This window comes from Muntiacus reevesi, chromosome 2, assembly GCF_963930625.1.
Source record: "Muntiacus reevesi chromosome 2, mMunRee1.1, whole genome shotgun sequence".
In the NCBI taxonomy this organism is placed as follows: Eukaryota; Metazoa; Chordata; class Mammalia; order Artiodactyla; family Cervidae; genus Muntiacus; species Muntiacus reevesi.
In genome coordinates this window covers 42,209,563-42,277,509 of record NC_089250.1, presented here as the reverse complement: position 1 = coordinate 42,277,509, position 67,947 = coordinate 42,209,563, and the positions used below count along the sequence as shown (strand labels likewise).

The window sequence follows — 67,947 nt, the reverse complement described above, 5'->3', positions numbered from 1 at the left end:
TGATGGTGTTAGAAATGAAATCTTTGAGAGGTGATTAGGTAATGATGGTGGAGCCCTCGTGAATGAGATTTAAACAACATCATATTCATATAAGATATTTGGGAGCGCTCTATTGCCCCCTCCACCATGTTAAGATAGAAAAAGAAGCCTGTGACTTGGAGGAGCACCCTCACCTGACCACAGGGGGACCCTGAACTCAGATCTCCAGCTTCAGAACTGTGAGAAACAAATTTAAATTTTTTTCTCAGGCGCTCAATCTGTGGTATTTTGCTAGATTGATTCAAACATTAAAAAAAAAAAAAAAAATAATTGAATTATGTCCATTGAAAACAAGGAAAACAAAATTTCATTTGCATGAAGTGACAGAATACATTGCAAATGTATTGCTCAAACTAAAACCTCCATTATCTGTCCAACTGTGACCCTCTTCAGACGTGATGCCTCTCCTATTGCCACAGCAGGAGGAGAAAACCACCAGAAATACACACAAGGCATTCATGCTCAGGGAAAGAACAGGTAACTCGTCTTGGCCCAAAGACGGTCTGAGAGTCAGACAAAGAATGACCCTTGTGAAGAATACTCCTTAGGAACCCTCTCCCCACAGACTCACTCATCACCTGTACATTCTCTTTGATCCACTTCTTATTGTTACCCTTGGCCAGAACCACAACCCCACGTTGTATCTGGTAGCGAAGGGCAACCAGAGCTGGGGTTTTCTTATGCTTTTGGGCAATGGCAGAGAGAACCGGGTCCTCCAACAGAATGGGGTGGTTCAGATTCACCCTGGAAGGAAATTCAGAAATGCTGAGAAACTGAGACTAGGTACTCAGTTTGTGAGTAGGTTTCCCAAACAGATCAAGAGGCTCACTCTAGATCACTGCTTCTCAAAGTGTGGTCCATGGACCAGCATCATCAGTATCACCTGGGATGTTATTAGAAATATGACCATGCCTGAGTTGAAGACAAACTGAATCAGAACCTCAACTATGTCACTTCCCATTCTGTGTTTACAAAGCTCTACAGATGATTCAGAGGTATTATTGAGTTGAGACCAGGACTGCCAAACTCATAGATTTTCTCCTTAATTTTCAGGGAGTGTTTTTTCTTCTACAATCAAGGGCATGAAAAGAGAAACTGAAGGAAATGACCAAGAGTAGTTTGTAAATTTCACTTTTTTTAAGGTATTGATAAAAATTGAGGGATTTCAAAATAAGAGACATTTATTTCATCATTATTCTACTATGGATGTTTACAAAAATGGCTCAAGTTGAATTTTTTTCTATCATGATAGACCTAGGAGTTATATATTATTATCTCAACTTAAGACATAAGGTAAGTGAGCCTTGGAACACCTATTTTTTAAAATGTGTTCATTAGTTAATAGGTAAATCATGACATAAACTGGTGTCTCTGGTCTCAACTGGGGGATTATATATAGATTTTAATGCAGACATTTTTTATTCATGAGTCAACAAGCTAATACAATCTAGAAAAATTGGCTGGGTGATGGGAAGATGAAAGAGAAGAAACCATTCCATTACTCCTCTCTCTCCCTTCTGCCTATGAGAGTTACCTGAGTATTGTATGATTTAAACTGTCTCATCAAAAATGAATTTTACATAAACTCCCTGTTGCTTTCATTAGAGTTCAATACCATCCTTTTACTCTTTGGGATCCCAGAGCACTATAGGCAACAAGAACAATATCATGTGACTTGCAGAAATCCAACAGTTTCCTCTGATTGAGATAAGGGTGACATTCCACCTGCAAAAAACCAATAGAGAAGAGTGTCAGATATTATGGAAACATAATACTAATATGACAAAGGGAGACAAAAAGTTTTAAAAATGATAAAGGAAAAATGATAACATTAAATGTAAACTGGAAATGTTAACATCAACAGAGAAACAAAGAAAAGTGTGTTTACATTTATACAGTTAATTTATGATGGACATAGATAGGAGAACCAGTCCAAGATTGACTAATCAAAAGATGGACTGTATATTTGAGTAGACATTCATGAGTAAACTATTTCATAGACTGTTAGCATCACCATGAGCCTTTAACTTCACCCTCTAACCTGGATGATTTTCATAATGTCCAGCACAATTTTCTGAACTGTGCTCCCTGCTAAAGACTTGTAAATGCTGTGACACCAAGATTTAGGAATCAGCCATCAGAACCCCACACAAACCCTTAATACCCATTTCAACTGATTTGACTCTATTAATTTACCTCTGATTCCATGTTTTCATGGTTTTCCTTCCTGTAAAAAGCTTGCTCTAGGGCACTTTCAATCTCCAAACTGGTCATGCTATCATCTCAGGGAAATACTTCCTTCCTCTACTTCTGGGTTCTATTCATAATTTACCAGGAAGCCCTCTGCACTTTCTCCATCCAAATTTGTCAGACAGAGATACCATTATGGGTTCTATTCACACCATCCAGACAGGGGTTCTACTCTCTAGAACCTTCTGTCCACAAATGTAGGATGAACAGGAGGGGAGGAAAGATAGACATCAGGCTCCAGTGCAAGAAGGAGGTCCTGAAGAGCAGGAGGGAGAGGAGCCGAGCTGCTCACCTGGTTGCAGACAGGCTTGTACTTGAGCCCTGGTTTATTCAGGATCTTCTCCAGCTGCTTGTGGTTGAAGTTGGACACCCCAATAGACTTGGTCAGTCCTACATCCTTACACTTCTCCAGGGCCTGGGAGGGAAGAGTGGTGAACAGTCATTTAAAATTAGTGATAGATCAAGAATAAATGCTGGAAAAAATCTGTAAAAGTATCATCCATCAGGAATTAACATTGATTATCAAGAATAAAAGAGGGGACGAAGACATTATACAAAAAGAATTATCGTCTCCTCTTTGAACACTGGAGAAGACATATCACATTGAAGGAAAGAGATACCTGTCTGCACTGTCCCATAATCTCCTCCTCCTTTCCTCTCTGGAACATTTCAGCAATGGTTTCCTCCCCACAACCCCAGCATCACAGCTCTTAGACTTTATGAACTGCTGGGTCTGATGATCCACAGCCCATTCTTACAGGTGGAAGAAATGAAAGAGGTTCCCACTCTCCTGGCTCCTCCTCTGGTCTCTCTCCTCCCCATACTCACCTCCCATGTGCGACAGAAATCCACTGAGTCAAATACCAGTTTTCCATTTTCATCTGTTGGCAAAATGTCCTCCCCTGGCTGGAATAGAAGCAGTCATTTTAGAGATGTCACGAAGTAATTTCTCCATATTTAGCCAGGCTCCCAAGCACCAGGAATTAAACCTCCATGAGGTAAGTTTACAACTTTCTGGATACTAATCTTTGCCTAGTGATTTTGTCTATGTAAGCAATATCTTCAGGAGGGAGGTTTACTCTACTCTTTTACACTAAATATGTGTTGTAATAAGTACAATTTTTCTACTTCCTAAAACAGACTTCCAGTGATTCTGTGAATTTTGTCTCTTCTTGTACTTGCCTCTTTAGAAGTGCTTCTGTGAGCTGGGAATGGCACTAAGTTACATGGCTTTATTTCCAGAATAAAAATTGCAATCTTGACCTGGGCTAGATAATCAGACTTCCTTTTATCTCTGAGCATCAGGTGCCCTAGGTAAGGCATATGAGCCAGCAAGGCTCTCCTTAGGTTGATATGGAATGTGGACGATCCAGCCATGCTCTTAAATATTCATGACCATGAGCCTTGAGCTGCCCCATTATTTGCCACTAATGGAAAATGTTCAGTAAAAGTAAAGCAAACCACGAGTAGTGCCCTGATAAGGGATAGAAAAAAGGAGACAACCCTCAATTGCAACCTTCAATTCTGTCTGTGGCTAGAACTTACCATCTACATAGTCTGTGAAGCTATTTTGCGTCAGATGGCTTGAGTTCTGTGACATGAAATCAGTTGTTCTAAGTAAACCTTTCTTAATGGCTAAGTGCAGACTACAAACCTCATCTGAAGACAGGGGAGACTGTAGGCAAGGTCTCCCAAGTCCCTATAAAGGTATGAGGATTAGACCCACACAGAGGGAGCACCACCAAATCTGCTCACCTAGAAAGGGTGAAAGGCAAGATAAACTCATCATGTTCAATGTAAGGCAGTGTCATGCTTACTACAGCTGCACCAAACTCTTGGTTCATGAAATTTCCAGAGAGTTAGGAGTCATAACCAGGACTGGTTGCAGAACTGGCTTATTTCTATTTCTGAAAATTTTCAAGCAGAGACTCTCAGATTATTTAACTCCTTTTTTCTGGGAGGCATATAAGGAATTCAAAGAATCTCAGTAAAAAGCAACCTAGATGCCCATCAGTAGAAGAATGGATAAGGAAGCTGTGGTACATATACACCATGGAATATTACTCAGCCATTAAAAAGAATTCATTTGAATCAGTTCTAATGAGATGGATGAAACTGGAGCCCATTGTACAGAGTGAAGTAAGCCAGAAAGATAAAGACCAATACAGTATACTAACACATATATATGGAATTTAGAAAGATGGTAATGATAATCCTATATGCAAAGCAGAAAAAGAGACACAAATGTACAGAACAGACTTTTGGACTCTGTGGGAGAAGGCTAGGGTGGGATGTTTCGAGAGAACAGCATCGAAACATGTATATTATCTAGGGTGAAACAGATCACCAGCCCAGGTTGGATTCATGAGACAAGTGCTCAGGCCTGGTGCACTGGGAAGACCCAGAGGGATCAGGTAGAGAGGGAGGTGGGAGGGGGGATCGGGATGGGGAATACATGTAAATCCATGGCTGATTCATGTCAATGTATGACAGAAACCACTACAACATTGTAAGGTAATTAACCTCCAACTAATAAAAATAAATGAAAAAAAAAAAGATGATCACAAATGATTACTTGGGGGATTCTACTCTAGTGTAGAACCTACTAAGACAAATCTTACTTCAACCATCCAGGCAAGTTGATGCATTTTAACATTCTACTCTAGAGCAGAACCTACTAAGACAAATCTTACTTCAACCATCCAGGCAAGTTGATGAACATTTTAACATAAGATACAGCATTGATGTGATCACACAAATTTTCAACCTTCAGAGCCAGTGGATAATGCATAATATAGAGATCGACATAGTCCAGTTGAAGACTTTTCAGTGACTTTTCCAAGGCTGATCGGACCAACTCTGGTCGAAAGGATGTGCACCAAAGCTGCAGAGGTTAAGAAATAAAATTTGTGTTAATAAAACTTTAGGTAATTTTTTTGGGGGGCATACCATGTGGCTTGTAGGATATTACTTTCCCGACCAAGGATGGAATCCCAGTTCATTGCAGTAAAGTACCACGTCTTAAGCACTGAACCATCAGAGAACTCTAATACTTTAGGAGTATACCAATAAGCATAGTTCACCAAACAACTCTTCACTGAACAAATGATCCTATTATATAATTTTCACCTGGGCACAATCTCTTGCACACATGTGCATACACACAACACACACAGTACCTTTGAAGTGCAGAATATGTCTTCTCTCTTCACAGTGCCATCTGCAACCTTACTTTGAATGGCCTGGCCTATCTGCTCTTCATTTTGGTACACATGAGCACAGTCAATATGGCGGAACCCAACCTCTATAGCAAATGGTGTGAATTCCAGAGCTTCCTTCTTAGCAACCTACAAAAGCAACAAAGATAGAAACTGAATATCCACATAAGAAATTGCTAGACACAAACTTTCACCTTCCCAACATAAACATTTATTTGTGCCTTTGGTTAGTCCTGTATGTGTGGTGATGAATGCTTGACGACTTCCCTGAACATTCCTGGTCAGTGGTTAAGTAGACACCCAGGAACCCTTCAACCTGAGGCAAGCAGTGGTTGATTGTTGGCATCAGAGGACCTCAAGACCACCTGCAGGTTCATTGATTTGCTGGAAGAACCCAAAGAATTCATCATAAAGTTGTAGTCATGGATATTATTTATACAGTGAGATGTTTGAAGATAAGTCAACAAAGGTGTAAGGTGCCTGGTAAAAGCATCAGGAAACAAAGTAAAAGCTTCTAAGACCTCTGTCTACCAGTAAAACCACAAAGAATACACCACATAAAAACTATGTAATCAAGGCATACAAAGTGATGTTCTCATATAAGTTGTTGTTTCTATTCAGTTGCTCAGTCCTGTTCAACTCTTTCTGACCCCACTCCAGGTTTCCCTGTATTTCATTATCTCCTGCAGTTTGCTCAAACTCATGTCCATGGGGTCAATACTGCCATCCAGCCATCTCATCTTCTGTTGTATCCTTCTCCTCCTGCTCTCAATCTTTCCCAGAATCAGGGTCTTTTCTAATGGGTTGGCTCTTCACATCATGTGACCAAAGTATTGGAGCTTCAACTTCAGCATCAGTCCTTCCAGGGAATACTCAGGTTTGATTTTCTTTAGGATTGACCAGTTTTGTCTGTCTCCTTGCAGTCCAAGGTACTCTCAAGAGTCCTCTCCAACACCACAGTTCAAAAACATCAATTCTTTGCACTCAGACTTCTTTATGGTCCAACTCTCACATCTATTCATAGCTACTGGAAAAGCATAGCTTTTACTATATGGCCCTTTGTCAGCAAAGTAATGTCTCTGCTTTTTAATACACTGTCTTGACTTCTCATAGCTTTCCTTCCAAGGAGCAAGCGTCTTTTAAAATTCCTGGCTATAGTCACCATCCACAATGATTTTGGAGTTCAAGAAAATAAAGTGTGCCACTGTTTCCATTTTTTCCTCATGTATTTGTCATGATGTGATGGGACTGAATGCCATCATTTTAGTATTTTTTTTTCATCTTACTATTTTTAATGCTGAGTTTTAAGCCAGCTTCTTCACTCCCTCTTTTACCTTCATCAAGAGGCCTTCTAGTTCCTCTTCTCTTTCTGCCATTAGGGTGGTGTCATCTCCATTCTTGCCTAGAGAATCCCAAGGAAAGAGGAGCCTGACAGGCTACAGTCCACGGGATCGCAGAAGTCAGGAATGACTGAGCGACTAAACCACCATCACCACAGAGGAATGAGCCAGTGAGCTTCGGTAACATCCTGACCCCTTCATCCCCCTCACCCCACTTTGCTCTACAAAGTATATAAGTCTTGTCTTCTATCTGCAAAATGTCTCTGAATATGTTTTTCCATTTTATGAATTAGAACAGTGAGACTCAAAGTTTAAGGACCAATCCATTGTCACATCTACCCTAAAGACAAGATAGACAGCAAACTTTCTCGCTTCCAGACTAGAGATTTACCAGCCCATCTTAAGTGTGAGCGCTGCAAACTGTACTTTAATAAAAAGACATTGAAAGTGAAAGTGTTAGTCGCTCAGTCGTGTCCGACTCTTTGTGACCCCGTGGACTAGAGCCCATCAGGCTCCTCTGTCCACGGGTTTCTCCAGGCAAGAACACTGGAGTGGGTTGCCATTTCCTTCTCCAGGGGATCTTCCTGACCCAGGGATCGAACCCATATCTCACACATTGCAAGCAGATTCTTTACCATGTGAGCTACCCAGGGAAGCCCAAGAAAATACTACAAAACCTGGCCTGTAAGATAGTAGCTTTTCCCTTCAAATGAGACTATATTTTCCCTAAGAATAAGTTTCCAAGCAGAAACAGAAATATGAGGCAAAACACAGCTGGAGTGTTTCTTCCCTGCCATCTAGCAGGCACCCCACAGTAGAAAAGCAATTCATTCCCATTATTTTTCATTCACCTCATCTATAGGACCTCCCACCTCAAATACTTCTCTGTGTCACGGCTTTTTGGAAGGAGGAAAGAGTTATGCAGTTAATTAAATATACAGATAAACCTCACCGTTGCAATAACCTTCAAAGAAATGCAGTTGACAGTTTTCTTGACAGCCAAATCTCCTCTTCTGCCAAGTTGGGAAAGAGATGGAAACTGGAGGGGAACCCAGAGTAAATCTGCAAGTGAGCACAGCCTCAGACCCTGGTGCAGAATGGAGACTGGATGCTATCTCCCCTTTCACAGGGCATGGTTCTAGCCTGGTTAGTGATCCTCCCAGAGTCACCCAGGAACTCAGTGCTTGACAACCCAAGTCCCTTCCACTCATGTTACATTCACTTACTATTTATATCTCAACCCACAACCAGTACTGTTACCTCTGGAGGTGCATAGGTTCCAAATCCCAGGACAGGAATGAAGTGGCCATCATTAAGCTTCACCTTCTGGTCTTTGGGATCCATTGCCTGTTTCTCCTCTGAGTAAGTAAATTGATGTTTTCTTCTTCCTACACAGGTTATAAATAGCAGGAAGTTCACATCCCAGCTGCACTGTCCAACATTAGCAGATATATTGTAGGAGAAATGTGATTAAACTAGCGTCCATGGAGTAAGAAGAGGCTTAAAGACAGTCAACTTGTTTGACTTTATTTTATCAGCATAACCTCAAGTATTATATACTGATGAATTTGGGTGGGCAATTATGGACCATTAGTTAGACTAGAAACTTCCAAAAACAATCCCTTTTGTTTTCCTATTATGACCATAATGTCAATCAAACATCAATTGAAAAAGCCATCCTACAGTACAAATACACACACATACACAAATCACACAATCTGAAAGTGCTTAATAGCATTTTAAAAAATGTTACCCCTTGTCTCATGCATCCCACCTGGGCTGGTGATCTGTTTCACCCTAGATAATATACATGCTATTCTTTTGAAACATCCCACCCTCACCTTCTCCCACAGAGTTCAAAAGTCTGTTCTGTAAATCTGTGTCTCTTTTTCTGTTTTGCATATAGGGTTATCATTACCATCTTTCTAAATTCCATATATATGTGTTAGTATGCTGTAATGTTCTTTATCTTTCTGGCTTACTTCACTCTGTATAATGGTGCACTGGGAAGACCCAGAGGAATCGGGTGGAGAGGGAGGTGGGAGGGGGGATCGGGATGGGGAATACGTGTAACTCCATGGCTGATTCATGTCAATGTATGACAAAACCCATTGAAATGTTGTGAAGTAATTAGCCTCCAACTAATAAAAAAAATTTTTTTTTAATGTTACCCCTTAATAAAGAATCAAAACTTCAAATGAAAATAAATTTGTTTCTTCGGACCACCAGCCCAGGTGTGATACATGAGTCAAGTGCTCGGGCCTGGTGCACTGGGAGGACCCTGAGGAGTCGGGTGGGGAGGGAGGTGGGAGGGGGGATCAGGATGGGGAATACGTGTAATTATATGGCTGATTCATGTCAATGTATGACAAAACCCACTGAAATGTTGTAAAGTGATTGGCCTCCAACTAATAAAATAATATTAAAAAAAAAAAAAAAAAAGAAAATAAATTTGTTTCTTTATATTTCCCACCAGGAAAATTATTATGCTTTACAGACCTGACTGGTGAAATCCTGAACAGGATACAGGAACCAGACATTTTGGCAAAGTACTTATTGGAGATTAATTATTAATAGCCTTAGGATATCATATGCACTGTGCAAAGAGACTCTGAGTGTTTGTACATTGTACTTAGTTATATAACTTTAAGAGTACTCTCATAGATTAGCACTGAAACATGTATATTACCATGCATGAAACAGATGACCAGTCCAAGTTCAATGTATGAAATGGGACTCTCAAAGCCTCTGGGACAACCCAGAGGGATGGGACGGGGAAGGAGGTGGAACAGCAGTTCAGAACAAGGGGACACGTACAACCATGGCTGATTCATGTCAATGTATGACAAAGGCCACCACAATATTGTAAAGTAATTAACCTCCAATTAAAACAAGTAAATTATTTTTTAAACAGTAGTCTTATAATGTAGCTGATACATATTTTACATAATTTACTAACTGTTCCACACTATTCATAAAAGAAAAAACTATAAACAAATTAAAATAACATAAATTTGGAAAGAAAACAGAAGTTATGATGCACTGATACACGAAAATGTTGTGAAGATAAATAAAATTTAACATGTACAGTGATGTCAGCAAACTGGTGAGGTGGGAGGACTGAAATCTCCCATGGAAAGACAAGAAAAGAAAGAGGAATTCGTTGTAAAACCTTATAGGAGTTCTGGAAAACAGTCAAACAAAGATTGACAACAGCAAAGTGAACAGGCAATTAGGAAAAATCCAGAACAGAGTAGAAGGAAATTTCATCATGTATTACTCACTTGTACCCTCCTCCTGCCTGGAGCAGTGCAGTCTTGATCAGCTCTCAGTTGCCTCCCTCAAACCAGAATGATCAGAGGAAACCTTATGTGGGAGGTTCCAACCAATTTGGGGGCTGCCTGGAGACTGGTGTCTCTTCCACTTAACTCTAAGCTTGAACTGAAGAGCTCCTGGAATGCCTATTGCAGCTGCAGGGGAACTATATATTTATGTCTGTGTGTATGTGTGTATATATACATACATACATACATATGGAGCCAAGGAAAACGAATAAAGGTGGAGACTAGACCATGTATTAAAAGACCAAGAATAGAATGGGGGTGTGGCTTTGGGGGACAAAGTGCATTCAAAAACAGCCATATATTCACCAGAATCAGATAGCCAGTCTTGACCAGGTAAGATGTTGACTCAAAGTGAACTGAGTCATGCTTACTTTCCTATTGGGCTGATCCCAGGACTAAGAGAATGACGAGTTAACTAGTGAAAGTTATGACAAGGAACAATTCTACCAAGAGTGAGCATTTGCCTGTTTCAAGTACCCAACTGAATGCACACACACAGGACCACACACACATCTGGACGGGGCAAGGCAGCCATCAAAGAGGGGCCTGATGAGGAGCAGAGTCTGGGGCTCTGATGGTGTGCCAGGGCTGCACCACATGCACGGCTGCCCACACCAGGGGCTGCTCCAGCACGCCTTCCTTCAGCTCTGCCGCCCTCTGGGGCAAAGGTGCCAGTGCAGAGGATGGGGGTGCACACTTACAAGGAGTGGAACCAGTCTGGACCCAACCCTCAGAGTTCTGCTCCAGCATCTTGGGACTCACCTGGCCCAGTAGGGTGGGGACAGCTGCTGAGCACAGGAGAAGCCTTTGCTCACACTGAGCTCTGGCTCTAGCCTGCCCTTCCCCCTCCCACCAAGGTGACAGTTGCCAGTATGACCTGGGAAGGGGTAACCCTGCCCTCCCTCCTCAGCTCCAGCTCTGCCCCACTCCTCTGGGCACATAGACTGTACAGGCACGGGTCTCCACAAGAACACCCCTACAAACCAGGACGGGTAACTTTTATTACCTAATTTTATAGAGAAGGAGGAAGCTAAGCAAAATGAAAAGAGAGAGGAATTTGTGTCAAATGAAACAATAAGAAAAAAAACTGAAAAGGTCAGATATTGAGACAGAGATTAATAATTTACCAGAATGCAGAATTATAAGAAGAATGCTACAATATCTAGGGAATAGAACATACTAACATTCACAGTGTAGGGGTTCCAGAAGCAGAAGAGATGGGGAAGAGGTCTGAAAACATAGGTGTGATGAAATTATGGCTAAAAATTTCCTTTAACCTGGGACTTTCCTGGTGGTCCAGTGCTGAGGACTCTGTGCTTCCACTGCTGGGGGCGCGATTCTGAACCTGGTGTGGGAACAGTCTTGTAAAGATGATTAAAATCTTGCGATGCAAGATATTCTTGGTTTCCCTGGTAACTCTAATATAATGACAAAGTCCTTAAATGTGTGACCTGGGAGGGTTGTAGTCAAAGAGAAGGTGGGAAGATAGGAGCATTGGATAAAAGATTCTAAGATGCTATAGTCTGTCTCTGAAGATCTTGGTAGAGTCTACAAGATGAAGATGGAATAGTTCTCTTATTGTTCAGTTTCTCAGTATGTCCAACTCTTTGCCACCCCATGGACTGCAACACACCAGGCTTCTCTGTCCTTCACTATCTCCCAGAGTTTGCTCAGACTCATGCCCATTGAGTCGACGATGCCATCCAACCATCTCACCATCTGTCATCCCCTTCTCCTCTTGCCCTCAGCATCAGGGTCTTTTCCAGTGAGTTGGCACTTAGCATCAGGTGGCTAAATATTGAGCTTCAGCTTCAGCATCAGTCCTTCCAATGAATATTCAGGTTGATTTCCTTCAGGATTGACCAGTTTGATCTCCTGGCTGTCCAAGGGACTCTCAAGAGTCTTCTCCAGCACCACAGTTTGAAAGCATCAATCCTTCAGGGCTCAGCCTTCTTTATAGTCCAACTCTCACATTCATACATGCCTACTGGAAATGCCATAGCTTTGACTCTACAGAACTTTGTTGACAAAGTGATGGCTCTGTTCTTAAACAGGTTATCTACATTTGTCATAGTTTTTCTTCCAAGGAGTAATCATTTTAATTTAATGGCTTCAGTCAGCATCTGCAGTGATTTTGGAGGCCAAGAAAATAAACTCTGTCACTGTTTCCAAGTTTTCCCCATCTATTTGCTGTGAAGGGATGGAACCAGATGCCATGATCATAATTTTTCAAATATTGAGATTTAAACCAGTTATTTCCCTCTCCTCTTTTACCTCCATCAAGACTCCTTAGTTCCTCTTTGCTTTCTGCCATTAAGGTGAAGTCATCTGCTTATCTGAAGTTACTGATATTTCTCCCAGTGATCTTCAACCCACCTTGTGATTCATCTAGCCTGACGTTATACATGATGTACTCTGCATATAAATTAAATAAACAGGGTGACAATATATGGCTTTGATGGGCTCCCTTCCCAATTTGGAACCAGTTCATTGTTTCGTGTCCTGTCGCATCCTGTTGCTTCTTGGCCTGCATACAGGTTTCTCAGGAGCCAGGTAATGTGGTCTGGGATTTCCATCTCTTTAAGAATTTTCCACAGTTTGTTGCAATCCACACAGTCAAAATCTTTAGCATAGTCAATGAAACAGAAGTAGATGCTTTTTTACGGAATTCTCTCACTTTTTCTATGATTCAATGGATGTTGGCGATTTGATCTCTGGTTTCTCTGCCTTTTCTAAATCCAGCTTGTACATCTGGAAGTTCTCAGTTCACATACCATTGAAGCCTAGCATCAAGGATTTTTAGCATTGCTACCTTGCTACTCTATGAAATGAGTGAAATTGTGCAGCAGTTTCAACATTCTTTGGCATTGCCCTTCTTTGGGATTGGAATGAAAACTGACCTCTTCCAGTCCTGTGGCCACTGCTGAGTTTTCCAAGTTTGCTGGGTTATTGAGTGCAGCACTTTCACAGCATCATCTTTGATGATTTGGAATAGCTCAGCTGAAATTCCATCACCTCCACTAGTTTTGTTCATGCAAAAACCCTCTTGACTTCACATTCCATGATGTCTGGTTCTATGTGAGTGATCACACCATAATGGTTATCCTGGTCACTAAGGCCTTTTTTTTGTATACTTCTTCTTTGTATTTTTGCCACCTGTTCCTAATCTCTTCTGCTTATCTTACCATTTCTGTCCTTTATTGTCCTCATCTTTGAATGATATATTCCTTTGATATCTCTAATTTTCTTGAAGTGATCTCTAGTGTTTCTCATTATATTGTTTTCCTCTGTTTCTTTGCACTGATCACTAAAGAAGACTTCCTTACCTCTCTTAGCTATTTCTTAGAGCTCTTCATTCAGATAGGTAAATCTTTCACTTTCTCCTTTGCCTTTTGCTTTTCCTCTTTTCTCAGCTACTTGTAAGGTCTCCTCAGACAACCATTTTGTCTTGTTGCGTTTCTTTTCTTGGGATGGTCTTGATTACCACCTCCTATATGATGTTGCAAACTTCCACCCATAGTTCGTCACGCACTCTATCTATCAGATCTAATCCTTTGAATCTTTTTGTCACTTCCACTGTATAATCATAAAGAATTTCATGTAGGTCATACCATAATGGCCTAGTGGTTTTCCCTTCTACTGGAGGGAGCACAGTCCCATTTCTACCAAAAAGGTGTTTGTGGGGACAGCTGCTCTTCATGTCAAAGCCAGTAATCAGGCCAGGTTGGTGGAAAGGAAAGTTTGTTTGATTTCAGATTCTAGCAACTGGGCTGTTGGGGTGACACACATCGATCCAAAGACCAACCCCCCTCCACTTCAACCAGTGGGGCAAGAACCCTTATAGACAGAAGTGACAGGGGTGCTATATGCAGGAACAGCACAGTCAGTTCTGACGGTCATCATCAAATTGGTCATCAGTGGTCTGATGTCCAGTGGTCAAATTGGTCATCCGTGTCATCTTGATTGCTTTATGCATATTAGTCTTCAGTTCCAGGACCCATTTGTTTGCATTTCTTCAGGCCAATACTCAGAATTGTGGCAGTTTATGTCATGGATATATTCTGGCCATCATGTGGTTAACTTCTCCACCCGGTGTTGTAGTATCTATAAGGCAGCTCACAGGATATAGTTCAGAATATTTTCTATAGCCCTTGAGAAAGATCTGAAGGTCCTTGATTATGCTTAATGACCACATGGTTATTATTTAGTCTCCTTTGACCCTTTTCCTTTGTATCTACATTTCTCAATTCTCTGATTAAACTTATTCTTTGAAGTTTTCCACAAAGAGCAGGGAAAGGACATGGTACAGGGGCAAGGAACAAAGGACTCTGCTTCATTTCACCACCCATCAGCAGAAAAGTGGATTAAAGATTTACTGAGCATTGCCCTGCCCACCAGAGAAATACTTTCCCCACAGTCAGTCCCTCCCATCAGGAAACTTGCACAAGTCTCTTATCCTCATCCATCAGAGGGCAACAAAGCAGAAGCAAGAATTTCAATTCTATGGCCTCCAGAATGAAAACTGCAATCACAGAAAACTAAACAATATGATCACATGGATCACAACTTTGTGTAACTCATGAAACTATCAGTCATGCCATGCAGGGCCACCCAAGATGGACAACTCATGATGGAGAGATCTAATGATGGAGACGGAATGGTGAGCCACTTCAACATTCCTGCCTTGAGAACCCCGTGAACAGTACGAAAAGGCAAAAGTATATCACACTGAAGGATGAGACCCCGGGGTTGGTAGGCATCCAATGTGCTACTAGAAAAGAGTGGAGAAATAGCTCTAAAAGGAAAGAAGAGGCAGAGCCAAAGCAGAAACAACACCCAATTGTGGATGTGTCTAGTGGTGGAAGTAAAATCTGATGCTGTAAAGAATAAACTTGCATAGGAACCTGGAATGTTAGGTCTCTGAAACCAGGTAAATTTAAAGTAGTCAAACAGGAGATGGCAAGAGTAACATGGATATTTTGGAAATCAGTGAACTAAAATGGACAGGAATGGCTGAAATTAATTCAGATGGCCATTATATCTCTTACTGTGGACAAGAATCCCTTAGAAGAAAGGGAGTAGCCCTCATAGTCAATAAGAGTCCAAAATGCAGTATGCTTGGGTGCAATTTCAAAGATGACAGAATGATCTCAGTTCACTTCCATGGCAAACCATTCACCATCACTATATTTCAAGTCCATGTCCCAAGCACAAAGGCCAGAGAAGCTGAAGTTGACTGGTTCTCTGAAGACTTAAGAGACCTTCAAAACCTACCACCAGATAAAAGATGTCCTTTACATGAGGGGACTGGAATACAAAAGTAGAAAGTCAAGAGATACCTGGACTAACAGACAAGTTTGACCTTGGAGTACAAATGAAGCAGGGCAAAAGCTAACAGAACACTGTCAAGGGAATGCTCTGCTTTTAGCAAACACCCTCTTCCAACACAAGACCTGTTCTCTAGGAGTGGAAAAGACAACAAAATGGATTTCCCCCTACAGCCTCCAGAAAAGAATGCAGGCCTGCTGGCACTTTATTTAGCCCATTGAACCGGATTTTGAATTCCTGACCACGGGATATGTAAACTAATACATTTGTGTTGCTTCAAGGCACAAAGTGCTTGGTCATTTGGTGTAACAGCAGCAGTACCTAATACGGACATGGTTCAAATCAGCCCATCTCCATCTGTGGCATCATAGGTCTTCCTCTCTCTGCTGGACTGTTCCTCTGGCCTCAGAGACTGGCGGTCCTCTGCAGGGTACCCAAGCAGTGTACTTGTCTCTTAATTCCACTTCTTCAGCAACTGCCCAATTCTATGGTCCTCATTACAGCAAAGTCTTTGAAAAGCTGTGTCTACACTGTTTCTCACTGATCTCTTAACACCACTTCTTGAACCCACTCTACTCAGGTTTTGCTTTTACCACTCTTATCAAAGTTGCACTTGACCTTGCCAAGGTTAACTGCCCAATCCAATGGTCAGGTTCAGTCTTCTCTTACTTGTCCCCTTGCAAGAATTGGATTCTTTTCTCCTCCAATCATTTACTTCACGTACTTTCTGAGAACAGTCCCTCCTACCTCACTAGCTTCTTCTCTGTCTCTTCTGCTGGTTCCTCTACATTTTTTTTTTTAAGAAAAAACTAACTTCTCAATGCTGGGTTCTCATGAAGCTTGATGTCCCTGTCTACACTCACTCAATGTATACCATATTACCTCAGATTTTCTAGTTTCATGGCTTTAAGTGCCAACTAAATGTGAGAAACCACAAATAAAAATATTTTACCTAACCCTTTTCTCTAATAGACTTCTATGTCCAACTATATGCATGCATCTACACTTGGGTACCTAAAGCCATCTCAAAGATACATGTCTATAATTGGACTCCTAATCTTTCAACTGAGCGACTGAACTGAAACTGAACTGAATCTTCCCACAAAAATGTGCTCCCCCACATTGTCTTCATCTGAGAAAATGGCATCTCCTTCTCCTATGCCTTAAGCACAAGCATTGCGAGTCGGCTTTGATTCCCCTTTTCCTTTCACTTTACGTCCAATATGTTAGACAATCTACTTGATGAAGCCCTTAAAATGTATCCCTCTATTAACAACTTTGACCACACTTACTGTTACTTCTGTGGTCCAAGCCAACATCATCTCTCACCTAGATTGTTGTAGAGTCCTAAAAGAGGGCTCTTTTTACTCTTATTCTTCTCAAAATAGCTACAAGGGCAATTTTTTTTTAAGCATATCTATTTATGTAACTACCCTGCTCAGAACCCAAAATACCGTTCTCCATTTCCCTCAGAGTAAAGTCTTCAAAACCCCTTGTGACACAAATCCCATGGCGCCACTATCTCTCTGGCTTATCGTCAGCTTCTGTCTCTGCACCTCACTAAGCTTCACCCACATCAGCCAACTTCAGTTCAGTTCAGTCACTCAGTCATCTCCGATTCTTTGCAGCCCCATGGACTGCAGCATGCCAGGCTTCCCTGTCCAACACCAACTCCTGGAGTTTACTCAAACTCATATCCAACGAGTTGGTGATTCCATCCAACCATCTCACCCTCTCTCATCCCCCTCTCCTCTCACCTTCAATCTTTCCCAGCATCAGGGCCTTTTCAAATGAGTCAGTTCTTCACATCAGGTGGCCAAAGTATTGGAGTTTCAGTCTCACAATCAGTCCTTCCAATGAATATTCTGGACTGATTTCCTTTAGGATTGACTGATTGGATTTCCTTGCAGTCCAAGGAACTCTCAAGAGTCTTCTCCAACACCACAGTTCAAAAGCATCCATTCTTCAGTGCTCAGCTTTCTTTATAGTCCAACTCTCACATCCATATATGACTACTGGAAAAAACATAGCTTTGACTAGATGGACCTTTGTTGGTAAAGTAATGTCAGCCAACTTGCTGTCCCTTAAATGTTACATAACACATATCCTTCTTGAAGTTAGTATTTTCTGTTCCAGAGTAATGAATGGAGCCACTGTCTCTATGTTGCAAGGCTGTTTCTTATACAAATGAAAAGTTGTGTGGGATGAAGTGTAGTCAGTGTCTCTGCCTAACAGATGTACAGAAATGAGAGAGATTGTGCAGAATTATATCTTATAGGCACTTACTCATTTCTAACAGCTAAGTTCTAATTTCATTCACAGTCTTAGCCTCCAGTAGGCTATCGACTCAAGAGTTTCTCATTTTAACTGATGTTTATTGATAATACCATGTGATACTAAAGAATATTCAATAAACTTTTGCTGAATTAATGAGTGAATGGCAACCAATGAATCAATGGAAAAATATATAAAAATTCATCAAAGTGCTAAGCATGGGCAAAAAATTAAGAAATTAAATAAAAGAGTAAGATATACTGCTTTATAGTAAGCAAAATATAATACTGGATTTTTACATCATAGTTTTATTTTACCAACATAATTATGCTAAGTTAAAAATAAGTAGAAAACCTGTAATTGAAGATCTTTTCTCTTTGTAAATGAAAACACACACACACATTTCTAGAGGAAAATCATAAGGAAAAGGCACCAAATTTAAGTATTATTAAGTGGGTTAATCACAGGTTATCTTTATTCTTTATCATTTCCTTTCAAATTTCCAAACTGTCTGTAATTTGCATTGTTTAACTATCACAAAAAAAGTATTCTTACTTTGAAGTCTTTATTGTTTCATAAACTTTATTTTTTTAAAGGAAAGGCAAACTTTCAAACATTCAGACATTTCATTTAAGCACCTCCACCAAGTACAAAAATCCTCTTCATAGTCCTAGAAACAAGTAATTCTCAAAGAACCACAGTGAGAACTGAGAGTCAATATTCTTCAGAAAATGGATAGCCGGGCTGACCAACACCACTGAAAGAGAGGAGGAGGATTAACTTATTAAATCTGTCATGTTGTCAAAAACTGCTGCTCAATAGATGCAGTCAGGATATATGTGTCTAAATATATAAACACGTCCCTCGTTCTCCCCCGACAAGCACACATGCCGGTGCCTGCGCCATGTGTACATGGCACCTGCAAATCCAGTTCCAACATTCACGTGTAATATTCACGCCACAGTGACAGGTAGTTTGACTCAGGTTACAATTTATATAAGAGCACAAGACTTAGGGCTAACTGTGGAGGTCATTTCAGACACAGGTAGAACTTCTTTGATCCCTAGTTGATGAAAAGGTGCACAGTGAACAAATTAGCTGCCCTTTTCCACACATCCATGGATAAGCAAATACTGAGCACTCCAAAAATACAGAGCACCTCCATAAAGGACTTTGTCATCTATAGGAGAGCTACCATGCGCACTTGAATAATCATACAGTTCAAAGTGGGATTATTACCTTTTTAATTTAGTCAAACATTGGTTATTTCAAAACATCCCACCCTCACGTTCTCCCCCAGAGTTCAAAAGTCTGTTCTGTACTTCTGTGTCTCTTTTTCTGTTTTGCATATAGGGTTATCACCACCATCTATCTAAATTCCGTATATATGTGTTAGTATGCTGTAATGTTCTTTATCTTTCTGGCTTACTTCACTCTGTATAATGGGCTCCAACTAATAAAATAATATTAAAAAATAAATAAATAAATAAATAAAATAAAATACAAAAAAAAAAAACATTGGTTATGCAGTAAGTACTATTACTGCTTTTTTCACTTTTCCTATGTTTCTACTTTTGTTTCAGAATTTGTCTTTTTCTTTTTTTTCCATTTATTTTTATTAGTTGGAGGCTAATTACTTTACAATATTGTAGTGGTTTTTGTCATACATTGGACTCTGTGGGAGACAACGAGGGTGGGATGTTTCGAGAGAATACATCGAAGCATGTATATTATCTAGGGTGAAACAGATCATCAGCCCAGGTTGGATGCATGAGACAAGTACTCGGGCCTGGTGCACTGGGAAGACCCAGAGGGATCAGGTGGAGAGGGAAGTGGGAGGGGGGATCGGGATGGGGAACACATGTGGATCCATGGCTGATTCATATCAATGTATGTCTTTTTCAATTTGATTCATTAAAGAGTGCATTCTGAGCAATTCCAAGTACCAGGAGCCTGGCTCAGGTCATTACCTGAGCCCACAACAGAGTACAGAAAAGTAACTATCCACCTTGTATTCAATTATCATGTCTTTTATCAGAAGCATGATAGCTATAATAGGGAGAGTTTTGAAATCTTTCACTGGAAATAAATTCTTTGTTTCACCAATAATTTGTATTCCCTTCTCTCTAAACTCCCTTCCAACATCTCCCTGGTTGATTAGCCCTCTGTGCCTTCAATCTTGACATCTTCCTGCAGTAATTGGGCAGCTGGAATTCAATGTTAGTGACTAAGTCAAAGTCACGAGGGTAGAGGCTCCCCAGGGGATGGACCCCTGATGAACAAATACAACACTGGTGTGAGTCTTGACTCAAGAAACCAGAGAGACCCAGACGAACTTACCTGAGTGTGTCCTGCTAAGCAGTCACTCACTGGAGGGTCAGTTAAGCTCATGATCTACTTGGAAATCAGTTTTGTGAGATAACAAGGATGAACACATGGAAGTTGTAATAGGGAAGAAAGGGCAGTGACGAGATAGATTTGTAGGAAGCAGATGGTGTCTTGGTGAAGAAATGCCCATAAGGGAGAATGTCCACCAGACACTTAGGGGACAGAGTGGGGCAGGCCCATGTGACATCGTAGCACTGATGGATGTTGGCCTCTCTAGGACCCTCCTCCATAAAAACATCTACAATACATTTCACAGTTGTGTTGGGATTAACATGATTGCAGGCTTCCTAGGTGGCTCAGTGGTAAAGGATCCACCTGCAAAGCACAAGACATGGGTTTGATCCCTGAGACAGAAAGATCCCCTCAGCCTTGAGAGGAGGTACACCAGGCACAGGGATTAGGGGCACAAAATAGTGAATTCACCATGATGTGAAAACATGTGATTTTATTGATGGGCTGGCCTGGGCCCCATCACATTTCTCTTGGTCAGAGACAGAGCCCTAGAGGAAACCTCTGGTCTATGGTCTGCAGGAAGCCCCTGGTTTATTCCTACTCTAGAAATCAGCACCGTTTTCCTAGAATTAAGCTTTTAAAAAGCTAAGCTCTCCTGCTGACCTGCCTGCTACAGAAAACACTTTTTGTGGGAAGCATCAGCAAGTCACTTACAGGTGAAATTCGTAATATCTTATATTTCTGTTGAGGTCATCGATTGCTTTCATATCTTCTGGAGTCAATTGAAAGTCAAACACCTGGAAGGAAAGAAGAATCACATTACCTCTGCCCCAAGGAGCCGGCCTCCCCCTGGGGACTGAAGGACTTTCCAGGTGGATGGAGAGAAAGAGGGGACAGGGAAGCCATATCTGTCTTCAGTTTCCAGATGAACAAGCCTGGGACCCTCTGCTGAGTTTTCACTTCTCCTTCCCACATCTTCTCTGTCCAGCTCACAAACAATACGGCGCATCAGTCCCTTATCTTTCTAAGTGAATCACTTGTGACAGAAAACAAGAAATCTAAAATCATTTTTTCCGAACACACTGCTCTTAGACGCTCCTGCCTTGATACCTGAACCTGAGTTGACATTAGACTGATTGCCTCTCCCCAACATACCCTAAGGGTGACAGCATTCGGCTGAGCAATGTGGGGAGGAGGCTCCCCTGAGAAAGTCTGTTCAGGAATCTGATATCAAACTACTCATTATCTATGATTGAATCTAAAAGAAACTTTATGTATATACCATCCTGGAGAAAGTTATGAGAAGTGTTTAAACATTAAGGAACAACAAATTATGAAAAATTCATGACATAACAATGAAATGGAAAGCTCAATTTTGTAAAGAAATTCATTTTCTCTGAAGTGATCTCTTGTTTCAATGCAATGTGAACCAAAGACTTAAACACATATTCTGATGTGGAAGTTCATATAGTGATACTAAATTTTAAATAAGAGAAGAGCTAGTCAAAAGCAGTCAAAACATCTTTAAAATAGAAGAACGTACCATATTGAAAAACAAAACTTATTTTTTACTTCAGTAACACAGTAGAGAAATAGTTAAATAGAAAAGAGTGGGCAGAAATGTGCTTATGGACACTTGATATGTGAGAGTTGACAGTGAAAATCTGTGGAAAACATGGACAGTTGTTTTTGTTATTCAGTCACTTAGTTTGTCCGAAGCTTTGTGACCCCAAAGGAAGAGATTTTTTCCCACTCACTGACTGAGAATCATATCACTGTGCTGAAAAGAAGACTAGGTTAGTTGCCTTATTCTAGCCAATAAAAACTATGCAGAGAAGTCTTCAGGCCCCCCTGACAAGAGCCACATCCACCCGTTAAAGCAGAACTGCCAAGCTGCTCAGCACTGAACTGCAAATGCACAAAACAGCCCAGCCTAGAGGCCAACAGCTTAGCTGAGTGCAGGCTGATTTTCAAATCACAGATTCAGAATTACATAAATGAACTCCACATTAAATCCTGAAACTGGGGAGAGTTTCCTGTACAGCTAAGGGTACAATGATGGTCTCCTACAAATAAATCAACAACCTAGCTAAAGTGGACAAAGTCTTGAAGAGGAACTTCACAAAGACAGAAACTCAAAAAGATTAAAAGTATGAAGATGAAAACCTATGAGTATCCAGGGAAATACACAATGATTTGGAAGTGAAAGATCGCAGCCATAATTTCTGTGCCCACAAATTCACATGTTACGGTGTTAAAAATGGTCTAGACCTCCTCCTTTGAAGGAGGAGTAGGTCATGATGGCAGAGCCCTCACAAATGAGATTTCAAGAATATCATATTCACATAAGAGACTTGGGAGTGCTCTTTTTCCCCTCCAACATGTAAAGATATGAGGAGAAGCCTGTGACCTGGAGGAGAGCCCTCACCCAACCACACGGGTACCCTGATCTCAGATCTACAGCTTCACAACTGTGAGAAACAAATTTAACTTCTTCACAGCCACTCAGCCTGTGGTATTTTGTTAGAGCAGTTCAAACAGTCTAAGAAAAATCACATAATGTATTTCTATCAATTGAGAACAGAGCAACTAAGGTATTTTCCTTAGGAACCCTCTGCCCACAGCCTTGCTCATCACCTGTATGTTCTCTTTGATCCACTTCTTGTTGTTACCCTTGGCCAGAACCACAACCCCACGTTGTATCTGGTAGCGAAGGGCAACCAGAGCTGCTGTTTTCTTGTGCTTTTTGGCAATGGCAGAGAGAATCGGATCCTCCAGGAGAACAGGATGGTTTGGGTTCACCCTGAAAGGGATTTCAGAAATGCTGAGGAGCTGAGACTCTGCAGTTTCTAAGGAGGCTTCTCAAACAGACCAATTAGGTCCACTCTAGACCAGTGTTCCCAAAGTGTGGTCCAGGGACCAGCAGTATCAGCATCACTTGGGATCTTATTAGAAATACAAATTCCATGGCTGAGCTGAAGACAAACTGAGTCAGAACCTCAACTGTGTCACTTCCCATTCTGTGTTTACAGAGCTCTGCAGGTGATTCAGGTGTATTATTGAGCTGAGACCAGAATGCCAAATTGTGAATTATTTTCTTTAATTCTCAGGGGTTGTTTTTCTTCTGCAATCAAGGGCATGAATAGAGAAACAGTAGGGAAAGCCTGGGAATTTTTTTTTAATTTCACTTTTTAAGGTATCAACAAAAATTGAGTAGTCTCAAAACTAAGGGACATTTATCTCAGCATTATTTTACTAGGATGTTCACAGAAATGCTTCAAATTGAAATTTTTTTCTATCATGATATACTGACCAGTTACATATTATCCCAATTTTTAGATACAAGTTAAGGGAAGCTTGCAACATCTATTTTTAAAACTGTATTCATTAGCTAATAGTTAATATGTAAATCATGACATCAGCTTGTGTCTCTGGTCTCATCTGGGGGATTATATATAGATTTCAATGCAGACATTTGTTGTTGATGAGTCTACAAGCTAATACAATGTAGAAAAATTGTCTGGGTGATGGGAAGATAAAAGAGAAGGATTCATTTCATCCCACCACTCTCTCCCCTCTGCCTAAGAGAGTTATCTGAGTAGTGTGTTATTTAAAGTATTTTATCGAAAATTGAATTTCAGGGAAACTCCCAGTTGTCTTCATTAGCATTCAATACCATTCTTTTACTCGTTGGGATCCCAGAGCAGCATAGGCAACAAGAACAATTTCATGTGACTTGCAGAAATCCAACAGCTTGCTCTGGTTCAGATAAGGGTGACATTCCACCTGTGGAATGCCCAAAGAGAAGAGTGTCAGATTACATACAAAGGCAAAATTAATATGACAGAGAAAGACTAAAAGTTTTCAAAGGCTAAAGGAAAGACTACAACATTAAATGAAAACTGGAAATGTCAACATCAACAGAAAAACAGAGAAAGGTATATTTATACAGTTATTTTATAATAGACATGGATGGGAGAACCAGTCCACGATTGAGTAATCAAAAGTTGTGCTCTGTATTTGAGTAGATGTTCCTGAGTAAATATTTCATAAATTACTAGAATCACCTTGAGCCTTTAACTTCACCCTCTAACCTGGATGATTTTCATCACCTGCAACAAATTTTTCTGAACTATGCTCCCTGTTTAAGACTCATAAATGCTGAGACAACAAGACCAAGAATTCAAACATCAGAACCCCACACAAACCCTTAAAATCCATCTCAACTGTTTTGACTCTTCATTAATTTACTTATGATTCCATGCTTTCATCATCTTGCTTCTTGTATGCAGTTCTCTTCAGGGCACGTTGCCCTCCATCTGGTCATCCTTTCATCTCAAGGAAATGCCTCCTTCCTCTAGTTCTGGGTTCTAACCACAGTTTAGAAGGAAGGCATCCCACCTTTTCCACCCAGACTTTTGTAAATAGAGATACTGGTATGGATTCTATTCACACTATCCAGAGAGGTTCTGCTCTCTAGAATCCTCTGTCCACAAAGGTCAGATGAACTTGAGGAGAGGCCAGACAGACATCAGGCTCCAGTGCAAGAAGGAGGTTCTGCAGAGCAGGAGGGAGAGGAGCCGAGCTGCTCACCTGGTTGCAGACGGGCTTGTACTTGAGCCCCGGCTTGTTCAGGATCTTCTCCAGCTGCTTGTGGTTGAAGTTGGACACCCCGATGGACTTGGTCAGCCCTGCGTCCTTACACTTTTCCAGGGTCTGGGAGGGAGGGGTGGTGAACAGTCACTTGGAATGGGCAATAAAATAAGAATAAATGCTGAGAAACATCAGTAATCACACTCAGCTATCAAGACTTATCCTTGACTATCAAGAAGAAAAATCGGGAAGAAGTTCATGATATAAAAAGAAAAACTACTGACCCTGCCTTAGAAAAACTCCAGAGAAGATATATCACATGGGAGGAAAAAGATACCTGTCTACACTGTACCAAATTCTCCTCCGCCATTCCTCTCTGTGAACATTTCAGCAATGGTTTCCTCCCCACAACCCCAGCATCCCTGCCCTTAGATTCTTGAACTGCTGAGTCTGATGGGCCACAGCCCATTCTCACAGGTGGAAGAAATGAAGGAGGTTCCCCTTCTCCTGGCTCCTTCCCTGGTTCTCTCCTCCCCAGACTCACCTCCCATGTGCGACAGAAATCCACTGAGTCAAGTATCAGTTTTCCATTTTCATCTTTTGGGAATAATTCCTCCCCTGGCTGGAACAGAAGCAGTTATTTTAGACATGTCACAAAATAATTTCTCTGCATTTACCAAGGCTGCCTGGCACCAGGGATTAAACTTCCATCAGGTAGGTTTACAAACTTCTAAATATTAATATTTGTAAAGTGATTTGCATATATGGAGTTGTCAGCAATACCTTTAGGAAGGAGGCTTATTCCAATCTCTTACACACAATATATGTTGTAATAAATACAATCTTTCTAGGTCCTAAAGGGGACTCACTGTGACTTCTCTGAATTTTGTCTGCTCCTTGTATTTGCCTATTTTGAAATGCCTTTTGGGGTTGGGAATGGCAGTAAGTTACATGACATAATTTCCAGAATAAAAATTGCAGTCTTCATACGGCTGGATATCAGACTTTCATTTCCCTCTGAGCACCAGGTGTCCTAGGGCAGACATGCGAACTGCAAGGCTATCTTTAGATGGATATGGAATGTGGACCATCCACACATGCTCTCAAATTTTCATGACCATGAGTCTCAGACTGCCCCAAAGTCATATTTGCCACCAATGGAAAATGTTCAGTAAAAAATAAAGTAAATCATGGTTAGTGTACTGATAAGGGATAGAAAAAAGGAGACATTTCTGAACACTGCTACAAATCCTCCAAACTCTCTGTGTCTGGGACTTGCAATCTACATAGTCCACTAAGCTATTTTGCATTAGATGGCTTGAATTTATTTCTATAACTTGAAATCCAGAGTTCTAAGTAAACCACCATTCTTAATCGCTAAGTGCATTCTACAAATCTCATCATGAAGACAGGCAAGAGTGTAGGCAATGTCTCCCAACTTCCTATACAGTTAAGAGATTTGATTCACCCAGAGGAAGCACCACCAAATCTGCTCAACTTGAAAGAGTAAAAAACAAAATTAACTCATCATGTTCAATGTAAGGCAGTGTCATGCTCACCACAGCTGCACCAAACTCTTGGCTCATGAAATCCCCAGACACTCAGGAGTCATAACAAGGACTGTGTGCAGAACTGGCTTATTTCTATTTTCTTTACTTTTTCAGGCAGAGCCTCAGATTATTAACTCCTTTCAAAAAACTCAGTAAAAAAAATCACAAAGATTATTTGGGGAATTCTACTCTAGTGTAATCATTCTTTCAACCTACTAAGAGAAATCTTTATTCAATTATCCATACAAGTTGATACACATTCTAACACAAGATATAACATTGATGTGATCACACAAATTTCTAACCTTCAGAGCCAGCGGATAATGCATAATATAGAGATCGACATAGTCCAGTTGAAGATTTTTCAGTGACTTTTCCAAGGCTGGTCGGACCAACTCTGGTCGAAGGGAAGTTAACCAAAGCTGCAGAGGTTAAAGAATTAAAGTTGCATTAATAATACACTAGGTTTTTTTTTTTTTTTTTTTTTTTGAGGATTGTGGGATATAACTTACTGTATCAAGGATGGAATCCTGGCTCATAGCAGTAAAGCACCGAGTCTTAAATATTGAACCACCAGGGAGCTCTAATACTTTAGGAATTTACCAATAGGCATAGTTCACCAAACAACTCTTCACCAAGGGATCCTATTATATAATTGTCATCTGGGCACAGGCACTTGCACACGTGCACACACACAACCTACACAGTACCTTTGAAGTGCAGAATATGTCTTCTCTCCTCACAGTGCCATCTGCAATCTTGCTTCGAATGACCTGGCCAATCTCCTCTTCATTTTGGTAGACATGAGCACAGTCAATATGGCGGAACCCAACCTCTATAGCGAACGGGGTGAATTCCAGAGCTTCCCTCTTAGCAACCTACATAAGCAACAAAGGTAGAAGTTGAAGATCCACATAAGATATTGCTGGGCACAAGCTTTGATCTTCCCAAGAATCAACCTTTTTCTGTGTCTTTGGTTACTTCTGTGTGTGTAGTGATGAACCCATGACATTTTCCCTTAACATTCCTAATAAGTAAACAAATGAACACTGCCCAGGAACCCTTCAACTTCAGGTGATCAGGGGCCGATTGCTGGTATCAGAGGACAGCAAAACCACCTTTAGTTTCAGTGATTTGATGAAAGAACCCAAAGGACTCAACAAAATGTTGTAGTCATGAATGATTTATAATGTGAGGTATTTGAAGCAAAATGAGCAAAGTTACAAGGTGCTTGGCAAAAACCAAGGTGAAAGCTTCTGAGAACTTCTATCTACCAGTGAAGCCGCACAGAATACACCCCCCCCCAAAAAAAAAAAAACCTATCTTTTCAAGGTGTACAATGTGATGGTCTCATATAAGTTGTTCTTGTTATTCACTTGCTCAGTCGTGTCTGACTCTTTGCAACCCCATGGACAGCAGCACTCCAGGTTTCCCTGTTCTTCACCATCTCCCAGAGTTTGCTCAAACTCATGTCCTTTGAGCCAATGATGCCATCAAACCATTTCATCCTCTGTCCCCTCCTTCTCCTCCTGCTATAAATCTTTCCCAGAATCAGGGTGTTTTCCAATGAGTTGTCACTAGAATCAAGTAGCCAAAGTATTGGAGCTTCAGCTTTAGCATCAGTCATTCCAAGGAACATTTAAGGTTGATTTCCTTTAGGATTGGCTAGTTTGATCTGCTGGCTATCCAAGAGACTCTCAAGAGTCTTCTCCAGCATCATTGTTCAAATGCATCAATTCTTTGGTGCACAGCCTTCTTTATGGTCCAGCACATACATCCACACATGAACATGACTACTGGAAAAACCATAGCTTTGACAATATATAACTCTGTTGCCAAAGTAATGTCTCTGCTTTATAATACGCTGTACAAGTTTGTTATAGCTTTTCTTCCAAGGAGCAAGTGTCTTTTAATTTCCTGGCTACACAACATTCACAGTAATTTTGGAGACAAAAAAAAGATAAGAGTCTGTCACTGTTTCCATTATTTCCCCATCTATTTGCCATAAAGTTATGGGACAGGATGCCATGATCATAGTTTTTCAAATGTGGAGTTGTAAGCCAGGTTTTCACTCTCCACTTTCACCTTCATCAAGAGGCTGTTTAATTTCTCTTCACTTTCTGCCATTATGGTGGTGTCATTTGCATATCTGAGGTTACTGATATTTCTCACGGCAATCTTGATTCCAGCTTGGCTTCATCCAGCCTGGCATTTCTCAGGATTGTACTTACTCATATAAGTATCCATTGTTAATAATTATCATAAGCAAGCTAGTTAACAGAACCATCACCTCACATAGCTACCTTTTAGAACTGCTTATAAGAAATTACAGATCTAGTCTCTACAAAATCTCAAGATATAGCCCATTATTTCTAACTATAGTCAATTTGCTGTACATCGGGCCTCCAAATTACGCATCTTATAACAGAAAGTTGTACCCTTGACCAACATTTTCCATTTTTCCCAGTCTTGCAACCAGCTTCTGGTCACCATACCTCTACTCTCTCTTCTACAAGTACCACTATTTTAGATTCCACCTACGAAGAGATCATGCAATATTTGTCTTTCTATTTCTGGCTTACTTAGCTTAATGTTCTCCTAGTTCTTCTGTGTGATTGCAAATGGATTAACTTTGTCTTCAATGCTCAATAATATTCCTTTTCTATTTAAGTGATTCAGAATTTTTCCCACTTCAAGGAGATAGATAATTGGTGTAACAGACTTCTGCAGGGTCTAGTTCTGTTTTTTCTTAAATGCATGGACATTTGGGGATGGGCTTCCCTGGTGGTTCAGATGGTACAGAATCCACCTGCAATGCAGGAAACCTGGGTTCGATCCCTGGAATAGGAAGATCCCCTGGAGAAGGGAAAGGCTACCCAATCCAGTATTCTGGCCTGGAGAATTCCTTGGACTGTACAGTCCACGGGATCGCAAAGAGTCGGACATGACTGAGTGATGTTCACTTTCAGGGATGTACCTGGGAATGAGCCCATGAGCTTCAGTTACAGCCCTGTCCCTTTCCTCACCTCAACCCGGTGTGTTCTATGAAGTAAACAAGGTCTGTCTTCTATCTGCAAAGTGTCTCTTAATAATTTTTCCATTTTATAAATTAGAATAGTGAGCCTCAAAGTATAAACCCAGTCCCTTGTCACATCTAAAGACAAAATAGACAGCAAACTTTCTGGCTTGCCGTCTAGAGACTTGTCCACTAGCCCCTCTTATGACCAAGCACTGCAGACCATACTTTAATAAAAACACATTACAAAACCCCACGATACATTACAAAATCTGGCATGTAAGATTGTATCTTATCCCCTCCAGTGATACTATGGTTCCCATCAGAAGAAGTTTCCAAGCAGAAACAGAAGCACAGGGCAAAACGCAGCTGGAGTGTTTCTTGCCTGGCACCAAGCAGGTATCCCACAGTAGAAAAGCAATTCTCTCCCATTAGTTTTCAGTCACCTCATCTTCAGTACCTTCCACCTCAAACACTTCTCTGGGTCATGTCTTATTGGAAGCAGGAAAGAGTTCTTGAACTAATAAAATGTACAGAGAAACCGTGCGACTGCAGTCACCCACAAAGGAAAGCAGCTGACAGTCAGTGATTTTGACAGCCGAGTCTCACCTCTTCTGCCAAGCTGAGAAAGAGATGGAAACTGGAGGGGAACCCAGACCCAGAGTAATCTACAGGTGAGCACAGTTTCATATCCTGATGCAGAGTGAAGACTCTCTCTGCTTTTTCAAAGAGCATGGTTCTGGCCTGGTTAGTAGAACAATGTGATCCTCCCAGAGTCACACAGGAGCTCAGTGCTTGACAACCCAAGTCCCTTTCACTCATGTTACATCCAGTACTATTTATATCTCGACCCACAACCACTACTGTTACCTCTGGAGGTGCATATGTTCCAAATCCCAGGACAGGAATAAAGTGGCCATCATTAAGTTTCACTCTCTGGCTTTTGGGATCCATTGCCTATTTCTCTTCGGAGTAACCAGACTGATGTTTTTCTTCTTCCTTCACAGGTTAGTAACAACAGGAAGGTAACACCCCAGCTGGATCATCCAATGTTAGCAGATATATTGTAGGAGGAGCATGATTAAACCAGTTCCCATTGAGTAAGAACAGGATTGAAATCAGTTAGCTTGTTTGCTTTTCTTTTTAGCAGTAAAACACTATTATATAATGATGATATGTGCTGAACAATTATAGATCATATTTTAGACTAGAAACTTCCACAAAAGGAATATTTTTTATTTTTCTTTTACAGAGCCAATCTAAATCAAACATCAGTTGAAACAACGGTCTTAGAGCACAAACATACACACATATACAAATCACATAATCTGAAAGTGTTTAATAAGCATTTTTGAAAATGTTATCCTTTAATAAAAAATCAAAACTTCAAATGAGAATAAATTTACCTTTTGACATTTTCCACCAGCAAAATTATTATGCTTTACAGACCTGACTTGTGAAATCCTGAATATGATATGTAAACCAGACATTTTTGCAAAGTGCTTATTGGAGGTTAATTATTAATAGTTTTAGGATATCATGTGCCGTGTGCCCAGAGACTCTGAGTGTTCATAATTGTGCTTAGTTATATAACTCTAATAGTACTCTCATAATGTAACTGACATATATTTTACATAATTTACTAAGTGTTCCACATTATTCATAAAAGAAAAACCCATAAGCAAATTAAAATACAACAAATTTGGAAAGAGTAATGGAAATTGTGATGCATTTAGAGACAGGGATATTGTGAAGACAAACAAAATTTAACATGTGCAGTGATGTCAGCAAAATGGCGAGATGGGAGGAGGTTAGTCTCCCTTGGAAAGACAAGAAAAGAAAGAGAAGGCAGCTGAAAAACCTCTTAGGAGCTTTGGAAAACAGTCAAACAAAGGTCTATAGCAAAAACAGTGAACAGGCAACTAGGAAAAATCCAGAACAGAATGACAGAAAATTTCATCGTGTATTACTCACCTGTACCCTCCTCTTGCCTGGGGCAGTGCAGACTTGATCAGTTCCAGTTGCCTCCCTCAAACCAGAATGATAAGAGAAAATGTTATGTGCAATGTTCGAACCTACCTGGGGACTGTCTGGAGACTGATGTCTGTTCCACTTAACTCTAAACTTAAACTGAAGAGCAGCTGCAGTGGCTATTACAGTTACAGGAGGAATATATATACACACACATATACAGGGACTCAACGACAAAGGAATAAAGTTGGAGACTTTGACTAGACCATGTATTAATAAAACCCTGAATAGAACTGGGGTGTGGCTTTGGGGGACATAGGGCATTCAAAAAACAGTCATAAATTTACTGGAATCAGAAAGCGATTCTCGGGCCAGGCACGATGATGACTCAGAAATGACTGAGACCCCTTAGCTTTCCTGTCAGGCTTATCCCAGGACTAGGAGCATGATGAGCAAACGAATGAAGAAAAGTCATGACAAGAAACACATCTACCAAGAGCGAATTTTTACCTGCTGTTTCAAGTACCCAATGATGAACACAAACATACACAGGAACACACACACAGGAATACACACGCACACACAGCAACACACACAGGAACATACACACACACATCTGGACGGGGCAGTGCACACTTTTAAGGGATGGAATGAGTTTGGACCCAGACAGCAGAGTTTTGCTCCAGCACCTTGGGACCCACACGGCCCAGTGGGGTGAGGACACCCAGTGAGCACAGAAGCCTCTGCTCACTCTTGGCTCTGGTGTAGCCTCTCTCTCCCCTCCCACCAAGCTGTCAGCATGCCCTGAGGAAGGGGTGACCCTGCCAACATCAGCTCCAGCTCTGCCCCAGATCCTCCGGGCACAAAGACTGCACAGGGACATGACCACACATGGACATCCCTGCAAGACCAGAACAGGTAAGTTTTTCACCTACTTTCATAGAGATGTTTCCTTGGTGGCTCAGCAGGTAAAGAATCTGCCTGCAATGTGGGAGACCTGGATTGATCTCTGGGTTGGGAAGATCCACTGGAGAAGGGAATAGCTACCCACTCCAGTATTCTGGCCTGGAGAATTCCATGGACTATACAGAGTCAGACATGACTGAGCGACTTTCACTTCACAGGGAGAGAGGAAGTTAAGCAAAATGAGAAGAGAGAGGAATTTGTGTCAAATGAAACAATAAGAATAAACACCTGAAAAAAATCAGCTCTGAGATAGACATTGATAGTTTACCAATATAATTTACCGGAATTTAGAAACATAAGTAGAGTGCCACCTTAACTAGGGAATAGAACTCTACACTGTGAATAGAACATTCACAGTGTAGGGTTCCAGAAGCAGAAGAGAGGGCAAAAGGGCAGAAAATGTATCTGATGAAATTATGGCTAAAATTTTCTCAACCTGGGACTTCCCTGGATCTCCAGTCGTGAGGACTCTGTGCTTCCACTGCACGGGGCACAGGTTCTGAACCTGGCCGGGGAACTACTTACCAAAGGTGATTAAAATCATGAGATGGGGGATATTCCTGGATTACCTGGATCACTCTGGTATATTCACAAAGTCCTTATATGTGGGACCTGGGAGGGTTGTAGTCGAAGAGAAGGTGGGAAGATAGGAGCACTAGATAAGAGACTTGAAGACACTATGCGCTGTCTCTGAACATGGCAGAAGAGTGTCCAAGACAGATAATGAACCATTCTCTTGTTGTACAGTGACATATTCAAGTACGACTCTATGCACCCCGTGGACTATAACACACAAGGATTCCCTGTCCTTAACTGTCTCCTGGGGTTTGCTCAAATTCATGTCCATTGAGTCATGATGCCATCAAAACAGCTCATCCTCTGTTGCACCCTTCTCCTCCTGCCCTCAGTCTTTCTTGCATCAAGGTCTTATCCAATGAGTCAGCTCTTTGCATTAGGGTGAAAAATATTGGAGCTTCAACTTCAGCACCAATGAACATTCAAGGTTGTTTTCCTGTAGGATTGACTGCTTTGTTCTCCTTACTGCTGAAGGGACTGAATCTTCTTCAACACCACCGTTCAAAAGCATCAATTCTTCGATCTTTACGGTCCAACTCTCATATCTATACATGACTATGGTACTGAAAAAACCATAATTTTGACTATATGAAACTTGGTGGGCAAAGAGATGTCTCTGCTTAATACGTTGTCTAGGTGTGTCATAGCGTGTCACTTGTTTATTTCCAAGGAACAAGTCTTAATTTCCTGGCTGGAGTCATGGTTCACAGCCATTTTGGAGCCCAGGAAAATAAATTTTGGAGCTCAAGAAAATAAATTTTGGAGTCCAAGTAAATAAAGTCTGTCACTGTTTCCATTTTACCCCAAATATTTGCCATAAAATGATGAGACTGGTAGGTTTCCAGGTGGCACTACTGGTAAAGAACTTGCCAATGCAGGAGACATAAGTGACATGGGTTCTACACCTGGGTCAGGAAGATCCCCTGAAGGAGGGCATGGCAACCCACTCCAGTATTCTTGCTCAGGGAATACCACACAGAGTGGAGCCTGGCCAGGTACAGTCCATAGGGTTGCAAAGAGTCAGACATGACTGATGCGACTTAGCATGCACTCACGCACGATGTGACTGATTGCAATGATCTTATTTTCTTGAATGCTGAAATTTAAGCCAGGTTTTTCACTCTCCTCTGCCACCTTCAAGAGGCTCTTTAGTTCCTCTCACTTTCTGCCCGAAAGGTAGAGTTATCTGCATAAATAAGGTTATTGCTATTTCTCCCATCAATCTTGATTCCAGCCTGTGATTCATCCAACCCTGCACATAGCTTGATGTACTCCACATATAAGCCAAATATGCAGGGTGGCAATATATGGCCTTGGCGTACACCTTTCCCAAGCTTAAACCAGTTCATTTTTCTGTGGCTGGTTTTAATTGTTGATTCTTGACCTGCATATAGGTTTCTCAAGAGGCAGGTAAGGTTTTCTGTTTTTCCCATCTTTTTAAGAATTTTCCACAGTTTGTTGTGACCCATACAGTCAAAAACTTTCAAGTAGTCATGCAAGCAGAAGTAGAGGTTTTTATGGAATTCCCTTGCTTTTTCTATAATCCAAGAGATATTGGCAATTAGATCATTGCTTCCTCTACTTTTTCTAAATCCAACTTGTAAAAATTCTCGGTTCACATATTGCTAAAGTCTAGCTTAAAAGATTTTGACCATTACTTTGCTAGCATGTGAAATGAGTGCAATTTGCAGTAGTTTGAACATGCTTTGGCATTGCCCTTTTTGTGATTGGAATAAAAACTGACTTTTTCCAGTCCAGTGGCCACTGCTTTCTTTTCCAAATTTGCTGGCATACTGAGTGCAGCACTTTAACAGCATCATCTTTAGGATTTGAAATAGCTCAGCTAGAATTCCATCATGTCCACTAACTTTGTTCATAGTAATGCTTCCTTAGACTGACTACACTTCACACTCCAGGATTCTGGCTAGAGGTAAGTGACCACACCATCGTGGTTATCGAGGTCATTAAGACCTTTTTTGTACAGCTCTTCAGTATATTCTTACACCTCTTTTTAATCTCCTCTGTTTTTTTTAGGTCCTTACCATTTCTTTCCTTTATTGTCCTCATCTTTACATCATAAGTTTCCTTGGTATCTCTAATTTTCTTGAAGAGACATCTAGTCTTTCCCATTCTATTGTTTTAGTCTATTTCTTTGCATTGTTCACTTAAGAAGGGTTTCTTATCTCTCCTCACTATTCCTTGGAACTCTGTGCTCAGTTGGGTATATCTTTCCCTTACTCATTTGCCTTTCCTAATTCCTCTTTCCTCAGCTTTTTGCAAGGTCTCCTCAGACAGCCATATGGTTTGGTCACCACCTCCTGTACAGTGTTACAAACGTCATTCATAGTTTCAGGCACTCTATCAATTTAATCCCTTGAGTCTATTAAGCATTTCCATTATATCATCATAAGGGATTTTATTTAGGTCATATGTGAATGGTCTAGTGATTTTCCTACTATAGGCAAGGAATAAAGACCCATCTATCAGCAGAAAATTGGATAAAAGATTTACTGAGCATGACCCTGCCTACCAGAGTAAGACTCAGTTTTCCCCACAGGCAGTCCCTCCCATCAGGAAACTTGCAAAACCTCTTATCTTCATCCATCACATGGCAGACAGAGCAGCAAAAATTTCAATTCTATGACGCTCAGAATGAAAACCACAATAACAGAAAACTAGCCTAAATGATCACATGGGATCACAGTCTACTGTAATTCATGTAACTATGAGTTATGCCATACAGGGCCACCCAAGATGGGCGAGTCATGGTGGAGAGTTCCGGCAAAATGTGGTTCACTAGAGAAGGCAATGGAAATCCACTTTAGCATTCTTGCTGTGAGAACTGCATGAACAGAATGAAAAGGCCAAAAAGATACGACACTGAAGGATGTACTCCCCAGGTCAGTAGGTGCCCAATGTGCTACTAGGGAAGAGGGAGAAATAGCACCAGAAAGAATGAAGAGGCTGTGCCAAAGCAGAATTAACGCCCAGTTATAGAGGTATCTGTTGGTGAAAGTAAAGTCTGATGCTGCAAAGAATAATATTGCACAGGAACCTGGAAAGTTAGGTCTCTAATCCAGATAAACTGGATGTGGACAAACAGGAGATTGCAAAAGTAAACATGGACATTTTAGGAATCAATGAACTAAAATGGACAGAAAAGGGCAAATTTAATTCAGATGACCACTATATCTACGACTGTGGGCAAGAATCCCTTAGAATAAAAGGAGAAGCCCTCATAGTCAATAAAAGATTCCAAAATTCAGTACTTGGGTACAATCTCAAAAATGACAGACTGATCTTGGTTCACTTCCAAGGGAAATCATTCAACATCACAGTAATCGAATTCTATGCCCCAACCACAAATGTTGAAGAAGCTAAAGTTGAAAGGTTCTGTGAAGACCTACAAGACCTTCTAGAACAAATCAAAAAAGATGCCCTTTTCATCATAGAGAGCTGAAATCCAAAAGTAGGAAGTCAAGAGATACCTGGAGTAACAGGCAAGTTTGACTTTGGACTACAAACAATGCAAGGCAAAGGCTAACAGAGTTTTGCCAAGAGAACACTCGAGTCATAGCAAACAACCTCTTCCAACAACACAAGACCTGTTCTCTAAGAGCTGGAAAAGGCATTAAAATAGATTGCCCCCTACAACTTCTGGAAAAGAATGCAGGCCTGCTGGCCTTTTATTTTAGCCCATTGATTTTGAATTTCTGACCACCACAAATGTAAAATAACAAATTGGTGTGTCAAGTCACAAAATTTGTGGTCATTTGTTGGAGTAGCAGAAGTAACTAATACAGACGTGGTTCAAGTCAACCCACATCTGTCTGCTGCATCATAGGTTTTTGTCTCTCTGCTAGATCATTCCTCTGACCTCAGAAACAGTTGGTCATCTCCCCCAACTGGGAGCCTTTTCCACTTTCTTCAGCAACTGCCCAATTCCATGGTCCTCAATACAGCAAAGTCTTTGAAAACTGTGTATACTCTGTCTATCATTGGTCTCTTCATGCCATTTCTTGAACCCACTCTACTCAGAGTTTGCCTTTACCATTCTTATCAAAGCTGCACTTGACCTTGCCAAGGTTAAATGCCAAAAACAGTTGTCATTTTTCAGTCTTCTCTCACTTGTCCCTTTGGAAGTGTTAGACTCTTCTTTCCTCCAATACTTTACTTCACATGCCTTCTAAGAACAGTCCTTCCCACATCACTAGCCTCTCCTTTTCAGTCTCTTTTGATGGTTCTTTGATTTTAAAAATAAAAATACCCAGCTTCTTTTTTAATTAATTTATTTATTTTAATTGTAAACTAATTGCTTTACAATATTGTAAAGGTTTTTGCCATACATTGACATGAATCAGCCATGGATATACATGTGTCCCCCTGTCCTGAACCTCCCTCCCACCACCCTCCCCATCCCATCCCTCTGGGTTGTCCCAATGCACCAGCTTTGAGTGCCCTGTATCATTCATCAAGCTTGGACTCGTCATATATTTCACATATGGTAATATACATGTTTCAGCGCTATTCTCTCTAATCCTCCCACCCTCACCTTCTCCCACAAAGCCCAAAAGTCTGTTCTTTACATCTGTGTCTCTTTTGCTGTCTTGCATATAGGGTCATCATTAGCATCTTTCTAAATTCCATATATATTCGTTAATATATTGTATTGGTGTTGTTCTTTCTGATTTACTTCACTCTGTATAATAGGCTTTAGTTTCATCCACCCCATTAGAACTGATTCAAATCCATTCTTTTTAATAACTGAGTAATATTCCAATTTGTATATGTACCACTACTTTCTTATCCATTCATCTACCAATGGACATCTAGGTTGCTTCCATGTTTAGCTATTGTAAGCTGTGCTGTGATGAACATTGGGGTACATGTGTCTCTTTCAATTCTGGTTTCCTTGGTATGTATGCCCAGCAGTGAGATTGCTTAGTCATATGGCAGTTCTATTTTCAGTTTTTTAAGGAATTTCCATGCTGTCCTCCATAGTGGCTGTGGTAGTTTGCATTCCCACCCAACAGTAAGAGGGTTCCCTTTTCACCACACCCTTTCCAACATTTATTGTTTGTAGACTTTTTGATAGCAGCCATTCTGACTGGTGTGAGATGGTACCTCATTGTAAAACCCCAACTTCTTAATGCTGAGTCCTCATGAAGCTTGGCTTCCCTGTCTACATCACTCACTATATAATATAATATCTCTGATTATCTACTTTCATGGCTTTAGTGGCAACTAAATTTGACAAACCACAAATATAAATATTTTGTCTAAATCTTTGCTCTAACAGACTTCTATGTCCAAGTGTATGTGTGCATCTTCACTTCAGTACCTGAAGGCATCTCAAAGATACATGTCTATAATTGAACTCATAATCATCCCACAAAAAATGTACTCTCTCACCATTGTATCCATCTGAGAAAATGTCCCCTAATCACAAACGTCAGGAGTCAACTTTGATTCCTCTTTTCCTTTCGCCTTTCATCCAATATGTTAGAAATGCTACTGGATGGTGCCCTTAAAGTATATCCCTATTCTAACAATGCTGACCACTGTTATTGTTCATTCTGTGGCCCAAGCCAGCATCACATGCCATTTAAATTCCTGCAGAGTCTTAAAAGAGTGCTCTTTTCCCTGTTTCTCCTCTCAATGTAACAACCAGGGTGACGTTTTTATCCTTTCACATTTCTTTATTTTATTTATTATTTAATTGAAGGATAATTGTTTTACAGAATTTTGTTGCTTTCTGCCAAACCTCAACATGAATCAGACATGGGTATATATATATCCCCTCCCTTCTGAAACTCCCTCCCATCCCCCTCCCCATCCCACCCCTCTAGGTTGATACAGAGACCCTGTTTGGGTTTCCTGAGACATACAGCAAAATCCTGTTGTCTATCTATTTTACATATGATAATGTAAGTTTCCATGTTACTCTCTCCAAAAATCTCACCCTCTCTTCTCCACTCCTCATGTCCATAAGTCTATTCTCTATATCTGTTTCTCCATTGCTGCCCAGGAAATAAATTCTTCAGTACCATTTTTCTAGATTCCATATATATACATTAGAATACAAAGTTTATCTTTCTCTTTCAGACTTACATCACTCTGTATAATAGGCTCTAGGTTCATCCACCTTTAGAACTGACTCAAATGCATTCCTTTTTATGGCTAAGTAATATTCCATTGTGTATATGTACCACAACTTCTTTACCCATTCATCTATCAACGGACATCTAGGTTGATTCCATGTTCTAGCTATTGTAAATGGTGCTGCAATGAATAATGGAAAACATGTGTCTTTTTCAACTTTGGTTTCCTCAGGGTATATGCCTAGAAGTGGGATTGATGGGTCTTATGGTGCTTTTATTCCTAGTATTTTAAGGAATCTCCATTCCATCTTCCATAGTGGCTGTATCAGTTTACATTTCCACCAACAGTGCAAGAGCATTCCCTTTTCTCCACACCCTCTCCAGATATTATTGTTTGTAGACTTCTTGATGATGGCCATTCTGACTGGCATGAGGTGGTATCTCATTGTAGTTTTGATTTGAATTTCTCTAATAATGAGTGCTGTTGAGCATCTTTTAATCTGTTTGTTAGCCACCTGAATGTCTTCTTTGTAGAAATGTCTGCTTAGGTAATTTTCTCAATTTTTGATTGGGTTGTTTGTTTTTCTAGTTTTGAATTGTATGAGCTGTTTCTATATTTTGGAAATTAATCCTTTCTCAGTTGTTTCATTTGCTATTATTTCTTCCCATTCTGAGGGTTGGCTTTTCACTTTGCTTATAATCTCCTTTGCTGTGCAAAAGCTTTTAAGTTTAATCAGGCCTCACTTGTTTATTTTTGTTTTTATTTCCATTACTCTAGGAGGTGGGTCATAGAGGATCTTTCTTTGATTTATGTCATCACGTGTTCTGCCTATGTTTTCCTCTAAGAGTTATATATTTTGTGGGCTTACATTTAGGTTTTTAATCTGTTTGGAATCTATCTTTGGGTATCATGTTAGGAAGTGCTCTAACTTCATTCTTTTACATGTACCTGTCCAGTTTTCCCAGAACCATTTATTGAAGAGGCTGTCTTTGCCCCATTATATAGTCTTGCCTCCTTTGTCAAAAATAAGGTACCCATAGGTGCATGGGTTTATTTCTGGGCTTTCTGTATTGTTCCATTAGTCTATATGTCTGTTTTTGTGCCAGTACCATACTGTCTTGATGACTGTAGCTTTGTAGTATAACCTGAAGTAAGGAAGGTTGACTCCTCCAGCTCCATTCTTCTTTCTACTGACTGCTTTGGCTATTTGGGGGTCTTTTGTGTTTCCCTTCAAATTGTGAAATTTTTTCTTCTAGTTCTGTGGGAAATGTCACTGGTAATTTGATAGGGACTCCATTGAATCTGTAGATTGCATTTAGTAATATAGTCATTTTCACAATATTGATTCTTCACATCCAGGAATATGGAATGTCTCTCCATTTGTTTATGTCATCTTTGATTTCTTTCATCAGTGTCATAATTTTCTGTGTACAGTTCTTTTGTCTCCTCAGCTAAGTTGATTCCTAGATAATTTATTCTTTTTCTTGAATAACAACTGGGATTGATTCCTTAATTCCTTAATTTCTCCTTCTGATTTTTCATTGTTAGTATATAGAAATGCAAGTGATTTCTGTGTAGACTTTGCTAACTTCACTGACTAGCTCTAGTAATTTTCTGATAGTATCTTTAAGATTTTCTATGTACAGTATTATGTCATCAGCAAGCAATGAGAGCTTTATTTCTTCTTTTCTTATCTGAATTCCTTTTATTTCTTTTTCTTCTCTGACTGCTGTAGCTAGGACTTCCAAAACAATGTTGAATAATAGTGGTGAAAGTGGACACCCTTGTCTTGTTCCTGATCTTAGGGGGAATGCTTTCAGTTTTTCAACATTGAGAATGTTTGCTGAAGGGTTATCATATATGGCCTTTAGTATGTTGAGATAGGTTCCTTCTATGCCCATTTTTTGAAGAGTTTTAATCATAAATTTTGTCAAAGGCTTTTTCTGCATCTACTGAGATGATCATCTGCTTTCTATCTTTCAATTTGATAATATGGTGTATCACATTGATCGATTTGCATATATTGAAGAATGTGTGCATCCCTGGAATGAACCCAACTTGATCAGGGTATATACTTTATTCTTCTCTTCAGGAGTTATTTCCACCATTTTATCTTCCAGTTCACTGATTCATTCTGCTTTATACATTCGCTATTGCTTCCTTCTAGAATATTTTTAATTCCCGTAATTGTGTTGTTTGTCTTTATATGTTTGTTCTTTAATTCTTCTAGGTCTTTATTAATTGATTTGGGCATTTTCTCCATTCTATTTCTGAGGTTTTTGATCATTTTTACTATCATTATTCTGAATTCCTTATCAGGTAGTTTGCCTATTTCCTCTTCATTTATTTGGACTTCTGTGAAAGTTTGTTCTTTCGTTTATGCAGTGTTTCTCTGCCTTTTCATTTTTTTTTTTTAATTTTTGTGCTTGAGGTTTCCTTTTCCCAGGCTTCAAGGTTGAATTCTTTCTTCCTTTTGGTTTCTGTCCTGCCCCCCAAGGTTGGTGCAGTGGTTTGTGTAAGCTTCGTATAGGGTGAGATCTATGCTGTTTTTTTGTTGGTTGTTTATTTTTCCTCTGATGGGCAAGGCTGAGTGAGGTGGTAATCCTGTCTGCTGATGATAAGGTTTGTATTATTGTTTTGTTTATTGTTTGGATGAGGTGTCCTGCAGAGTGCTCCTGGTGGTGGGGTGATGCCAGATTTTGTATTCAAGTGGTTTCCTTTGTGGGAGTTCTCACTATTTGATAATCCCTAGGGATAGTTCTCTGGTAGTCTAGGGTCTTGGAGTGAGTACTCCCATGCCAGAGGCTCAGGGCTTGATCTCTGGTCAGGAACAAAGATTCCACAAGTGGTTTGCTATGGCAATAAATGAAATTAAAGCACATACCTAAAAATGAGAAACCAAAGATGAACTCAAGACAAATGAAAGTTACAAAATCAGGTAAATAATAATTTAAATGATGGACTATACACATATACATCCATAAGCAAAATCAAGAATCCAACAAAAATAAAGTATGATCAATTGACCCAGCAAACAAAGGAAACCAAAAATTATATCTGCCAATTAAAAACAAAACTAACTAAAGCACAAACTGTAAAACAAAACTAAAGCAAGGTGCCAAGTGGGGAATAAAGCAAAGAAAACAAAACTAACAAATATGTTGAGAGGAAAGGAAAGAAAGAAAGAATAGATATGCAAAGTTAAATAGATATAGATGAAGAAGATTTCTATACATTAAAGATTAACTGCAAGGGGAAAAGAACAGTAGGAAAAGCAAACAAAGGAATGTTTTAAAAAATTAAAAAGAGAAAAAGAAAAAACAAAAAAAGGAAAAGAAAAGAAAAACCAAAAAAAAAAAAAAAAAAAAAAGGAAACAACAGAACAGCAAAAGCCCAACATAGATGCGGAGGTTTATAAGAACAGTAAAAAGTGTGACTGGAAAAAAAAAACTCAAAAGCTTAATTAAATTTCATAGTACCAGTAAAATTAACAACTACAACGTGGATGGGGGAGGGGGAAAAAAGATCCAAAAGAAATCACAGAACAAGTCAAAACATAAGAATAATAAATGTTTTTCTTGAGTCACTGCTATCAGGATCCTTTCCTTCACTTCGAGTCACAGTCCACTTCACCTCCCTAGGATGCCCCCCAACACTGTACTGGTCTCTGGACCCGCTATGGGGGCATTTCAGATTCTAATTGGTCCTACTCCTGTGTGTTCTTGCCTCCAATGTCCACAGCTATCAGAGTTAGTGTGTTTTCTTTTGTGGGAGCTCTCAGTGTCCTCTTATATATTCCATAGACACAGAGTCTGCATAGTTTATTGTGTGGACTTAATCTGCAGCTTATATAGCTTGTGAGAAGGTTTAGGGTCTTGTCCTTAGCCACACTGCCCCTGGGTTTCAATTGTGGCTTTATTTTCACCTCCGCATGTGGGTCATCCACTGGGATTTGCTCCTGAGAGTGCCTTGGAGGACTTGGGTTTGTCCCAGTGAGGGCCAGGTGTGGAGGTGGTGCAGCTGCTTGGGTCACAGGGGTTCTGGCAGCACCAGGTATTCAGGACAGTTAGCAGCTAGGGCAGCAAGAAATATAGTGTTCTAGAAGAGTATGGCAACCAGTATTGTCCAATACACTCCAGTATTCTTGCCTGGAGAGCCACCTGATAGAAAAGCCTGGCAAGCCACAGTCCACAGGGTCACAGAGAGTTGGACATGACCAAAGGGACCCCATGTGCATAGACACAAGACTTTTTCAGCCTGTGACACCTCGGCCGCAGTGAGGGGTAAGCATGAAGGTGGCAGAGCTGCTTGGGTTGTGGGGACCATGATGGTGCCAAGTGTGCAGGGATACAGACTGCCTCAGGCACTGGAGTATTGGCCCTATCAGAGTCTTTTTTCGAGCCTCTGGTACCTGACGATCAGAAGGCCTCTTCAGCTAGTCTTTGTCCATAGCTCAGCCTGTTCAGGCACTTAGAGGGCTCCCTTGCCTGGGGTCCTTCTCTGTTGTTCCATGCATCAGGCACATAGGAGGCCCCCCTCCCAGTGCCCCTCCTTCCTGCCCCAGGCTGGGGACCTACTCTGTAGATCGGCAAGTCAGGCACTGAAAGGAGCACTCTGGGTGGGGTCCTCCTTGGTAGTTCCCTGCCTCAGGTGCTTGATGGGTCAGCCTCTCTATTGTTCAGCTGCCCATGCTGGTGTGTGGGGAGAGAGAGGCTATGGTGATGGCTCCATCCCCTATGCATGACTCAGCAGTATCGCCTTGCTTCCATGTCTGCCTGGCTTTCCTCCACAGGCATTTCCCATCACAGTCTCCTCCCTCACATCCCCTCATCCGTCTCTCCACAGTAGCCCTTGCCTGGGATTGCTGCACAATCCCTAAACTCCAGCTCCCACCCTCTGCACCTTGTAAGGGACTTGCATCCCTGTCCAGGATATGTACGGCTGTGGCAAGAACTGTCTGACTCTCATTCTATTCAGGCTGCCACAGATCAACTGTTTCATACTCATTCTTAAATGTTTCTCTTCTGACTCAGAGAATTGCCCCGCTGTGGGGATTGAACCCCTGTTTCAGTTCCTCCACGCACTGAGGGCAGGTCCAGTCCTACTAACACTCCAGTTTTTCCCCCTCGTTCCTTTGTTCTATGGAGGTTTGTGTGGTTCCATATATTCTTTTCCGCTGGTCAGGTCCTCCTGTCTGCTCTCAGATGGTGTTCTGTATGCACTTCCATGTCTGGGGTGTATTCCTGATGTATCCGAGGAGAGAGATGTACTCCACGTCCACCTACTCATGCGCCATCTTGTTCCTCTACAGAGTGACTTTTTTTTCAGAGTGACTTTTTAAAAAACATCAGCTCATGTAACTACCATGCTCAACACCGAAAATGTAATTCTCCATTTCTCTCAGAGTAAAGTCCTTTCAAAAATCTACATGACACAGACCCCCCACTCTATCCCCACAGTGGGGACACATGGCCCCACTGGCTCTCTGGCCTTCCCTTCAACTCCTCTCTCCCCAACTCACTAAACTCCACCCACATCAGCTGGCTTGCTGGTCCTTAAATGTTACATGAATACTCATACTTCCTTGACTAGCATTTTCTGTTCCAGAGAAACGCAGGGAGCACTATCTCTATGTTTCAAGACTCTTTCTTGTACAAATGAGAAGTTGTGTGGGATGAAGTATAGCTGGCTCCTCTGCCTAACAGATGTACAGAAATGGGAGAGGTTGTGTAGAAATATCTTCTTCACGACCCTAGAAGCAAGACATTCTCAAAGAATCACGGTGAGAGCTGAGAGTCAATATTCAGAGAATGGATAATCAGGGTGACCAACACCACTGAAAGAGAAGGAGAAGGATTCACTTATTAAATCAATCATGTTGTCATAGAGAACATTATTCTGTGAATGTGGTCAGGATGGGATAAAACTCTAAATCTACAAGCAGGTCCCTCCTTCTCCCCCAATAAGCACACATGCAGTTGCCCGCTCCATGTGCACACAGCACCTGCACGTCTAGTCCCAACATTCATATGTAATATTCACTCCATGATGATAGGTAATTTGACTCAGATTACAATTTATATGAGAACACAAGACATAGGACTAACTGTGGGGATCATTTCAGACACAGGTGGAACTTCTGTCCCTAGATGATGAGAAGAGTCACAGTGAACAAATTAGCTGCTCTTTTTCACACATTCATGGATAAGCAGATACTGAGAACCCCCCAAAATACAGGGTGTCTCCATTAAGGAATTTTTCATCTGTTGAAGAGATACCACGTACACCTCAATAATTGCACAGCACAAAGTGATATCATTATTTTCTTACTTTATGATATATTAAAACACTGGTTATTCAGCAGTTAGTATTACTGCTGTTTTCCTTTTTTCCATGTTTGTGCTTTTCATTCTAATGTGTCCTTTCAAATTCAATTCATTATAAAGTGCATTTTTAGAAATTCCATGTTCCAGGAGCTGTGCTATTCAGGTGAGCCCACAAAGACAGGCACTCATGGCCTAATGACAGAGAACATAGAATTAAAAAGCCTTTGAGAACTTAAAAGCCTTTGAGTAGAGAAGAGGAGCTTTCCACGTTTTTTCTATATATCATATCTTTTCTTAGAATCATGATATAGCTTTGCAACAACAGGGGCAGTTTTGAGATCTTTCACTGAAACTAAATCTTCATTTTGCCAATAATTTGTATTCTCATTTCTCAAAACTCCCTTTCAAATTTCTATTCTGTCTCTTCGATCCTGATTGCCTTCTTCAGTAGTTAGGCAGCTGGAGTTGGATGTTAGTGACTAAGTCAAAGTCCAGGTGATAGGGGCTTCCAAAGGGATGTACCTCTGATGGACAGAAGCTACAGTGGGGTAAGTGCTGACTCAAAAAATCAAACACCCTGCCGATCTTACCTGGGCATGTCCTGCTAAGGATGCAGAAGTCATTCATTCACTGGAGGTCAGTTAATGACCTACTTGTAATTCAGTTTTGTGAAATTATAAGGATGAGGAAATGGGAGTTGGAATAGGGGAAAAGGTCAATGAAGAGATCAATTTGAAATAAATGGATAATGTCTTGGAGAAGAAATGCCCATTAGGGAGAAAACCCATCAGACCCTTAGGGGAGGGGGTGGAAGTAGGCCCCCTGTGACTTCGGAGCAGTGATGCACATTGGCCTGCCTGGATCCCCTCCAGAAAAACATTAACATGACATTTTACAACTGTACATGCGCAAACATCAACGCAGGCTTCCCAGGATGTTCAGTGGTAAAGGATCCCACTGCCCAAGCAGGAGACATGGGTCCAACCCCTGGGTTGGGAAGATCCCTTGGACAGGGAAATGCCTGGGAAATCCCATGGACAAAAGAGCCTGGTAGGCTACATCCCATGGGGTTGAAAAAGAGCCAGACAGGACTTTACAAGTGAACAACAAAAAAACAAGAATGTAATGCATGATGGATTCATTATTATACAGCAATTATTAATATAATCATTTTCCCTTGATACGAAAAGAATTAAAGATGAAACATGTTCACAGGTCCCTGAAAGAATAGTGAACTGCAGGCACTATGCACTTTGTGTTTCCTGGGACCCTCTGCCCTGAGAGGTGGTACACTAGGGCTAGTGATTAGGGACACAGTATAGTGAAATCACCATGATGTCTAATCTGGGGGTTCTACTGATGGGCTGTCCTGGGCCCAAGTCACATTTCTGTTGGTCAGAGATGGAACTCTGGAGCAAACCTCTGGTCTGAGGTCTGTAGGAAGCCCCTGGTTTACTCCTACACTGAAAACCAGGACTCTCTTCCCAGAATTAAGCTTTTGAAAAGCTTTTCCTCCTGCTGACCTGCCTGCTACAGAAAACAGTGTATGTGTGAAATATCTGCAAGTCACTTACAATAGTATCTCGTTATATCTTATATTTCTGTTGATGCCATCAATTGCTTTCATGTCTTCTGAACTCAGTTCAAAGTCAAACACCTGAAAGGAAGGAACAATCACATTAACCTCTCCCCCAAGAAGACAGCCTCCCCCCTGGGGACTGGAGGACTTTCCAGCTGGATAAAGACATGAAGAGGGGACAGGGAAACCATGTCTGTCCTCAGCTTCCAGGAGAACAACCTGAGACCCTCTGCTGAGTTCTCACCTCTCCTTCACACACCTTCTCCTTCTCTGTCCACCTCACAAACATTACAGTGCATCAGTCCCTTATCTTTCTTAGTGAATCACTTGTGACAGAAAACAAACTAAAATCTTCTTTTTACAAACACATTGCCTTCGGACACTCCTGACTCAATACCTCAACCTGGGCTAACATTAAACTGATTAACTCTCCCCAACATGCTCTAAGGGTGATAACATTCAGCTGAAGCATTGTGGGAAGGAGGCTCCCTGTGAAAGCCTATTCAAGACTCTGATATCAAACTATTCATTATCTATGACTGAATCTATCAAAAACTTTATGTAAATGCGTTTGTGGAGAAAGTTATGAAAAATGTTTAACATTAAAGAACACGTAGATAATAAATAATTCATATCATATTCATGAAATGGAAAGGTCAATTTTGTAAAGAAATTCATTTTCTCCAAATGATCTAGTGCTTCAATGCAACATGATCCAAAGACTTGAGCATGTATTCTTCCCCAGAAGTTGGTAAAGTGATACTAAATTTTCAATAAAAGAGAGCTAAACAAAAGCAGTCAGGACATTCTTAAAAAATAAAAAATTATCATTCTGAAAAGCATACTTATTTTCTACTTTAATAACATGTTGCAGAAAACAGAATAGTTAAATAAAAGAGAAACACCAGAAATGTACTTCTGAAGACTTGATATATGACAGAGTTGACAATGAAAATCTGTGAGGAAATATGGAATTTAGGTTTAAATTTAAATATACCTAAAGGTGTATGTATCTATTTTCATATTATCTTAGATAATCAGTTCCAGCTAGATTACAGAACCAAATTTAAATGGAAACACGGAAACAATTGATCAGGGGACAATTTCCATTCCCCTTGACTTGGCCTGATCTGTAACCTGTGGCACTGAACAGTGATATTTCCCAGAAGTGCTGAGCCAGATCTGAGCCCAGACAGGAAGAGGATTTTTTCCCTAATCAATGACTTGGGATCACAGCACTGTGTTGACATAAAGACCAAATCAGTTGACCACAGTCTAGCCAAACATATATGAAAAACTATGCAGAGAAGCGTGCAGGCTCCTCTAACCACATCCACCTGCTAAAGCGGAACTGCCGAGCTGCTCTGCACTGAACTGCAAATCCATGAGAGAGCCCGGCCAAGAGGACAACAGCTTAGTTGAGTGCAGGCTCATTGTCAGGCCACAGAATCAAGAGAAACATAACTGATCTCTACATTAAATCCTGAAATTGAGGAGGGTTTTCTGACACCTATGCCTATGAGAACAATACCGGTCTACACAGAAGTCAAAATAGAAACAACCAAGCTAAAGTGGACAAAGACTTGAAGAGGAGCTTCTCAAAGGCAGAAACTCATGGAGATTAAATGTATGAAGATGAAACCTTGTTAATATTCAGGGAAATACTCTGTTGCCCCCTCCACCATGTTAAAATACAAGGAGAAGCCTGTGTGTGACCTGAAGAAGGGCCCTCACCCAACCACATGGGCCCCCTGACCTCAAGACCCCAGCTTCATAAATGTGAGAAACAAATTTCAATTTCTTCTCAGCCACTCAATCTGTGATATTTTATTAGTCCGCACGGCTTTAAAAATTCACAATTTCATCAATTGAGAACAAAGAAAATAAGATGTCATTAGCACAAGATGACAGAATAAATGGCAGAAGTAACACTGGAAATAAATTTCTGTTATCTGTCCAACCTTGGCTCAGAGGTAAAGAATCTGCCTGCAATGCAGGAGACTCCAGTTCAATTCCTGAGTTGGGAAGATCTCCTGGAGAAGAGACAAGTTACCAACTCCAGTGTTCTTGGGCTTTCCTGGTGATGCAGACAGTAAAGAATCTGCCTGCAATGTGGGAGACCTGAGTTCAATCCCTGGGTTGGGAAGATACCCTGGAGGAGGGCATGGCAACCCACTCCAATATTCTTGCCTGAAGAATTCCCAGGGACAGACCAGTCTGGCAGGCTACAGTCCATGGGGTCACAAAGAGTAAGACAAGACTGAGCAACTGAGTACACACATCTATCCAACGTTAACCTTCTCCATCCATGCCACATTTCCTGTTGCCACAGCAGGAGGAGAAATCTACCAGGAATACATACAAGGTGTTCATGCACAGAGAAGAACAAGTAACTCATCTTGACTCAAGGAAAGTCTTGCGAGATGGGCATAGAATGACCCTCGTGAAGGATATCCCCTTAGGAGCCCTCTGCCCATAGCTCCACTCATCATCACCTCTATGTTCTCTTTGATCCACTTCTTGTTGAAACTCTTGATCAGAACCACACCCCACATTGTATCTGGTAGCGAAAGGCAACCAGAGCTGGGGTCTGCTTGTGCTTTTTGGCAATGAAATAAAGAACTGGGTCCTCCAAGAGAACAGGGTGGTTCTGGTTCACCCTGGAAGGAAATTCAGAAATGCTGAGGAGTTGAAACTAAATACTCGGTTTCTAAGGAGGCTTCTCAAACAGACCAAGTAGGTTCACTCTAGTCTGGTGCTTCTCAAAGTGTGATCCAGGGACCAGCTTCATCAGTATCACCTGGGATCCTGTTAGAAATACAAATTCCATGACTTAGTTGAAGACAAACTGAATCAGAACCTCAACTGGGTCACCTCACATTCTGTGTTTACAAAGTTCTGTGTGTAATTCAGATACATGATTGAGTTGAGACCAGGACTGCCAAACTTGTGGAATTTTTTCTTTACTTCTCACTGATTGTTTTTCTTTGATAATCAAGATTATGAGTAGAGAAAGAGGATAAAAATACCAGGAAATATTTTAATGTCACTTTTCTAAGCTCTGATAAAAACTGAGTAGTCCCAGGATGACAGTCATTTATTTCACCATTATACTTCTAGAGATGCTGACAAAAATGGTTCAAATTGAAATTTTTTCTGGCATGATAGAACTAAGAGTTACATATTATTGTTCCAATTTTAGACATAAAGTAAGTGAGATTTGTATCATTTATTTTTAGAAATGTGTTCATTAGTTAATAAGCTAAATCATGACATAAGCTCGGGTTTCTGATCTCAACTGGGAGATTATATACAGATTTTAATGTTATTGATGAATCTACAAGCAGGAGACCTGGGTTGGATCCCGGAGTCAGAAAGATTCCCAGGGGAAGGGAATGGCTACCAACTCCAGTATTCTTGTCTGGAAAATTCCATGGACAGAGGAGTTAAGCAGGCTACAGACCATGAGGTCACAAAGAGTCAGAAATGACATGCAATTAACTATTTCACACAAGCTAATACAATGTAGAGAAACTGTCTGAGTGATGGGAAGATAAAAGAGAAGAAATCAGTCCATCCTTCCCCTTTCTCCCCTCTGCCTATGAGAGTTATCTCGAGACCACTGAGTACTGTATGATTTAAACCATTTCATCGAAAACTGAATTTTAGGTAAACACCATGTTGTCTTCCTTAGAGTTCATTACCAGTCTTTTATTCTTTGGGATCCCAGAGCACTATAGGCAACAAGAACAATATCATGTGACTTGCAGAAATCCAACAGTTTACTCTGGTTGAGATAAGGGTGACATTCCACCTGTAGAATGCCAACAGAGAAGAGTGTTAGATTATATGGAAAAGTAATATTAATATGACAGAGAAATATTAAAAGCTTTTTTAAATGCTAAAAGAAAAACTATAACTTAAATGTAAACTTGGAAATATCAACATCAAGATAAAAATAGAGAAAGGTGTGCTTAAAAGTTAATTTTACAATACACATGGATGAGGGAACCATGCCAAGATTGAGTAATCATAAGGTGAGCTCTACATATGAGTAAATGTTTCTGAGTAAATATTTCATTGACTGTTAGTATCACCATGAGTCATTAACTTCAGCCTTTGAACTGGATTACTTTCATAGTTTTCAGCACATTTTCGGTACTGAAGACCCAGAAAAGGTGAAACACTAAGGATTCAGCCATCCAAACCCCATGCAAATTTTAAACCTATATTACCTGATTTATCTTTCTTTACTCCCCATGCCAAGTTTTCATGGTCCTGCTTCCTGTCCACAGTTCCCTCCCAGGCACTTTCAACATCCATTTCTTGTCACCCTTTAGGCTCAGGTAAACACCACCTTCCTCTAAGTTCTGGATGACTATTCTAACCCTTCTTCACCTCCTTTACCTTTCCTCAGTCTCCACCACTATTTAGCAGGACGCCCTCCCCAGCTGTTCCATCCAGACTTTATCAAACAGAAATACCACTGTGGGTTCTATTCAGTGTTCCATCCACACAGAACCTCTGCTTTCTAGAATATTCTGTCCACAAAGGTCAGATGAACAGGAGGGGAGGACAGAAAGACATAAGGCTCCAGTGCAAGAAAGAGGTTCTGAAGAGCAGGAAAAAGAGGAGCCAAGCTGCTCACCTGGTTGCAGGTGGGCTTCTACTTGAGCCCCGGCTTGTTCAGGATCTTGTGGTTGAAGCTGGACACCCCGATGGACTTGGTCAGCCCTGAGTCCTTACACTTCTCCAGGGTTGTGGTAAGCAGTCCTTTAGAATGGGCAGTGAGCAAAATAAATGCTGAAAAATTATCTGTCAACAGGGTCACCCATCAAGAATTAGCATTGATTATCAAGAGGAAAAAAGAAGTTGTGACACTAAAGAAACAATTACCATTTCCTCCTTAGAAAAATCCTTAGAAGACATATCACATGGAAGGAAAGAGATGCCTTTCTTCACTGTCCCAGATTCTCCTCCTCCGTTCCTCTCTGTGAACATTTCAGCAATGGTTTCCTCCCCAAAACCCCAGCATCCAAGCCCTTAGATTCATGAACTGCTTTATCTGATGATCCACAGCCCATTGTCAAGTTGGAGGAAATGAAAGAGTTTCCCCCTCTTCTGGTTCCTCCTCTGGTTCTCTCCTTCCCAGACTCATCTCCCACTTCCGACAGTGATCCACTGAGTCTAATATCATTCTTCCATTTTCATCTTTTGGAAGAAGTTCCTCCCCTGGCTGGAATAGAAGTAGTCATTTTAGAGATATCACAAAGTAATGTCTCTATATTTAGCCTGGCTGTTTGGCACCAGGTAGTTAACCTCCATGAGGTAGGTGTTATAATATTCTTGATACTAGTATTTGCATATATGGAGTTGTAAGCAATGCTTTTAGGAGGGGGGCTTATCCTAATCTCTTATACTTTATTATATATATATATATATATATATATATATATATATATATATATATATATACACACACACACATATATGTTGTAATAAATATGTTTTCCTAGGCACTAAAAGGGACTTCCCATGACTTTTGTGAATTTTGTCTGTTCCTTCTACTTGCCTCCTTTGAAATGCTTCTCTTGAGCTGGAACTGCCAGTAAGTTACTTGACATAATTTCCAGAATAAAAATTTCAATCTTGATATGATGAAATAATCAGACTTCCTATTCCCTCTGAGCATCAGATGCCCTAGGGCAAGCATGTGAACCAGCAAGGCTCTCGTTGGGTTGATATGGAATGTGGAAGATCCAGACATGCTCTCAAAAGTTCATGACCATGAGCCTTGAGTTGTCCCAAGACCATCTTTGCCACCAATCGAACATGTCATCAACGTTTAGTAAAAATAAAGCAAGTCATGAGTAAAGCCATGATATGTCTGTGTGCTCAGTTGCTTCAGTCATTTCTGACTCTTTGTGTCCCCATGGACTGTAGCCCACTATGCTCCTCTGTCCATGGGATTCTCTAGGCAAGAATACTGGAGTGGGTTGTCAGACGCTCCTCCAGGGGATCTTCCCAACCCAGAGACTGAACCCACATCTCCTGCAGCTCCTGCGTTGCAGGCAGATTCTTTACTGATGAGCCATAGGGAAAGTCTCCAATGCCATGATAAGAGATAGGAAAAAATAGACATTTCTGAAGAGTACTGCAAATCCATAAATCTATCCATGACTTGGACTTCCCATCTGCATAGTCCTCTAAGTTATTTTACATAGGATGGCTTGAGTAGATTTCTGTAACTTAAAATCAAGTGTTCTAGATAACACAGTTTTTTGTTGTTGTAGTTTCATTGTGGGGTTTGGGGTGTGTGTGTGTGTGTGTGTGTGTGTGTGTGTGTGTGTGTGTGTGTCAGGTTTGTGGGATCTTAGTTCCCCAAATATGGATTGCACTTCTTCCCTCAATCCAACTTGCCTCAGCAGTGGAAGCAGGGAGTCATAACTATTGGACTGCCAGGAAATTCCCATCTACATAATAATACAGCATAATAATAGGGTTCTTAAAGTCTAAGTGCAGTGTACAAACTTCATCATGAAGACAAGCAAGTGTAGACAAGGTTGCCCAAGTCACTATGATGTCTGCTAGTTTTAGACAGACCAAGATAGAGTACCCACCAAATCTGCTCAACTCGAAAGGGTGAAAGAGGATAAGAACTCATCGCTTTCAATGTAAGGTTGTGCCATTTCTCATCATGGCTGCACCAAACTCTTGTTTCATGAAATCCCTAGGGACTCAGGAGTCCTATTCAGGACTGTGTGCAGAACTCACCTATTTCTATTTTCTCAAATTTTTGAGGCAGACACTGAAAGATTCTTTAACACCTTTCTCTGGGAGGTGTGTAAGGAATTCAAAGAAAATCAGTGAAAAGGTGATCCTGAATGATTATTAGGGGGATTCTACTCTGTTTATTTAACTTATATGCAGAGTACATCATGAGAAACGCTGGTCTGGAAGAAGCACAAGCTGGAATCAAGATTGCTGGGAGAAATATCAATAACCTCAGATATGCAGATGACACCACACTTATGGCAGAAAATGAAGAGGAACTAAAAAGTCTTGATGAAAGTGAAAGAGGAGAGTGAAAAAGTTGGCATAAATCTCAATATTTAGAAAACTAAGATATGGCACCTGGTCCCATCACTTCATGGCAAATAGATGGGGAAACAGTGAAAACAGTGTAAGACTTCATCTTTGGGGGGCTCCATGGTCATGAATGGATGTGAGAGTTGGACTGTGAAGAAAGCAGAGCGCCAAAAATTTGATGCTTTTGAACTGTGGTGTTGGAGAAGACTCTTGAGAGTCCCTTGGGCTGCAAGGAGATCCAACCAGTCCATCCTAAAGGAGATCAATCCTGGGTGTTCATTGGAAGGACTGATGCTGAAGCTGAAACTCCAATACTTTGGCCACCTGATGCGAAGAGTTAACTCATTGGATAGGACACTGATGCTGGGACGGATTGGGGGCAGGAGGAGAAGGGGACGACAGAGGGTGAGATAGCTGGACCGCATCACTGACTCGATGGGTATGAGTTTGGGTAAACTCCGGGAGTTGGTGATGGACAGGGAGGCCTGGCGTGCTGCAATTCATGGGTTCGCAAAGAGTCGGACACGACTGAGTGACTGAACTGAACTGAACTTTAGTGAAACCCTCGCTACAACCTATTAAGACAAATCTTTAATTCAACCATCCATGCAAGTTGATACACATTCTGAAAAAAGAAGCAAGATAGAAGTGATCACACAAATATCCAACCTTCATGCACTGGGAAATGAATGAGATGGAGATCAACATAGTCCAGCTGAAGATCTTTCAATGACTTTTCCAAGGCTGGTCGGACCAAATCTGGTCAAAGGAAAGTGCACCAAAGCTGCAGAGATTAAAGAAGGAAGCTGTGTCAATAATATTTCAGGAAAATTTTTTTTGATGGGTGATGGGGGGGTGGGGTTGGGGGTGGCTTACCACGTGGCTTTTGGAACATTACTTCATTGACCAAGGATTGAACCTGGGCTCATGGCAATAAAGCACTGAGTCTTAACCATTAGAACACCAGGGAATTCCAATACTTTAGGAATGTAACAATAAACATGGGCCACCAAACAACTCTTCACCAAACAATGATCCTGTTATACAATAGTCACCTGGGCACAATCAGTTGCCCACATGTGCACACACACAACACACACACAGCACCTTTGAAGTATAGAAAATGTCTTCTCTTTTCACAGTGCCATCTGCAATCTTGCTTTGAATGGCTTGGCCAACCTACTCTTCAATTTTGTATACACAAGCACAGTCAATATGGTGGAACCCAACCTCTATAGCAAATTTGGTTGCCTCCAGAGCTTCGCTCTTAGGAAACTACATGAGCAACAAAGGTAATACTTACATATATATATATATATATATATATATATATATATATATATATATATATATATTCAAGGTATACAAAGTGATATTTTCATATAAGTGCATGTTAGCTAAGTTGCTTCAGTCATTTCCAACTCTTTGCCACCCTATGGCAACTATAGCCCACCAGGTTCCTCTGTTCAAGGGATTCTTCATGCAAAAATCCTGAAGTGGATGGCCATGTCCTCCTCCAGGGGATCTTCCCAACTCAGGAATTGAACCCTTAACCTCTTATGTCTCCTGCATTGGCAGGTAGGTTCTTTACAACCAGCACCAGCTGGCACTAATGGTAAAGTAATGTAAGTACTGCTTATAATTACTCACTGTTATTGATGATCACAGTCAAGCTACCAGGAGATCCATCACCTCACATAACTAACTTTTGAGGGTGTTTGTGAGAACACTGAAGATCTGCTCTCTTAGCAAATCTCAAGATAGAATCCATTATTATTAACTGGAGTCACCGTGCTGAACATCAGGGGTCAAGACTTAATCATCTCAAACTGAAAGTCTGTGCCTTTGACCGACATCTTTCCCTTTTTCCCAGCCTTGTCCTCAACTTCTGGTCACCATTCCTCTACTCTCTTCTTCTGTGAGTTCCACTTTTTTAGATTTCACCCATACAGAGATCATGAAGTTTTGTCTTTCTATTTCTGGCTTCTCTCATTTAACTTAATGTTCTCCAGGTTGATCTGTGTGGCTGCAAATGGCAGGATTAACTTTGTTTTTATTGCTGTATAATACTCCATTTCTTTTTATGTGATTCAGAATCTTTCCTGTTTCAAGGAACTAGATGATTGATCTAACTTCCCTCTGTTGGGTCTAGTCCTGGTTTTTCTTAAATACTCAGATATTTGGGACTGTACTGAGGAATGAACCAGTCACTTCCCTCCCCTCATCCCACTTTGCACTACAAGGAAACAAGCCCTGTCTTCCGTCTTGAAAGGGTCTCTGAATATTGCCTTCTGTTTTATAGATGAAGAAGTGAGACACAAAGTTTAAGGACCAGGCAGACCCTTGTCCCAGCTACATACTCTAAAGACCAGATGGACAGCAAACTTTCTGGCTTCCAGTCTAGAGACTTGTCCACTAGCCTCTCATGTCCAATCACTGAAAACTATAATAAAAAGACATGCATAACCCAAGAATACGTTACAAAGCCTGGCCTGTAAGACTGTAACTTATCCCCTCAAATGACAATAGAATTCCCATTAGAAGAAGTAGTCAAGCAGAAACAGGAGTACAGGGTAAAACACATCTGGAATGTGTCTGGCCTGGGACCAAGCCGACATTCTGCAGTAGAAAAGCAATTCTCTCTCATTAGTTTTCAGCCATTTCATCTTCAGGACCTTGTACCTCAAATATTTCTCTGGGTCATGTCTTTTTGGAAGGAGGAAGAAGTTCTGGAACTAATAAAATATACAGAGAAACCTGGCCATTGCAATCCCCTCAGAGAGAAGCAGCTGACAGTCAGTGTTTGGGACAGCAGAGTCTCACCTCTTCTGCTAAGCTGGGAAAGAGGTGGAAACTGGAGGGGAACCAAGAGAAATCTGCAGGTGAGCACAGCCTCAGACTCTGATGTAGAGTGAAGACTGAATGCTCTCTCTCCTTTCACAGGGCATGGTTCTAGCCTCCTTAGTGGAACCATGTGACCTTCCAAGAGTCACACAGGAGCTCAGTGCTTGACAACCCAAGTCCCTTCCACTCATGTTACATCTACTACTATTCATATCTCAACCCCAAACCACCTCTGTTACCTCTTTAGTTTCAGCGGTGCCAAATCCCAGGACAGGAATGAAGTGGCCGTCATTAAGCTTCACTCTCTGGCCTTTGGGATCCACTGCCTGTTTCACCTCTGAATAAGCAGACTGATCTTTTCTTCCACCTCGACAGGTTATAAATAACAGGATGTTAACGCCCCAGCTGACTGTCCAATGTTAGCAGATACTATGGAGGAGGAGAGGATTAAACCAGTGCCCATAAAGTAAGAAGGGAATTGAATCAAGTACAATTTTTTATCAGAAAAAACTTAAGTTATATAATGATAATATGTGTCAAACAGTTATTGACCAAATGTTACACAAAAACCTCCACATTATCAGTCAATTCACTTTTCTAATTATGAAGCCCACTTTTGATCAAACATCAATTGAAACAACTACTACATAGTACAGAAAGACATACTAATCACACAATTAAAAACTGTTCATTATTAAGCATTTTCCAAAATATAATCTCTTAATAAAGAATCAAAATGTGAAACAAACCAAATTTGCCTTTTTAAATTTTCCAGCAGCAATATTATTTTGCTTTATACACCTATGGTGGTGCAGTATAATCAGTAAGTCATGTCTGACTCTTTTAAAACCCCATGGACTGTACCGCACCAGGCTCCACAGTTCATGGAATTTCCTGGTTAGAATACTGGAATGGATTGCCATTTCCTACACCACAGTATGTTCCTCATCCAGAGATCAAACCCAAGTCTCTTGTGTCACTTACTGGCAGGTGAATTCTTACCACTGGTCCACCTGAGAAAATCTTACAGACCTGACTATGGTGAAATTCTGAAAAGGATACCAAAACCAGACATTTTGGCAAAGTGTTTATTGATGTTAATCATTAACAATTTTTGGATACCATGTGCAGGTTCAAACAGACTCTTGAGTGTTTATCAGTTCAGTTCAAGTCAGTCGCTCAGTCGTATCTGAATCTTTGTGACCCCATGAAGTGCAGCACGCCAGGCCTCCCTGACCATCACAAACTCCCAGAGTTTACTCAAACACATGTCCATTGAGTCGGTGATGCCATCCAGCCATCTCATCCTCTGTCGTCCCCTTCTCCTCCTGCCCCCAATCCCTCCCAGCATCAGGGTCTTTTCCAATGAGTCAACTCTTCGCATGAGGTGGCCAAAGCACTTGAGTTTCAGCTTCAGCATCAGTCCTTCCAATGAACACCCAGGACTGATCTCCTTTAGGACGGACTAGGTGTTTATACCTTGACTGAATTACATAACTATTTAGAGTACTCTTATTATGTAATCATTATATATTTTACATATTTTATTATCATGCTAAACATTATTCATAAAAGAAAAAGCTATAAACAACTGAAATTGTAGCAAATTTGGGAAGAGTAAGGGAAATCATGATGCACTGGTACAAGTGGATGTTGTGATGGAAAATTCAATTGAACACATAGAGTGATGTCAGCAAAATAGTGAGCAGGAGGAGTGAAGTATCCCTTGGAAACAGAAATATGGAAACAGAAAGCAGCTGAAAAACATTGTAGGAGTTCTAGGAAATAGTCAAATAAACATCTACAGCAACAAAGGAACACGCAACTACAGAAGATCCAGAAGACTGGAAGGATATTTCTCTGTGTGTGTGTGTCTGTGTGTGTGTGTGTGTGTGTGTGTGTGTTTTCACACTCATCTCTCCCCTGACTTGAACAGAGCCATCTTGATCTGTAAAGGGCGGTGGCTTGACACCCTGCTACCTCCCTCAAAGCAGACTCATCGCAGAAATCCTTATGTGCTATATTCTCCCCTACTTGGGGCTTGCCTGGAAACTGGTGTCCATTTCACTTAGCTCTGAGTTTGAACTGAAGAGCAGCTGGACTGGCTAGTTACAGCTACAGGGGGACTAGATATATATGGGGCCAGGGCCAGGGAGTAAAGGTGGAGATACACACAAGACCATGTAAAACTCTGATAGAACTAAGATATGGATTTGGGGGATAGAAAGGAATTCTTGTTCCCTTGGTATCTTTAATTATCTTGAAGAGATCTCTAATCTTTCCCATTCTGTTGGTTTCCTCTATTTCTTTGCATTGATTGCTCAGAAAGGCTTTCTTTCTCTCCTTGCTATTCTTTGGAACTCTGCATTCAAATGGGAATATCTTTCCTTTTCTCCTTTATTTTTTACTTCCCTTCTTTTCACAGCTATTTCTAAGGCCTCCTCAGACAGCCATTTTGCTTTTTTGCATTTCTTTTCTGTAGAGATGGTCTTAATCCCTGGCTCCTGTATAATGTCACAAACCTCCGTCCATAGTTCATCAGGCAGTCTGTCTTATCAGATCTAGTCCCTTAAATCTGCTTCTCACTTCCACTGTATAATCATAAGGGATTTGATTTAGGTCATACCTGAATAGTTTAGTGGTTTTCCCTACTTTCTTCAATTTAACTCTGAATTTGGCAAAAAGGAGTTCATGATCTGAGCCACAGTCAGCTCCCAGTCTTGTTTTTGGTGACTATATAGAGTTTCTCCATCTTTGGCTGCAAAGAAAATAATCAATCTGATTTCGGTGTTGACCATCTGGTGATGTCCATGTGTAGAGTCTTCTCGTGTTGTTGGAAGAGGGTGTTTGCTATGACCAGTGTGTTCTCTTGGCAAAACTCTATTAGCCTTTGCTCTGTTTCATTCCGTACTCCGAAGCCAAATTTGCCTGTTACTCCAGGTGTTTCTTGTCTTCCTATTTTTGAATTCCAGTACCCTATAATGAAAAGGACATCTGTTTTGGGTGTTAGTTCTAAAAGGTCTTGTAGGTCTTCATAAAACCATTCAACCTCAGCTTCTTCTGCATTACTGGTTTGGGCATAGGCTTGGATTACTGTGATATTGAATGGTTTGCCTTGAAAATGAACAGAGATCCTTCTGACATTTTTGAGATTGCATCCAAGAACTGCAGTTCAGACTCTTTTGTTGACCATGATGGCTACTCCATTTCTTCTAAGGGATTCGTGCCCACAGTAGTAGATATAATGGTCATCTGAGTTAAATTCACCCATTCCAGTCCACTTTAGTTCACTGATTCCTTTGACTGTGTGGATCACAATAAACTGTGGAAAATTCTTCAAGAGATGGGGATACCAGACCACCTGACCTGCCTTTTGAGAAACCTATATGCAGGTCAGGAGGCAACAGTTAGAACTGGACATGGAACAACAGACTGGCTCTGAATAGAAAAAGGAGTACGACAAGGCTGTATATTGTCACCCTGCTTATTTAACTTATATGCAGAATACATCATGAGAAACCCTGGGCTGGAAGAAGCACAAGCTGGAGTCAAGATTGCTGGGAGAAATATAAATAACCTCAGATATGCAGATGACACAACCATTATGGCAGAAAGTGAAGAACTAAACAGCTTCTTGATGAAAGTGAAAGAGGAGAGTAAAAAAGTTGGCTTAAAGCTCAACATTCAGACAGCTAAGATCATGGCATCTGGTCTTGTCACTTCATGGCAAATAGATGGGGAAACAGTGGAGATAGTGGCTGACTTCATTTTGGGGGGCTCCAAAATCACTGCAGATGGTTATTGCAGTCATAAAATTAAAAGACACTCCTTGGAAGGAAAGTTCTGACCAACCCAGACAGCATATTAAAAAGCAGAGACATTACTTTGTCAACAATGGTCCATATAGTCAAGGCTATTGTTTTTCCAGTGGTCATGTATGGATGTGAGAGTTGGACTATAAAGAAAGCTGAGTGCCAAAAAAATTGATGCTTTTGAACTGTGGTGTCAGAGAAGACTCTTAAGAGTCTCTTGGCCTGCAAGGAGATCCAACCAGTCCATCCTAAAGGAGATCAGTCCTGGGTGTTCATTGGGAAGACTGATGTTGAAGCCGAAACTCCAATACTTTGGCCACCTGATGTGAAGAGCTGACTCATTGGAAAAGACCATGATGCAAGGAAAGACTGGGGGCAGGAGGAGAAGGGGACTACAGAGTATGAGATTGTTGGATAGCATCACCGACTCAATGGACGTGAGTTTGGGTAAACTCCATGAGCCGGTGATGGACAGGAGGGCCTGGAGTTCTGCATTTCTTGGGGTCACAAAGAGTCGGACACCACTGAGAGGCTGAACTGAACTGAACTGAAGGCATTCAAAAACAATGATAAATTCCCAGAATCAGAAAGGCTGTCATGGCCCAGGTAAGTTGTTGACTCAGAAATGAACTGAGTTTCCCTTAGTTTAGTGTTGGGCTGACCCCATGACCAGGTACATGCCATGCCAGCTAGTGAAGGACAATCAGGATGTGGCACAAATCTGCAAACAATGGGTGTGCTGTGCTTTTCCAAGTACCCAGTCATGAACACACAGAGGGAGAGAGAGAAAAGGCATACAGTAAAGAAAGGTGAAAAAAGAAAGCTAATAAAAGAAACACAGATGAAAAAAGAAAGAAAAACATGAGCTGTGAAACAGTTTTGTTACTCTTTAGTCGCTAAGTCAGACTATCTCAACCCCATGGATGGTAGCCCCACAGGTTTCTCTGTCCATGGGATTCTGCAGCTAAGAATACTGAGTGGGCTGCCATTTCCTTTTCCAGTGAATCTTTCTCGACCTGAGATCCAACCCGCATCTATTGCATTGGCAGGCAGATTCTTTACCACTGCCCTACCTGGGAAACCTGATCCATGAAAGGAAAAAAAGAAATTGGCACCAACTCTTTCTGAACTATCACAGGAGCCACACTTACCATACAGTGAGTATCACACACTGTCCTGGGGAGGAGCTCCAGGTGGGCAAGAGGGAGGGCCCCAGAGGAGAGGGGGGACAGGGACTTGGAGGTCCTCCCTAGAGAGACATGTGAACGCCACGCACTGGGCACCGCAGCCCTGGGGTGACCCCGGGAGGTGGCAGCCCTGCAGCTGCTGTGAACCCAGGGGTACCCACAGGAGGCCCAGGAACCTGACTCGTCTCCTGAGATATGCACCCACTTCTGCTCCTGGAACAGGCTGAGGAGGCCGCCAGACACTGTCCAGGACTCGGCCGATTTACTAGGCAGTGTCTGTGCCCCGCAGCCCACAGATACCCCCTCAGTGCCTCTGGATCCAGTTCACTCCCCCTGGGGCAAGGGCTGCCCAAGCTGGGCAGAGGGGGTAGTGGGGGTACAGAGCCGGCTCAGACCAGCAGGACATCTGGACGGGCCAGGGTGGCCATCGGCTATGAGAGGGGATCAAGGAGCAGGGTTCTGGAAATATCCTTCTTCATTTCCTTCACAGTAAAGTCCTTTAAAAGCCTATGTGACAGGGACCCCGTGCCCCACTGGCTCTTTGACCTGTCTTCAGTTCCTGTCTCCCTACTTCACTAAATTCCACCCACATCAGTCGACTTGCTGGCCCTTAAATGTTCCATGAACACTTTTTCTTCCTGGAATAAGCGTTCTCTCTTCCAGAGAAATGCAGGGAGCCACGGTCTGTGTGTTTCAAGGCTGTTTTTTACAAATGAAAAGTTGTGTGGGATGAAGTGTAGTTGATGCCTCTGTCTAAGAGAAGTATAGAAATAGGAGAGATTGTGCAGAATTATCTCAACAGGCACTTACCCATTTCTAACAGTTAAATTCTCCTAATGTCATTCACAGTCTCATTCTCCATGAGACTAACGGTTCAAGACATTTCTCATTTCACTTATGACATTTGTTCATATGACAATGTCTTTCTAAAGAATGTCAATAAAGTTTTGCTGAATAACCAATGAATAAACTCAAAATATGTAAGGATTCATCAAAATGCTGAGTACGGGCAGACAAATAAGAAATTACATAAATGACTAAGATGTGTTGCTTGCTATACAGGAAACAAAATATAATACTGAATTTTTTAAATCATATTTTTAGCTTACCAAGATACTTAGGCTGTTTCAAACGAAGTATGCAATCTGTACACTGACGTTTATATGTCTTTGTAAATAAACAAATGCACGTATGTGTCTAGGAAAATTATAAGCTAAATGCACCAAACATAAGTATTATCAAATGGGTAAACACAGCTGATATTTATTTCCTATCCTGTCCCTTCTCTATCTAAATATTCTGTCATGCATATGCATTATTTCAATGATCAGGAAACAAGAGTATTTTTACCTTTTTATTATTTTTTTCCCATTTATTTTTATTAGTTGGAGGCTAATTGCTTTACAATATTGTAGTGGTTTTGCCATACATTGACATGAATCAGCCATGGATTTACATTTCTTCCCCATCCTGAACCCTCCTCCCACCTCCCTCCCCATCCCATCCCTCTGGGTCATCCTAGTGCATCACCCCCGAGCACTTGTCTCATGCATCCAACTTGGACTGGCAATCTGTTTCACACTTGATAATATACATGTTTCGATGCTGCTCTCAGATCATCCCACCCTCACCTTCTCCCACAGAGTCTAAAAGTCTGTTCTATACATGTGTGTCTCTTTGTTTGTCTTGCATATAGGGTTATCGTTACCATCTTTTTAACTTCCATATATATGCATTAGCATACTGTATTGGTGTTTATCTTTCTGGCTTACTTCACTCTGTATAATGGGCTCCAGTTTTATCCATCTCATTAGAACTGATTCAAGTCTATGCTGTTTCATAAACTGTTTATTTTTAAAAGGAAAGGAGTGGTTTCGGAAGTTCAGACACTTTATTTAAACTTCTCCATCAAGAAACCAAAAGTTTTACAGACAAGCAAAAGCTGAGAAAATTCAGCACCATCAAACCAGCTCTCCAACAAATTCTAAAAGATCTTCTCTAGACAGGAAACACAGAAAGGGTGTATAAACTTGAACCCAAAACAACAAAGTAAATGGCAACAGGACCATACTTACCAATAATTACCTTAAATGTAAATGGGTTGAATGTCCCAACTAAAAGACAAAGACTGACTGAATGGATACAAAAACAAGACCCCTATATATGTTGTCTATCAGAGACCCACCTCAAAACAAGGGACACATACATACTGAAAGTGAAGGGCTGGGAAAAGATATTCCACGCAAATAGAGACCAAAAGAAAGCAACACTCATATCGGATAAAATAGATTTTAAAATAAAGGCTGTGAAAAAAGACAAAGAAGGACACTACATAATGATCAAAGGATCATTTCAAGAAGAAGATATGACAATTATAAATATATATGTACCCAACATAGGAGCACTGCAATATGTAAGGCAAATGCTAAAAAGTATGAAAGGGGAAATTAACAATAACACATTAATAGTGGGAGATTTTAATACCCCACTCACACCTATGGATAGATCAACTGAACAGAATATTAACAAGGAAACACAAACTTTAAATGATACAATAGATCAGTTAGACCTAATTGATATCTATAGGACATTTCACCCCAAAACAATGAATTTCACTTTTTTATCAAGTGCACATGGAACCTTCTCCAGGATAGATCACATCCTGGGCCATAAATCTAGGCTTGGTAAATTCAAAATTTGAAATCATTCCAAGCATCTTTTCTGACCACAATGCAGTGAGATTAGATGTCAATTACAGGAGAAAAATTATTAAAAATACAAACATATGGAGCTGAAAAACACGCTGCTGAATAACCAACAAATCACAGAAGAAATCAAAAAAGAAACCAAAAAATACTTAGGAGTATATCTACCTAAAGAAACAAAAGACCTGTACATAGAAAACTATAAAACACTGATAAAAGAAATCAAAGAGGACACAAACAGATGGAGAAACATACCGTGTTCATGGATTGGAAGAATCAATATTGTCAAAATGGCTATTCTACCCAAAGCAATCTATAGATTCAATGCAATCCCTATCAAGCTACCAACGGTATTTTTCACAGAACTAGAACAAATAATTTCACAATTTGTATGGAAATACAGAAAACCACGAATAGCCAAAGTAATCTTGAGAAAGAAGAATGGAACTGGAGGAATCACCCTCCCTGACTTCAGACTCTACTACAAAGCCACAGTCATCAAGACAGTATGGTACTGGCACAAAGATAGAAATATAGATCAATGGAACAGAATAGAAAGCCCAGAGATAAATCCACGAACCTATGGACACCTTATCTTTGACAAAGGAGGCAAGGATATACAATGGAAAAAAGACAACCTCTTTAACAAGTGGTGCTGGGAAAACTGGTTAACCACTTGTAAAAGAATGAAACTAGAACACTTTCTAACACCATACACAAAAATAAACTCAAAATGGATTAAAGATCTAAATGTAAGACCAGAAACTATAAAACTCCTAGAGGAGAACATAGGCAAAACACTCTCTGACATAAATCTCAGCAGGATCCTCTATGACCCACCTCCCAGAATATTGGAAATAAAAGCAAAACTAAACAAATGGGACCTAATGAAACTTAAAAGCTTTTGCACTACAAAGGAAACTATAAGTAAGGTGAAAAGACAGCCCTCAGATTGGGAGAAAATAATAGCAAATGAAGAAACAGACAAAGGACTAATCTCAAAAATATACAAGCAACTCCTGCAGCTCAATTCCAGAAAAATAAATGACCCAATCAAAAAATGGGCCAAAGAACTAAACAGACATTTCTCCAAAGAAGACATACAGATGGCTAACAAACACATGAAAAGATGCTCAACATCACTCATTATTAGAGAAATGCAAATCAAAACCACAATGAGATACCATTACACGCCAGTCAGGATGGCTGCTATCCAAAAGTCTACAAGCAATAAATGCTGGAGAGGGTGTGGAGAAAAGGGAACCCTCTTACACTGTTGGTGGGAATGCAAACTAGTACAGCCACTATGGAAAACAGTGTGGAGATTTCTTAAAAAACTGGAAATAGAACTGCCATATGACCCAGCAATACCACTTCTGGGCATACACACCGAGGAAACCAGATCTGAAAGAGACACGTGCACCCCAATGTTCATCGCAGCACTGTTTATAATAGCCAGGACATGGAAGCAGCCTAGATGCCCATCCGCAGATGAATGGATAAGGAAGCTGTGGTACATATACACCATGGAATATTACTCAGCCGTTAAAAAGAATTCATTTGAATCAGTTCTAATGAGATGGACGAAACTGGAGCCCATTATACAGAGTGAAGTAAGCCAGAAAGATAAAGAACATTACAGCATACTAACACATATATACGGAATTTAGAAAGATGGTAACGATAACCCTATATGCAAAACAGAAAAAGAAACACAGAAGTACAGAACAGACTTTTGAACTCCGTGGGAGAAGGTGAGGGTGGGATGTTTCAAAAGAACAGCATGTATATTATCTATGGTGAATCAGATCACTAGCCCAGGTGGGATGCATGAGACGAGTGCTCGGGCCTGGTGCACTGGGAGGACCCAGAGGAGTCGGGTGGAGAGGGAGGTGGGAGGGGGGATTGGGATGGGGAATACGTGTAACTCAATGGCTGATTCGTGTCAATGTATGACAAAACCCACTGAAATGTTGTGAAGTAATTGGCCTCCAACTAATAAAATAAAATTAAAAAAAAAAAAAAAAACATGCATAGAAACGAATGAAAATGAAAACACAACAACCCAAAACCTATGGGACACTGTAAAAGCAGTGCTAAGTTCATAGCCTTATAGGCTTACCTCAAGAAACAAGAAAAAAAGTTAAATAAATAACCTAACTCTACACCTAAAGCAACTAGAAAAGGAAGAAATGAAGAATCCCAGGGTTAGTATAAGGAAAGAAATTGAGAGAGTCATTTCCTAGGCAGGTTGATAAGAAGTCTAGGGGTCCCCAAGGAGAGAGAGGTCTGGGATATTCAAGGAGGAAGAAAGGACAAACTTTTTTACTTTTTGTCCTCTACATTCCTTAGGATTATATAACAATAATGTATCCTGCCTGAGGACAGTCTTTGGATTAAACCCTCTGGCTAATTCTGTTCTCTTAAAACATAATTTATGGGAGTAGGTCTGGTCTTTACAAGGATATATCCTGCCTGAGGACAATCTTTGGATTAAACCTTCTAGCCAACTCTGTTATCTTAAAATGCGAATTATGGGAGTGGGTCTGGTGAGGTCTTTGCAACCTCCAGACATTCTTTGGATTCATTGGAGAGTATATAACTCCATTGCTAACACTAGCAAAGGGGGTACTCTTTTGCCCCCTTCTGATGCCTATGTCAGAAGCTTTCTCTATCTCCTTTATACTTTAATAAAACTTTATTACACAAAACCTCTGAGCGATCCAGCCTCGTCTCTGGCCCTGGATTGAATTCATCTCCTCTGGAGGCCAAGAATCCCGCGTCTCATCGTTCAGCAACAACCTTTCAAAATCTTAAAAATTAGGGCAGAAATAAATGCAAAAGAGACCATAGCGAAAATCAACAAAGCTGAAAGCTGGTTCTTTGAGAAGATAAATAAAATTGACAAACCTTTACCCAAACTCATCAAGAAACCAAGGGAGAAGAATATCAACAAAATTAGAAATGAAAATGGAGAAATCACAACAGCCAATGCAGAAATACAAAGGCTCATAAGAGACTACTATCAGCAACTAAATGCCAATAAAATGAACAACTTGGTTCTGAGAGAATAGCATTGAAACAAGTATACTATCAAGGGTGAAACAAATCACCAGCCCAAGTTGGATGCATGAGACAAGTGCTCAGGGCTGGTGCACTGGGAAAACCCAGAGGGGTGGGATGGGAAGGGAGGCGGGAGGGGGGATCAGGATAGGGAACACACGTAGATCCATGGCTGATTCATGTCAGTGTATGGCAAAAACCACTACAATATTGCAATTAGCCTCCAATTAATTAAAAAAATGAAAGAAAAAAAAACTTGGAAGAAATGGACAAATTCTTAGAAAAGTACAACTTTCCAAAACTGAACCAGGAAGAAACAGAAAATTTTAACAGACCCATCACAGCACGGAAATTGAAACTATAATAAAAAATCTTCCAGCAAACAAAAGCCCAAGACCAGACGGCTTCACAGCTGAATTCTACCAAAAATTTAGA

General features: G+C 40.8%; 2 protein-coding genes and 1 pseudogene across 4 annotated transcripts in view; all 3 read right to left on the bottom strand.

Moving 5' to 3' along the window:
* LOC136157850 (dihydrodiol dehydrogenase 3-like) overlaps nt 1–8,191 on the bottom strand; it is a 12,546-nt gene extending 4,355 nt beyond the window's left edge. The window contains exons 1-7 of the mRNA XM_065919609.1: nt 8,108–8,191; nt 5,469–5,636; nt 5,057–5,173; nt 3,118–3,195; nt 2,582–2,704; nt 1,655–1,764; nt 618–783 (exon numbers count right to left, since the gene is read on the bottom strand). Coding sequence (XP_065775681.1) covers nt 618–783; nt 1,655–1,764; nt 2,582–2,704; nt 3,118–3,195; nt 5,057–5,173; nt 5,469–5,636; nt 8,108–8,191 — 846 coding nt within the window. The remainder of the gene's footprint in view (nt 1–617; nt 784–1,654; nt 1,765–2,581; nt 2,705–3,117; nt 3,196–5,056; nt 5,174–5,468; nt 5,637–8,107) is intronic.
* A 10,105-nt stretch (nt 8,192–18,296) lies between these two features.
* Nucleotides 18,297–31,390, bottom strand: LOC136157848 (dihydrodiol dehydrogenase 3-like). 3 transcript variants are annotated; one of them, XM_065919606.1, is made up of 10 exons: nt 31,267–31,390; nt 30,163–30,291; nt 26,987–27,154; nt 26,582–26,698; nt 25,271–25,348; nt 24,727–24,849; nt 23,810–23,919; nt 22,771–22,936; nt 20,848–20,930; nt 18,297–18,550 (listed from the first exon to the last, which is right to left on the bottom strand). In XM_065919606.1, the coding sequence occupies exons 2-10, from the start codon at nt 30,244–30,246 to the stop codon at nt 18,508–18,510; spliced, it is 972 nt and encodes a 323-aa protein (XP_065775678.1). In that variant the 5' UTR covers nt 30,247–30,291; nt 31,267–31,390; the 3' UTR covers nt 18,297–18,507. The 3 variants fall into 3 exon arrangements, with proteins under 3 accessions (XP_065775678.1, XP_065775679.1, XP_065775680.1); XM_065919607.1 differs by lacking the exon at nt 31,267–31,390 and having other exon boundaries at nt 30,163–30,340; XM_065919608.1 differs by lacking the exons at nt 30,163–30,291; nt 31,267–31,390 and adding an exon at nt 29,902–30,023.
* Nucleotides 31,391–44,703: 13,313 nt separating this feature from the next.
* LOC136157143 (dihydrodiol dehydrogenase 3-like) lies at nt 44,704–57,820 on the bottom strand (annotated as a pseudogene).
* Nucleotides 57,821–67,947: the final 10,127 nt, after the last annotated feature.

Excerpts from the sequence above, each read along its gene's own strand:
- LOC136157848 (XM_065919606.1), bottom strand. The coding sequence starts at position 30,246 with ATGGATCCCAAAAGCCAGAGAGTGAAACTTAATGATGGCCACTTTATT. Across the intron at positions 25,349-26,581 it reads ATTATCCGCTGGCTCTGAAG|CCAGGGGAGGAATTATTCCC; the intron begins GTTAGAAATTTG and ends CTTCTGTTCCAG. Across the intron at positions 20,931-22,770 it reads GGATCAAAGAGAACATACAG|GTGTTTGACTTTCAATTGAC; the intron begins GTGATGAGCAAG and ends CTTTCCTTCCAG.